The sequence below is a fragment of the Bidens hawaiensis genome, unplaced genomic scaffold (assembly GCF_021521415.1).
Source record: "Bidens hawaiensis isolate Kalapana, Puna unplaced genomic scaffold, B.hawaiensis_p1.1 tig00020044_1, whole genome shotgun sequence".
NCBI lineage: Eukaryota > Viridiplantae > Streptophyta > Magnoliopsida > Asterales > Asteraceae > Bidens > Bidens hawaiensis.
Window position 1 is genome coordinate 218,913 of NW_027493052.1, and position 72,089 is coordinate 291,001.

Sequence of the window (72,089 nt, forward strand, 5' to 3'; positions counted from 1 at the left end):
ATGTAGGAAATCCGTCATTAGGAAGTTCTAAATGTCCAAATGCATTAAAATGGCCTTTTGGTATGAAAGAACCATAGAATATTAAAAAAAAATACAATTCTAAAAACTGACATGAAAGGACAACGCCCATGTGATAATCTTTTAAAAGAACGCCCATGTGATAACCTTTTAAAAGAAAAAAGAAGCTCATGTGAGATGTCTAAATTATTAAAAATTGAGCTACAAAAGTGTCACATAATTCAAAATTTCAGCATAATTCAGGATGACTGGAGTATGCATCCAGGTGACAAATTAGAAACTCTATCCGAGTTATTAAAGCAAAAGTTAAAACTTGAAAGAGAAATTCAAGAGCTTAACAAAACAAAAAAAATGAGTTCTATCTCTCAAAAGCTAGAACAAATATTTGACAATCAGCTAGAGACAGGCTCAGCTGAACAAATACATGAACTAGTCCAACTAATGTCACTAAGTGATAAAGAATGAGAACAAAAAATTGCGGAAAATAAAAGTCTTAGAGACAAATATTTTCCAGAAAAGGTTTTTACAGTAAAAGAACCTAAAATTGAAAAAGATATAACACCAGAACCTATAACTGAAGATGAAAGTTCTTCTGAAGAATACACTCCTATGTACAATAGTATAACAAATAGGGCCAGTACTAGTTATACTAGCCACAAAAAGAAAAATGTAGAATTTTCTATGCCTTATCACAAAGGTATACCAAATTCTAATAACGGAAGTTCAACCACAATTGACACTATTAAAATAGACTGTATCTTTGATCTTGAAAAAAGAAAAGAAGTTATAGACAAATGGAATACTGAGATTAGTCTCATTATCCAATCCAATCCAGAAGAGTTCTCTAATGCTAAATCAGTTTTATTACTAATAGAACATAAATCTTCCGAAATTATTCAAGATTTCATTAAAGGTACAACCTGGAATGAAAATATGAATGGTATAGACCTCTTTGGCGAACTAATAAACGCCATGTATATGATGTTTTTAGGTCTTGATTTTCTTACAAATAAAGATCAAGAAAATCAAAAATTGCTGGAAAAAGCAAGATAAAATCTTACGAAAGCACAATTATGTGTTATATGTCTTTTAGACGATTTCACTTGCTTATTTGAGCAAAACTTGTACAAATTAAGTACGGGTGAATATCATTTCTGGATAGAAGCCTACTTAATGAAAATCCCCATAGTAGGAGAAACGGCCAAAGAAAGATGGAATAAAGAAAAGAATTCTTTTACTATGCATTCCCTCGGATTTACTACAAGAATTGTTAAAGAAGAAATAGCAGTCTATTGTGATTTCTCCAATAAACAAAAACAGTTAAAAAGATTTAACAAAAAATGTTGCAGTACTTTAATCGAAACACCTCAATTATCCTTTGGATGTGACCCACCCAAAGATAAAAAATACTTCAAAAAGAAATATAAAAGAAAATATAAAACAAAAAGAAGGTTCTGGAAAACCAAGAAGAAAAAATTTACGCCAGGTAAATATTTTTCAAAAGAAAAACCAAAAATCTGTCCGCAAGGAAAGAAAAAATGCAGATGTTGGATATGTTCTGAAGAAGGACATTATGCCAACGAATGTCCTAACCGACAAAAATTCCCAGAAAAAACAAAGCTCATTTTAGAAGCTGAAGAAGAAGGATATTTTCCTTCTGAAAACATTTACGATGGGTATACTTAGGTATATTCATTAACAGTTAAATACGACTCTTCTGACGATTCTACTGACTCAGAATGACTACAACTCATAAGCAAGAAGAAAATGAATTAGGCAAATTACATTTTTGTCAAAATATTTTAAAACAAGAGGAATTGGTCTATGCTAGTATAACCAATCCCAACTCTATTTATATTAAAGGAAAAATTTTTCTAAAAGGATATAAAACGATAACTTTACATGGCTATGTTGATACCGGAGCAAGCCTCTGTCTAGCAAGTAAGTACATTATCCCTGAAGAACTTTGGGAAAACACACCCAAGGACATTAAAGTAACTATAGCTAATGAAGAAACAATCAAACTAAATAAGGTTTGTAGAAATCTTATAGTTTACTTTTCAGTAGAACCATTTCCTATTCCTACCATTAATCAGCAGTAATCAGGAATAGATTTACTCATTGGAAATAATTTCTGTCAGCTTTATGGACCCTTTACACAATGGTTAGACAAAATATCTTTTCACCTTAATCAAGAAATGATTCTGATTAAGAAAATAACCAAAGCACTTCACGTTGGGAACCCCGATTTTCTTGAGTCAATGAAAAAATATTCAAAAATAAAGCAAATACCTGGTACTAATATAACTCAAGAAGTTATAAAACCAGAAGAAAAATATTTCATAGAAATACAAAAATATAAAAAAATAGAAGCACTACTTGAAAAAGTATACTCAGAAAATCCCATTGACCCAGAAAAATCCAAAAACTGGATGAAAGCGTAATAAAATTAATAGATCCTAAGACTTAATCAAGGTAAAACCAATGAAATACAGTCCACAAGATAGAGAGGAGTTTAGCAAACAAATTAAAGAGTTACTTGAGCTAAAATTAATTGTTCCAACTAAGTCACCTCATATGTCACCAGCGTTTCTAGTTGAAAATGAAGCTGAAAAAAGAAGAAGAAAAAAGCGAATGGTAGTAAATTATAAAGCAGTTAATTCAGCAACAATAGGAGATAGTTATAATCTTCCGTGTATGCAAGAATTACTAACCCTCTTAAGAGGAAAAACCATATTTTCTAGTTTCGACTGCAAAAGTGGTTTCTGGCAGGTACTATTAGATGAAGAATCTCAGTTACTAACTGCATTCACATGTCCTGATGGTCATTATCAATGGAAGGTAGTTCCTTTCGGATTAAAACAAGCACCTAGTATATTTCAAAGACATATGCAGAATGCTTTAAGAGGATTAGAAGATTATTGTACCGTCTATGTAGACGATATCATAATATTTTCTAACTCTGAGGAATAGCACTATTTTCATGTTTTATCTGTTTTAAAAACAATTGAAAAATATGGAATTATTTTGTCAAAAAAGAAAGCAAATCTTTTTAAAACAAAGATAAACTTTTTAGGTCTTGAAATAGATCAAGGAACTCATTGTCCACAAAAATATATTTTGAAAAATTTACATAAATTTCCAAATACTTTAGAAGACAAAAAACATTTGAAAAGATTTCTTGGTGTTTTAACTTATGCCGAAAGCTACATCCCGAAGTTTGCAGAGCTCAGAAAGCCGCTACAGGTAAAATTAAAAAGGGATTATGTATGGGATTGGAAAGAAGCCGATACAGATTACATTAAAAAAATAAAGAAAAACTTAAAAAGTTTTCCTAGACTTTATCTTCCAAAAGAAGAAGATTTTCTTATAATTGAAACCGATGCCTCAAATGATTTTTGGGGTGGGGTCTTAAAGGCAAAAACAGCTGATAGAGAGTAAATTTGTAAATACACCTCTGGAAGTTTTAAACCAGCTGAAAGAAACTACCACAGTAATGAAAAAGAATTACTAGCGGTAAAAAAACACCATTTCAAAGTTTTCTATTTATCTAACCCCTGTAAAATTCCTAGTCAGGACAGATAATAAAAACTTCACTTATTTCCTAAAAACAAAAATTTCAGGAGATAATAAGCAAGGACGCCTAGTCAGATGGCAAATGTGGTTTTCAAAATATTCCTTTAATATTGACCATCTTGAAGGACCAAAAAACGTGCTAGCTGATAGCTTGACACGTGACTTTCAAAATACGTAAGCAATGACGTAATCTTTTTCTATAAACAGAATGCGTCTCTTTCGAAAGTTCATCACACCCTCATTTAGAAAAAGAATTGTGATGGATGAAGAAAAAGAAAAAATCAAGGCCCTACGCCTAAAAGAAAAAATTCTTTTAATAGAATAACGAGCTGTGCAACAGCAAATTGTGTTATACAATGAATTGCTTAACACCAAAACTGTAAATTATGTACAGGAAGATGAAAGTCTAAAAACAGAATCTATTCCTTTACAAACGGCTAAAGGTAAAGAAAAATCAAGTCCGTTGATCCCTGATGCTTTGGGAAAAAGCATACATGAGGCAAAAGATGAGCCACAATCATCTTCTAGTCCGGAAGCAAACGGCTCCGGTAAAGACAACTCAAATCCGTTTACGGCTGATAGTTTGCCAAAAACTATTAAAACCACCTATGCTCAAAAGGTGACATCTCCAGGAAATCAAAATTCAAGATTCTACGTCATTTTTTATGGGGACCACAGAGGAATTTATGCAGACTGGGCTATTGTCTCAAAATATATCCAGAATACGTCAGCTCCCTACAAAAAATTCAGCTCCTTGTTACAAGCCCAACAAGAGGCCACAAGATTTTCTGCAGAATTTGGGAAAAAAGAAATTCCATTAAGAATTTCTATCTTTCCTACACCTGTAGTAAAGACGACAAGAACATCACCGGTTAACTTTTCAAACTCACCATTTGAAAGAAAATCAGAAAAAAGAATAGAGATTCAGAATGAAGAAATCGACCTAATAAGTTTGGGCGAATTCCGATCAGTCTGGTCTAAAGCTAGGGCTCTTAGCCCAGACGACTTTGAAGTCAAAAATATATACACAGAAGACAAGACATCAAAAAGTCTATACAACTTCTGTCCAGGATCTGATCCTCATTTAGTTTCTCTTGCATTTTCTGCTGGACTAATTAAATGTATATATCCCTCTGCTAATTTACAAGAAATTAACTTGTTCACAGAAGGCATGAAGAAGGCTATAAAAACCTTCAGAAAAAAGATTGCAGCTGCCAAAGATGCTAATATTTATATTGAATGCACCTCTGCGTTACCAGATTGGTATCAAGAAAAAAGCTTTCCCGCCTTATATTTATTAGTTGGCTTAGCTAAAACAAGAAATGTCCAACCTTCCAAAGTCATGGAAGAAAAAGAAGATATCAGCAATTAGGTCTCCATTAGAGTTAATGGGTATCTAAAAATCTTAAAGACTCTTCAGCGGATTAAAGTTGGAAGTTTTAAGAAAATTAATTACTGCAGCCAAAACTGCATAATTACTAGTTACAGTGGAACCCCCCTACTTGTGCATGAAAAACATGCAATAGAGACCATTGAGCAACGAATCATTCTCAATCAACTTGATGTAGGTCCGGCCACTAAAAAATTATTGTGTCAAGAACTCGCACGCATAATAGAAAATCATGCATGTGAAGAGTGCAGAGAAAGTGACATCCTCTCAGACGAAATGATGGAGGATACAAGTGAATTGGACCCTACACATGGGTTCATTGATTAAAAGCAAGCATGTGAATAAAGCAGGCAAAGCGACAACCTCTTGGTCAAATAATGGAGGACACGTAATTAGGACCCCACACGGGTTCAATTATGAAGATAATTACGTAAGCACTTATGTAAACAAAAAGAACTTTACGTTCATTGTTTTTCCTATATAATGTAAGAATTGTATTACGACAAAAACAGAAGCATTGACTTAATTTTTTCAAACGACATTAATGAATTTAAATCTATACCGAAACCTAGTTAAAAGTCTGATGTAGCAAACAACCATTTTCCATGCATGGCATGTTCTCCATTAGATTAGACTAGGTGTTTTGGCGTCAAAGACCCTCCACCTTGGATTTTTAACACCCGCCAAACTATTATTACCCCATGTGTATAGGTGCCAAACAAGTAAATGCCCCCTTGGGTGCTAGTGCAGTTACGAGCAAGGGGCTCCATATGGTAGGACCAGCTATAATCACAATCACAAGACCTCAATCTCATTTTTTATATAAAAATTAAAATTTTGTTTCTAGTAAAACAATTACACAACGATTAGCGAATGCCTCAAATGCCTACGTGGCAGTGACGTGGTAATTAGTGAATGCCTTCCTCAATAGAGATGGCCATACAAACCGGTTAACCAAACTTACCCGAAAAATGAACCACGACCGCACCGGTTTGGAACCACTTTTACAAAAACCGGTTTAAGCAGTTGTAACCTGCCAGAGTGCCGGGTTAGGATCGGTTTGAAGCTATTTTTAAGCTCTAACCGGTTTGAACCCGACTGTTTAGAACAGGTTATATAAAAACCGGTTTAACCCATATAGAAACCAGTTTGCCTACATACATCCGTTGCAAAATTCATTCATAGCCGTATCCATTTATAGCTCAGTCTATTTCAGGCCTCATTGGTTCGTCGAAAATTGTAAATCAATTTATTGGACATTTATGACACAAATGGTGACCCATTCCTCCCATATTGCCATTAAATATTCAGCATCCACTACACAAATCAATTTATTGTAAAGTAAAATAGGAAATGATTATTTATGTATTTTCATGACTGATATCGGCTAAACTAATTAATTTAGACATTAACATATGTGATGAATCAAATGGAGGTTTTCATTTGGCTGAATAAAGGTAGTGTTTGGTAGGTATGAATGAGAGAAGGAATGGAATTAGTTATTGTAAGAGAATAAAAAAAGGTGTTTGGTTTGTCAATGAAATAGAAAAAATGTGTCGGGTTCGTCGTCGACACAAGCCGATGTGGGGGCCCGTGAAGAATTGGACCGACTAAATTATATGTTCGGTCATTTCGAAACCCAAAACGTGGAACGTTTGCTACCTTCCAAGCTAGCAACGAAACCAACGATTGGCTTGCTGGTCTATTTGAATTGCAGCAATTGGAACGAGACTCGAGTACCTCATCTCAAAGGGGTTTACCGAAGAGGCCATATTACTGGAACAATATTACAAAAAAATGCACGAATTTTATGGTTTTTAGTTTTGTTTTTTATTTTTTGGTTATGTATTTTTTCCGGTATTTCTTTTTTTAATTTTCATGAATTTATTTATTTATTTAATTTAATGAGTTTTTATTTGTTTGATTTAATTATAAAAAGAAAATAAAAAAATAGATTACCTAACGATGTGATGAAGCTACAAAATCATTACATCCATAAAATAAAAATTAACCCTTTGCTGACTAAACACCACTTATCACTTATACACCCTACTTTGTAGCCTTTCGCTACACATTGACATAACCTTATTAATAAGTGAACCTAATCCCTTTAAGTTGTATTCTACAAGGAATCAAGGTCGAGTTGGAATTTGAAAGGATAAATCCCGTGGTTGATTAACCGATGGAATCAATTCAGATAAATCCCAAGTCGATGGCCGGGAACGATGGTTGGTGACAGTAGGTTGCTGGTAGTGGTGGTGGTGGACAGCAGTGATGATGACGATGGGCGAGAGCTATGGTTGGGGGCAATGGGTGGTTGGTGGTGGGCGGCGGTAGTAGTGGTGAGAGGGTGACGGCGATGATGGTGTGTGGTGGCAGCGGTAGTGGTGGTGGTGAGAGGGCGATGGTGGTGGGTGGTGGAGGTGACATTGTGTGAAAGAGGGATGGAATGAAAAAAACAAGTGGTGTGGATGGAATGAAATAGAGTTTTAGGGAGAAATGGAGTGAACATGACAATGGCTAATTCCATTTCGTTGATATCAACCAAACATCGATCCTTTTATGGGAAAATTCCCAAAACAGCCCCTTTTAGATAGAGAAGTTCAAAAATAGCCCTTTTTTCCTCAAAATTTTTTATAATTTGGACTGTTAAGACGCATTGGGAATAGATAAAAATAAATACGAGATTTTGAAAGAAAGTCATGTAAAAGACGAGATTTGGGGAAATAATGCCGTGCAAGTCCAAATTATTTGTAATCTTGGAGCAAAAGTTCAAATTTTTCAAAAACTTTTTTTATTCAAAAAAACCGTCTTCAAAGACTGTTTTTTTTATGTTTCCTACCTTTCCCGTTCAAATTTTCAAATTCTTGAAAATTATCTTTTTTACAATTATACCCCTTAACCACCATCACCACCTTGAACCACCACCACCACCACCACCTTGAACCACCACCATCACTGATGCCGTCGGCCCCACCCCATCACCACCACCACCGTCATTACCACCATCGCTGCCTCAACTACCACCACCACCATCCGTCACTACCACCATCATCGTCACCGTCACGACCACCATCCCTATTGCCGACTCTAGAATCTTCACTTCATCAACACATGATGAATTCTGGAAACAACAACAATGGCAGCCTACAATCATCAAGTGGTGCTGAAGAAGAGTGTAATTCACGCGCCACCGCCCTTCACTTACCTCACCAACCACGACCCTTCAACCACCAACTAAATCAGGCCAACAACAGTCCCTCCCTTGTTCTTTTCATCATCCCAACAAAACCAACTTCTTGATCTTGACTCTGTTGTGTGGTCCAACACCTTACCTTCTTTCTCCGACCACCACCACCACCTTTTAATCTATCAAGTGGTAGTGACGGTGGCGATGATGGTGGTAGTGACAGGTGGTGGTGGTGGTGGAGGCGGCTATGGTGGTGGTGATGGGGTGGGGCCGACGGCGTCGGTGATGGTGGTGGTTCAAGGTAGTGATGGTGGTTCAAGGGTATAATTGTAAAAAAATATAATTTTTCAAGAATTTTCAAATTTGGACGGGAAAGGTAGAAAACTTAAAAAGACAGTCTCTCAAGACGGTTTTTTTGAGTAAAAAAGTTTTTGAAAATTTTGAACTTTTGCTCCAAGATTACAAATAATTTGGACTTGCACGGCATTATTTCCCCAAATCTCGTCTTTTACCTGATTTTCTTTCGAAATCTCTTCTTTATTTTTATCTATTCCCAATGCGTCTTGACAGTCCAAATTATAAAAGATTTTGAGGGAAAAAGGGCTATTTTAGGACTTCTCTCTTTAAAATGGGCTATTTTGGGAATTTTCTCATCTTTTTATTCATTCCATCAAATGGTTAATCCCATTTTGCCTCTCATTCCTGCACACCAAACGCTACTTTAAGAAGTTTTTGGGTTTTACGTTCTTATAACTTTTCCCATAAGTTAATGAGTTACAACTTTATAGCTTATTCACTTATCTCCTCACAATAACACGCAATACCAAACAACTTTTAACTTTTTCAAAAATTAATGAGCCATAAGTTTCTTAAAATAAGCAATCCCAAACACACAATTCTTCATGCCTACTGATCTAGTTTATTAATTTGCTCATTCAATTGTACATGAAACTTACAAACTTTAAGGCTTTAAGCTGTTTTATTGATTTTTATGATAAAGTTGGTAACCAAAGTTGAATTTTTTACCAAACTGGTGTTGGTAGAAAACGTATTTACCATTTTGGTGTTCCATGAAAACTATTTACCAAACTAGTGTTTTCCTTTATTTTCTATTCACCTTTTATTATTAAATCATCATATTAGAGTTTCTTTTTTATTATTTTTATATTAATTAACCTTTTTTTATATTTTATCAACAAAACTTTTCTTATCTTTTTTTGTATCTCGTTGCTATTCTTTTTATTCCTTTTTTTTATTGTTTTCAAATTTATTTATTTTTTGTTTTTATTTAAATATATTCATTTTACGAATTTTATTTTTTAGGTTTAGTTTCGAGACTTTGACGAACATAACCGATACCGATCAAATCCACGTCGAATAATACCGCAACGTCTGGGTTTTACCAAATTATGTTATTTTTTTGTTTTAAGTATGTTCATTTACGAATTTATTTTTGGCCGGGTTAAGTTTCGGTACGGTAACGAACCTAACTGGTACTGATGTTCTAGATTCTTTTCGTTTTAAATATGTTCAGTGTAGTATATTCAATTTATTTTACACATTTTTTTAAATTTGTTTATAGTTGTAGAGATCGGTAGCGACTCAACTTCATTTGGCATTTTGGCCTTTTTGTTTGTGTTCTTTGAATTTCATATTTTCGTTTATATTTGATATTGAGACTCGTGGCTTGTAGCAGGTTAAGTTTTAATATTTGGTTATCTTTTTATGTTTCTTATTTCATTTTGAATTTATTTAGATGATTTATTTGTTTTTATATTTGACATTTGTAGATAAAAAATAAAACAAGAAGAAAAAAATTATAACAATTAGTGAAAATACAAAAAAAAAAGAAAGAAAGAAAAGAAAAGCTGACTGATAAGAAAATATATATAAAAAAAGAAGATACTGGATTGATAGATAAAATATACATAAGCATTATGTTATAAAAAAATAAATAATCGATTAACTAAATAAAAAAAATTAAAAGACTCCAATAAAAGAATTTAAAAATAAAGCTGAATATAAAACAAATGAAAAACACTAGTTTGGTAAATAGTTTTCATGGAGCACTAAAATGATAAATACTTTTTCCACCAACTAGTTTGGTAAAAAATTCAACCAAAGTTTAAAACATGAAATTAAACTAAATCGATTGTTTCACTAAAATCTTTAACCTAAACATTCCATATATTATTGATATATAGGTTTAATATTAATGCATTTAAATGACGGCTGTTGATTTAAAAAAAAAAACCCTGTGAATAAAACGAAAAAGCTAGTCATAATTAGAAGGCGGCTAACGGCTGACCACCTAACAACTTTATTAATTTATTATGTTTTAAGTAAGGTGTTCTAACTTTGACCCAGAAATGTTCAGACTATTAGCCCATTTTCTATTTGTAAGGAAGAAAAGTCTAGAAAGTCTTTAAGCTAAATAACATAGAAATCAAAGCTATATATAAAAACTAAAAATTCAAAGTTTTCTGTTTATGAAAAATCCAATGCAAATATAGTTCAAGTGTGCACATTATAATTACGTGTTCTATAATCTATATCTCTATACTCCCTTTGATTCTATGAATTGTCCAATTCACACCCAAGAGAAGATGGAAGATCAACAGCAACCCATAAGAGAATATGCCAAGCTGCTTCATGATGTAATTGTTGCCAAAGATGCACCGGATAGTGACTCGTGTGCTGATACGAAACTATGCTGGCTACGATCACAAATTGTTGGAGGGTTTGCTGATATTCAAACTCCATTTGGAGCACGTAGGCTTATGTACGCAGATCATACGGCCTCAGGTGGCTGTCTTCGTTACATCGAAGACTACATTATCCAGAATCTTCTTCCCTTTTATGGTAAGCTTACATTTGTTGTTTTTACATGTTTCTGGTGTTATTTACTTGCTTTTAAACTTTCCAGGTAACACTCACACATGTGACAACTATGTCAGTAATCGGACCATGAACATGCTCCACGAGGCAACCGCATTTGTGAAGAAATGTTTAGGCGGATCCCAAAATCATGCACTCCTTTTCTGCGGATCCGGCACTACAGCCGCTATTAAACGGCTTCAACAAGTCATGGGAATTGCAGTTCCGTCAATTTTAAGAGAGAAAGTGTTGAACTCATGTATAGAAAGTGAAGAAAGATGGGTCGTTTTTGTTGGTCCTTATGAACACCACTCCAACCTCCTTTCCTGGAGGCAAAGCCTAGCAGAAGTAATAGACATTGGTCTTGATGAAGATGGTATGCTTGATATGGATGATTTGAAGGTGCGTCTGGAGTTTTATCAAACCACTGGACGCCCAATGATGGGTTCTTTTTCCGCTTGTAGTAATGCTACTGGAATTTGTTCTGACACACGCACTTTAGCTTGCATGCTTCACGAGTTTGGAGCCTTCGCATGCTTTGATTTTGCAACAAGGTAACTGCTTTATTTTGCATAATTGTTCAATGGTAACTAGAGTTCTGATGACAAGTACCTTTAATGTTGAATGCATATATCAAAGCGGTCCATATGCAGAGATAGATATGAGATCAGGTGCTGCTGATGGCTATGATGCCATAGCCTTAAATCCACACAAGTTTCTTGGGGGGACCCGGATCACCAGGAATTCTTCTGATGAGCAAGGCCTTATACAAGCTGAAATTTGCTCCTCCTTCGACATGTGGCGGTGGGACCGTTAACTACGTTAATTCCTTCAATGAACAGGTACCAAAATGGTGTATTCCAGTAGACCCAAACTATAACTGTTGATTTTGAATACAAATGTGAGGTGGCAACCATAAAATGTAGGACACAATATACGTTAACGACATTGGAGAAAGGGAAGATGCGGGAACACCACAAATTATCCAACGAGTAAAAGCAGCTTTAGCCTTCCAAGTTAAAGAATACATCAAATGTGAAGTCATTACCAAGAAAGAACATGACTACATTGAAAAGGCGCTAGAGAGACTTGTGAAACATTCCAACATATGTGTGCTGGGAAATACAAAAGTAGAGAGACAAGCGATTCTATCCTTCCTCATTTACACAACTAATGGGAGAGACAAGTGGCCTCTTAATGGGGCTTTTGTAGCTAAGCTCCTAAATGACCTCTTTGGCATCCAAGCTCGAGGAGGATGTGCCTGTGCAGCACCATATGGTCATTTTTTGCTTGGAATCGATGAACCATGTTCGCTTGCAATGAAAGAGGCAATCGAAAAGGTACAGAGTCTACTTTCTACATTTTTCCATACCAAATATTACTATTAATTATAATTTTGTGTTAGGTAATTAACCTGCATATGTATATGTATATATTCGTATTATTATGTTCATTAATTTACATTGATAGGGCTATAATGGAGTAAAGATGGGTTGGACAAGAGTGAGCTTTCCTTACTACATGTCTAATGAGGAATATGAATTCATTCTTGTTGCAATTGAATTTGTAGCTGATTATGGACATAGATTTCTTCCCCACTACCACTTGGATTGGAATACAGGCAGTTGGTCTTTCAAAACTGATCCTTTTGAGATGACATGTCTCAGAGAGAAAGATTGCAAGCTTTGTGCTTCATTTTGTAGCACTGCTGCACCAAAAGCTAATATTCAACAAAAGGTGATGGACTGTAGAACAACTGTTAACTTTGACAAGTACACATTCTATCTTGAGGTTGCAAAGCACATTGTCAACATACTTCCAGAGGATCCTGAATCCGAACGGACACTTCCCAAGGACTTAGATTCCAACTATGTGTTTTTTCAAGTTTAGATTAATCAAAGAGCCTAAAAGTATTAAGCATACTACCAAAGTCGTATTAATTGGTTGTTGTATGTTTACTGTTATTAGCTCCTAGAATTTCTCCTTCCCTAAACGTTTACATGGTGTAATTGGCTATATTATCCTCTGTGATAGAATAAAGAGTTAACGCTTTCATCATTAATTCCTATATACCGTTACTATGTTAGAGCCCGTGTTCCACACGGGTGAAAAATATAATAAAATAAAAAATTGTTATATGTAATACATTAATTATAAGTGAATTAACAATATATCATTTAGAAGTCAAGAAATTCAACACAATAACTACTTAAGTGGAGTTGGTAAGCATCTTTTGTAACATTCGTCAGTTTTTCGATTCGTTTTCGTATTTGTAAACCCTGCCCGTTGGGTCGTTTCGATGTATTAAATATTTTAATAAAGAGATTCTCGACATTTAATATTCATTATTCGATGTTCGTTGTCATTCAAGTATTTATAAATTCCCGAGCCTTAAAGTAAACAAGCCGTACGGGTTAAACACGTAAAACCGAAAACTATTTAATTTAATTATAAAGTTTAGGGTTAAAAATGTAAATTTGAAAACTTTATTTAACTTAAAAGATATTTATATTATCATTTAAAGGTTCTTTAAACTTCAGGGACTAATAGTGTAACATTTTTAATTCAATTTATATTAAAATAAAATCCTACCCGCCTCCCTCCCCGTTACCCGTTTTTCCGGCGAACCTCCGGTGGCCGGAATCGGCGCCGGAGGTAGCCGAAACCTTTTTCTAACGCGTTTTAAACCCGGGTAAATATACCAAAACGATTATCCGTCAATATTAAACACTAACCGACTAATAAATCGTGATTTCCTTGCCGTAAAACACCCCGTAATCGACGCCGGATTTCACGGAATCACCATTAACGAATTAAACGCGTAGACGCTCCTTCCACTAGTATAAATAGGTGCCTAAACCTCTAAACAACTCGCTCATTCTCTCAAATCCCCCTCTAATACACGGATTTCTCTGTAATTGGGAGCTTCTTTATTTTTTTTCCGGCAACCGGGTTTCGATCAAAACAAAATATTATAAGGTAATTAATATATGCTTGTTAATGTCGTTTAACCTATAATCAATAACCCTAAACTAATTTGAACAAACATAGAACATAAACCCCAATTGAATTATTAGAGTTTATGTTCTTCATGTGAAGAAGATGAACCTGAAGTATTATATATGTATAATGATTCTTAACTCTTAAACCAATATCCTTCTAGTTCAACTGGTTAAACTCATTTCCTCGCAACCATGAGACCCGGGTTCGAAACCCGGGTTATGCTCATTTTTTTGGTTTAATAATCTGGCCCTATTAATATTATTATTAACAAAATTCTTTTGAAATAGCCATTATATTTAAATATTAAGAACTAAACCATAAACGAATATGCAGTCTAGAGCAGTTGGTTGAAAACAAGGATTATAATTTTTTGTATTAATTAAATTCAGTTTATTAATATTAATTAATTCTTAATCAATTAAAAATCATAAATAAATCATAAAAGTCTTTTTAAATTAAACAATAATTACGTAAATTAACTATAAAATATAACTCACCATCTCACCCTTAAAAACCAAGTTTCTCGTTTTCATAAGCCGCTATTAAAAATCATTTAATAAACGTAAAGTAAACTTTAAATTCCTAAAAAATCGTTTTGTCAAGACAATAATCATATTTTCGACTTGTAATCGATAGTTCAAGCATTTCAGAAGTATAAACTCCATATTCTCGCTGTTAAGCTATTTATATTTTATTAATAAACAATTACCGTTAAACATAAATAATAATATAATAATCAAAGGGCCGTAGAATTGTTAATAAATTATAATAAATTAATAACTATCTTCTATAACTATTATACAATTAAACAACCTTAAAATCCCGATAGAATAGTCGTTAAAAGTCGTGTTTATTCTTATTTATAATTCGTACGGATTAACCGCTTCGGTTTCCTTTGACGCATTCAAGTTATTATTATTCTTTTTTTACTTCAATTACTAAGGTGAGTTTTTCACCACCCCTTTTTAATTTTTTAATGTTTTGGGGTAGCATATGTATCCTTATAAAGATTCAAGTATTATTTCTTCTATTACAATACTACAATTCGTATATGGACTTGTGTGTTACTTGTATTACTTGCACGAATATTACTTGTACGATTGGGAAGCCTCATTAAGTATGATCATACGCCCCCCTTTGCACTCCGGTCCATTTGTATCGAGTGGAAAAGGGCCTCATTATCCAAGTACGTTGGTTGTTACCAATTGGAAAGGACCTTACTTGCGAGATTATCCAAGTACGTTGGTTGTACCAACTGGAAAGGACTTACTTGCTCGTTTACCACATGTCTATAAATTTATAGCTGGCCATATTTTATATATATGTTACAGGTACCGTGATTAGAGGTTGAAGTATTGAAGACACTTAGATTACTTAGGGTATTTCAATAAAAGAACTATTATTATGGTTATGTTTTGGTTTGAACTTGTATTGTTACTTTCGAACTTGTGTTACTTGGCTTATTAAATGAATTAATATTATTATGGTCACTCAATAGTGCCACGTGTGTTTGAGCAATCTATACATCACACTCGGACGTTTTCGCTTAAGCCGGGGTGTTACATCTTTAGTTTGAAACATGAGGTCTTGGGTTTGAGACTTGTATCACACAATAATTTATTTTTTAAAATTTACAAAACGTTATCTTCATATGAAGATGGTTGTATTTGAAGGGAAACCAGGTCATGGGTTATAACATAACTAAATGGGTTCATGCTCCATATTGTGTTTGGAAGAAAAGATTATAAAATAGGAAATTGCTCACATGGCATCTATATGGCATCCTATGTGGAAGCTTTAGAATGATGCCATGTGAAAAAATCATATTGTTTTTATATATAGTTAGATATGGTATCAGAGCTTTATCGTTCCAACAACTCTTGATCCTCTTTTATCTCCGACCGAGTCTTCACATGTCGACTCCACCACCACCACCAAAATCATTGTAATTCAAATCACAACCAAACCAACAACACTTTTTCCATCAAGCATTCAAGCTCACCGCTACTAGTGTTGCCATTTTTAACCGCAACCCGAAACCCGACCCGAATAAATATTAACTGAACTCGAAAGTACCCGTACTCATCAAACTCGAACCCGAATCTAATGAACCCGAGTACAACCCGAACTAATACAAGTCGAGTACCGATTACTTTTTAATGGGTTTCGGGTAAACCCGAATAACCCATTTGATTAAGTATTCTATTCAATTATTATATCACATTCCTTCTACTATTTAATGTATATCGTTGTCTATCTAATTCTCTTTTTAAGTCGCCTATTTCATTCCGATTCTAACACCACCTATCGATTACTAATACAACATTAATTAATCAGTCGACCAATTATTCATTCCATCAATCGAAGCATTCTTCAAACTCTTTCGATTGGATTATGTGGTTTGTTATTTGCTTATGTAGGTTATAACTTGAAGATGATATATTTGCTTGAATTTTAGCACATACATATATTTTTTAGTTTTTTAGGTTAAATACTCGAAACCCGATTAACTCGTACTCATAAAACCCGAATCCAAATAACCCGAACTTGAATAACCCGGGGGAGATTAGGGTCGGGTATGAGTACTCGAAAATAAAAATCTCGAACCCGACCCAAGAACCGAAACCCGAAAGTACAGCCCGAATAACACCCTAACCGCTACCAATTTCCCTATATGACTTTGCACCCATACAAATAACTAGCCTTAAATTAGGCAAGTTAATATTGTTCTTTGCACCCATACGAAATTTTGTGTTTGTTTTTGCTCTTGGCAGTAGCACACCCCCAAAAGCAAAAGATACGAAGTATTTAAAAAGTTTTCACATGTAAAGTCAACAACCACTCTCATAAAACGGTTCAATCATTTTAGAGGCCGATACGAACTAAAAATACGGGGCCTTTTTCCAAAGATCATGTTGTAAACCCTTCTACTTTAACCAGGCTTTAGACCAGCAATAATAAACTAATATAGTTAGCGGAGTTAAGCATAAAATTTTATAGTTGGCAGGTTAATTGAACACAGTGACACGAGTGCTTTACAGTTAGAACCAATTTAAACATAACAATTAGAACCAACTGAAGCCGACCGTCATGGAACATATATAGAAGCCCCTATTGCGTTTTAAATTTTAGTTGCAAGAGAACGTAACGATGCTGATTTTTAAGCGATCAAGGAAGAATCAAATTTCATCGTAATCCATTTATTATTTTATAGATAGCGTAGGCCGGCCCTGAAAAGCATTACTTCAATGATGTATTTCCTTAAACAACACTGATTTCACAACGATAAATAGCACTCATATGAATATTAAAACATGAAATGAATATAATATCTCAGCATATACATGCCCATTATGTCCTGGATTTGAAAATTGAAACTACACTTGAAAAAACACATGGTTAGAATCTATGTCCTTTGGAAGTGCACATTGAGATGGGAACTTTGGAAGTATGTACCCTATGTGCTTTGCAACCTCCAGATAGTAAGCATACTTGTCAAACTTATCCATTGTTTTGCAATCTGTCACCTTTTGTTGAGTATTGGCTTTTGGTCTACAAAATGAAGCACAAAGCTTGCAATCTCTATCTTTGACAAATGCCTCCTTAAAATAATTAATCTTGAAAGTCCAACTGCCTGTATTCCAATTAAAGTGGTAGAGGGAAAGAAATCTTTGACCATAAACAGCTACAAATTCAATTGCAGCTAGAATGAACTCATATTCCTCATTAGACATGTAGTAAGGGAAGCTTACTCTTGTCCAACCCAACTTTGCTCCATTATAACCCTATCATTGGAACAAAGACATAATATAATTAATATAGTACAAAACAAAATAAGTGTAGAAACTAAACTCTCTTACCATTTTGACCGCAGATTTGATTGCAAGCGAATATGGCTCATCGACGCCAAGCAAATAATGAGCATATGGTCCAGCACAGGCACACCCTCCTCGAGCTTGGATTCCAAAGAGGTCATTGAGAAGCTTAGCAACAAAAGCCCCATTAAGAGGCTTGTCTCTCTTATTAACGGATGTAGTTGTGTAAACAAGGAATGATAGAATTGCTTGTCTTTCTACTTTGGTATTTCCCAACACCCATATGTCGGAATGCTTCACAAGTCTCTCTATCGCCCTTTCAATGTAGTCATGCTCTTTGTTGGTGATAAGTTCGCACCTGATGTATTCTTTAACTTGGAATGCTAAGGCTGCTTTTACGCGTTGAATAATTTGTGGCGTCCCAGCGTCTTCCCTTTCTTCAATGTCGTTAATATATAGTGTGTCCTACAATATATAACTACCTAACAGTTAGATATATTCACCTTAAATCAAATTACATGAACACTTTTCAATGTACTAGAATACACTAATACCTGTTCATTGAAGCAATTAACGAAGCTAACGGTCCCACCTCCACATGTCGAAGGGGGAGCATATTTCAGCTTGTATAAGGCCTTGCTCATGAGAAGAATCCCGGGTGATCCGGGCCCGCCAAGAAACTTGTGCGGACTTAAGGCTATGGCATCATAGCCATCAGCAGCACCTGATCTCATATCTATCTCCACATATGGACCACTTTTATGCATTCAACATTAAAGGTATATATGTTAGAACTTAGAACTTAAGTTATCATTGAACCATCATGCAACGTAAAACAAGTACCTTGCGGCAAAATCAAAGCATGCGAAGGCTCCAAACTCATGAAGCAAGCGAGCTAGAGAACGTGTTTCAGAACAAATTCCAGTAACATTACTACAAGCCGAGAAAGAACCGAGCATTGGGCCGCCAGTGGTTTGATAAAACTCAAGACGCGCCTTCAAATCATCCATATCAATCATACCATCTTCATCTAGACCAATCTCTATCACTTCTGCTAAACTTTGCCTCCAGGAAAGAAGGTTGGAGTGGTGTTCATAAGGACCAACAAAAACTACCCATCTTTCTTCACTTTCTGTACATGAGTTCAACACTTTCTCCCTTAAAATTGATGGAACCGCAATTCCCATGACTTCTTGAAGCCGTTTTATAGCGGCTGTAGTGCCTGATCCGCAAAAAAGGAGTGCATCATTTTGGGATCCGCCTAAACATTTCTTCACAAACTCAGTTGCCTCGTGGACCATTTTCATGGTCCGATCGCCGACATAATTGTCACATGTGTGAGTGTTACCTGGAAATTTTCACAGCAAGTAATTAACACCGTAAAGATGTAAAAAAACAACAAGCAGCATAAGCTTACCATAAAAGGGAAGAAGATTCTGGATGATGTAATCTTCAATATAACGAAGACAGCGGCCTGAGGCTGTATGATCTGCATACGTAAGCTTACGTGCTCCAAATGGAGTCTGGATCTCTGCAAACCAGCCTATAATTTGTGTCCTTAGCCACCTTAGCTTATCATCAACAGTACTGGAATCAGTTTCCGGTGCATCCATGTCGAAGATAACATGATCACTAAGTAGCATACCATGGTCACCAATGTCTGTTGCGGGTTGATGCACCATCATCTTTTCTTGGGCTAATAGCATTGGAGACATTATGTTATAAGTCATTTAAGATGAAAGTTGAGTTATTATCTAAGTGTATTTAAAGAGACTTAGTTGCTGGAATAACAAAACCGCATGTCAAATGGTTTACAGGCGGACCATAGACATTATTTTACGCCAGAACTACCAGAACTATGAGCGTTGACTGGCAACTTTCTAAAATGGAACATAGATTAACACTACAATCCGTTGGTAACTTATAAAGGTGGCGCCTTAATTTGTAACTTGCCTACTTTCTTTTTATTTATTTGTTTATAAAGGATCATTTAATTTTTTTTCAAATAAAAATTGTGTACTTGCATATGGTTTAGTATTGCTTTTCTACCAACTTTAAAGAATTTAGAGACAAAGGGAAAATTAATATAATAAAGAAAACATTACTTTGTCGGTGAACTAAGAATTTTAAATGTTCAACTAATCTGTAACTAATCTGTAATGTATATGGCAATTGCAACCAACATTCTTAAATGGTGTGAATCTTGGAACAAAGGAGTTGTTCCAAAAAAAATAAAAATAAATAAAAAAGAAACATAGTACTTGTATACTTGGATTTAGATCCGTCAAGGCTATGTGTAATACTGTAATAGTTGTGCAAGCGTGACAAGAACTTGGCCACTCAGCCACGTAGGCAATGGCGGAGATAGGAATATTTTTTTATGAGTTCGGGAATTTTCAACATTTGGATTTTTTCCAACGTCAAAGTTTTCGGACCCGGACGAGTCAGGCCATGTCGAACAAATAAAATGTAATTTCACTATCATATAAAAAGTACATTAAAAACACTTAATAAAATACAAAGTCATTTAAATAAAAAGATATTACATATTTTAATTGTCTCATACGCGTTTTCATGTTTTGAAAACAATTCATATCATTTTCAATCGTGTCTAAAAAAAAACTCCTTTTTCAATATAATAAATACAAGCATAATTTATATAATCGTCACTCATCCGATTACATAAATATGTCTTCACGCAAAGCCGCAAATAGATGCGTTCGTTGTGGGTTGGTTGTTGCTGAAGTCTGATCGGTAATGAGTCAATTGGTTGGTCATCGGCTTCTTTGTTTATTTAGGTGTTGTGTATAAGTATGTTACTTGAGTTAGGCTTATTGGGCTTTAATTTTGTATAATATATATATATATATATATATATATATATATATATGGGTTATTATTTTATTATTGGCAATGTTTTGTTTATAAATTTTTATAGTTTTTTAAAGCCTTATATATTTATAAAAAAAATGATTACTAAAACGATTTTAACTAAATTTTTCTTGACCAATGGGTTCAAATATTTTTACTGGGTTCGCTGGCCGAAAAACAATGAGTTGCTCATTAATTCGATACTCTAGGCTATATATAAAACCAAAAAAAGAAAACTGGGTTCGACCGAACTCGGTAGCTAGATGTGATCTTTACTATTTTTTTTTTCTAAAAGGAGCTACAAGTTCGTTAACTTTACTTCAACATTTTTCAAGACTCGTACTAATTTTTTTTCTAAAAGGAGCTACATGTTCGTTAACTTAACTTCAACATTTTTCAAAACTCATTCTTCTAAAAGAAAACATAATCTATTTCGATCAAAAACTTATTCTTCTAGAACCATCACTTTAACAAAAACCAACAAATTAACCAAAACCTTTTTATCCCTAGCATGTGTTATCAACCCCAAATGGAAAACCACCCAAACAAACCAATTGAAACCCTTTTTAACTTCCGATACGATCAAATTTAAAATAGCTTATTTAAAACTAAGTTGGTCGTAAATCGCAAAATTACATGAAATTGGGTTTCACAAAATTGCATGACTTATCTCATGCTACAAGTTCTTCAAAATGTTTTTTTCTAATTTGATGTACACTTTCACCAATTTGACCTCCAAATCAACCAACCTCCATCAAAATCTAATTTCATTCCCGAAACATAATCTGAACCCAATATTGTTCTTGAAACAATTGGTAACAACATAATGAAAACACAAAAAAGAAACAGGCTACAACATTCATCCCTGAAAGCGACCGTCCATAAAACTAACAAAAGAAAAAGAAGTAGCATTGGCTCATATAATGGTTATGTGGGTGTGAGAGGGACTCGACTATGTACCACGCCTATGGAACACCGTGATCCTATTCCATGAGTGTGGGCGTGAGTGGGAAGATCGTGAGAAGAAAAATGGGCACGGGACAATGGTTAAGGTCGACCATTAGCTTCATTGACCTAGAACAAAAATAGCCGTGACGCTTTTTATTAATTTAGTAAAATTTATTTTTGTTAAAATTTATAAATGATTTAACTCTTATTCAACATCTTTATTCAAACTAACATCTTTCAAAACCCATATTTTTCTACACACATGAACCCTTTCAATCCAACAACTCATTTTGCCAAAACTGTCATTCAACCTAAACCAACAAAGAAAAACAAATATAACCAACACCTAAGTTTACAAACATTAAAGCAAATAGAAAGGAAGATCGAAGACACCCGGCAAAAACACGTGTAAGGAAGACATGACAGATGAAAATCAACACCTAACACTGAAGCAAATAGTACAAACAAAAAGTGTATATGTTTAAGGAACATTAAAGGAGGGACCTCAAAAAAACAGACAACATATGTCCACCATAAAACCACTTTTTAAACCTAGCTATACCAATGTTTAATAATGAATTGCTTATAAATCTGTACCGATATATGTTATGGAACTTAAACTCTCAAACAATTGAGGGCAAACATAACTATACAATTTGATATCGCTAGATCAGCTACACCAAGCCTTTTGGTAACGACATAGTTAACAAAAATATCTTATATCTCTACGAATTTTAGAATAGCGAAATCACTGATTTTTGGAAGTCAGAGAATGTTAACCAATAATGAGCTGTCACCATTATTGGTGTATATCTGTACTTAATTAGATTGTTAATAGTTTGTTAGGATTGATTGTATTTCCTTAGTTAGCCCCTTGATTCACTCTTTCTTTTGTATTATATATGCCATGTACTATTAGCATGAAAAGCAAGGAATAATATTAAACTTTACAGAGAAATGCATTGATCTTTGACTCGAAGCCGGCCCATTTGAGTTATGTGGTTAGGAAGATCAAAGCCTTTGGCTTCTTGCGGATCTGAAGTAGATCGAAGGATACAAGCATTATGTGGGAAAGTTTGAGTGCATTTAATTTGTAATAAGTTCTGTATCTTGGAAGGGAATCTGTTTGTTTTGGATGGGTGATTTATGGGTATTTCTATTTAGGTTTTGGGTGGATATTGTATTGGTGGTGTGGCTAGCGTCTTGCTAGACGTGTTTTGTTTTTAATAATAAAATTTCTTTTGTTGGCCATAAAGAAAAAAAAGGACTATGAATTCAGGAACCTACATATAAATACATTTTATTGAGGGCAAATACAATAAAAAACCATATACTTTCTTTTTTTTTTCTTATAAAAGTTCGTTCCTTGACAATTTTCTGCACGTAAAAGTTTATGTACATACTAATTTTGAATGAACGAACATGAACATGTTTTTTGTTCATTCATTTTGGTGATTGATTTTGTAGCCTTTTTTTCTTTAATATCGGTTTATGTGTGTATAAATTTTAACAAATTCATAAGTAGTTATATCAACAGGGCTGTTTGATAGCCTCTTAACAGTCATTAAGAGGTTACCTCTTAATGGTTCATAGCCTCTTAATGGTTAAGAGATAACCTTAAGTCTGAATGGTTAAGAGGCTACTTCTTAATGGTTACCTCTTAACCATTCAACCTTAAGGCTGCCTCTTAACCATTAAGAGGCTATGAACCATTAAGAGGTAACCTCTTAATGACTGTTAAGAGGCTACCAAACAAATAGATTAAAACATAAATACATATGTTTGTATGAATTGTGATGCATTAGACTTATTCGTTTGTGCTCATTGATGCTAACTTATGTTTGTTTATGTTTGGTCAATTATGTTAATTTATGTTCGTTTTTGTTTGTTCAAAAATGTTCGTTTACGTTTGTGTTTGTTTACATTCATGAGATGTTCATTTAGTTATTAACGAACGAACATGAACATGACCACTCTCTTAATAAACGTACATGAACAAAAACATTTGTTCAATTATGTGTTCGTGTTCGGTTAAAGTGAAATAAACGGACACTAACATTGTTTGTTTACAGGCCTATGACGGTATTATAATGTTAACAACTATGATTCAAAACATTCATACCAAACTTTTATATCTTCGGAAACTCAATATTTTAAAAGTTACTTGCATTCTATCATTTGTAATATTAAGATAATCTCTTTGAGTTATATGAAATTAGTAGATCAAAGGATACAATTTTAACGTGAAAAGGTGGAGCGCATTTAATTTGTAATAAGCTTTATATGTTGAAAGGGAATATGTTTTGTTTTAGATTGGCTGGTTTATGGGTGTTTCTGGTTAAATATTGGGTGGATGTTGTATTGGTGGAGTAGCTAGTGTTAGGGCACGGATTTTCAGTATCCTCAGCAAACATTATTCAGAACGAATTTAAGATGTGGTATCATCTAAGATAACAGGTATCCTAATTATGTTACATAACTAACGTATTGTCTGCTACTTTCCTTGTTTACCAGGTCAAAGATAGTTGCGTAAATTCCCCAAAGACTCGAACTTTCAGTTAATAAAGCGTGGCAAGAAAGGAAACGTGCTGATTGAAGGGCTAATGGCTAATTGGACTGATTCCTTATTTTCCTAAATTATAGGCAATAGTTGTTAGACTTTGTTTATTATAAATAGAGCTCTAAACAATGATCATACACACACTCGAGAACTTACTAGTACTCGCATTCTCTGTGATCACGATCAAGTTTGAGCTTCACACTTGTAATCACCTTTATTATTAATAAACCGGTGGTGATAGTTTTCACCACCCGGGGTTTTTTTCTTGTTATCCTAAGGATAACATGTTTTTTCCTCGCAACAAATCTCTGTATTCACACTATCTTTACAAGCACCTAGTCCTGATTTACTAAATTGGTTACGAAATCACTATTGTTAATTTTTTACCAAAACAATTTGGCGCCCACCGTGGGGCTAATGGTGCTTTAATCCATTAAATCCGTTTATTTCATTTCCAATCACCTTTCATTCTCTTTACAATGGCCTCATAACCAAAAACCAGTTCAGTCTTTGCTCCGGTGGTCACTGCTGCTTCAAATATCAACCCAGGACCTCCACCAATGCCAAAGAAGAACACTCAGCCCAGAGGAGAACTTCCACCATTCGCGGGATCCTCTACACGGGTAGACCCGGTTATTTCTAACAATGACATTTTTGCTTTGATGAAACAGGTCAAAACACACAAGGAGCAGCAAGAAAAGACCAAGTCAAGGCTATTTAAGGAGATTTAAGGAATCAAAAAGAAGCCAAGGCAGGAGGCTACCCCAATCATGCCCAGGGTTCTTGATTTTGGTTCGCCAGGATCAACCGTCCTTCAGAATCCCGGATCCTTGGGGACACAATCAACAAGGACTCCGTCTCAGCAGCAATCAGGATACGGAGGAACTTATCTTCCGGTTTCCTCGGAATTTCCTAGACCAACGAGGCCAGAATCCACCAATATGCAGCCTCGCTCAACCACGCCAATTGGCATATTCTTGTCAGGATCCCCCATGGTGTCCTCTGAAGTGCATGTTGGAGATGACATCCCGATGCAGGCGTCACCTTATCCTGAGGATACCCCTAGTAGAGGAACTAGCCGTCAAGGCTTAGGATACCAGAGACCTAACCATGACCTCGGTAACAGTTTATTTAATACTAATTTATACACTAACCGTGGACATGTGCAGGATAAGGGGATTACCCCCGAGATAGCCAGGGAACTGCAGAAAATGAAGGATATGATTTCCAGTATCCCAGGGATAATACGTCCCATAGCTGAAGTACCCGCAGGTAGCCATAAGTTATCTAGGTTTACTTGGCCTATATTTGACGTGGAGATCCCCAAGAAGTTCCAGACACCCAACATGAAGCTCTACGACTGCACTACGGATCCTGAGGAGCACGTAGCTCAGTACAAAGAAAGGATGGAGATCAACCCCATTCTCATTGACATCAAAGAAGCTTGCCTATGCAAGGGATTCGGCTCAACATTAACTGGGCCGGCTGACGTGTGCGAATATACATATAAAATTTGAATAAAAGTTTCACACAAATCGGGTTTTAAAAATGGTTTTCACCAACAACCAAACCACACACGAAAGGCAAGTGTACCTATCATTTGTAGCGAAGTATCGGTAAGAACCGAGTGTCAATCCATGGACATGGTTAACCTTTGATACTAAATCTTTGTAATTAATTTAACCAAACAAACAATCCAAGTAATTTTTCAAGTAACTAAACTAGCATTCAACAATAACAAAGCAAGTAAAATACAACTAACAATCAATCAAAATAAGGCTACTTAGACTATGCATCCACTCAAACTTAGTGACAAAATAGCAATGATAATGACAAACATCATGTATTGAGCACCAACATCAAATTCCAATCAAGGCAACCTAATACTAGCAACAAAACAACATGATGGGTTTTCAACAAGTTAATAACCATAGATTAGTAAGTTTGTCTAAACTACCTAATCTCATAATCAAAGGAAAGCTAGAATGAAAACAACAAACTAATCACCTAAAATTATGTAAAATAGACAAGTTCAAGAACACTAGTTAAACACATGAATCTTTCAAATTAGCAAACTATAAACTAAGGATTATGGCCTTAATCTCTAGCAATCATTAACCAACTCAAAAAATCATATTATCACCATACAATTTTCCAATATCAAGTGATAGGTTTCATGCTTGTTAAAATTCATAACCAAGTTAATTTCCACTAGTCATTCCTAACTTAATGATATAAACAAAGTATGCATACACAAACTAAGTTCATAAACAAATGCTCAACACATAGTTTTCCAACATATTATGGTTAAACATCTATCAAACTAACAAGACTAGGAATTAAAACAAGCATTCAACCATCAAACTATATTCAAGAACATGTCATAAACTTGAAGAACACCAACTTGTCAAAATCATGCATAGATAAATATCACATAAGCAAAAGCTTCAACATAATCTAAGTAACAAGAGTATTTAGCCCATAAGGCTTGATACAACAAACAAAATCAAAGTAGTCTTACAAAGCATTGTTAAGAACAAGAAATTGCAAACTAAGATGGATGATGGTTGCTACTTGCAAGGATGATCACACAAGATGGAAGCCTTGAATTCTCTCTAGCAACACACAATAATTTTCCAGCAAGTTTAGAAAATTCCCCTAAGGCTCCACACTTGAAATGAGGACAATGGAAGTGTATTTATGCATTCTGGATGTCTGGCACGGGCACGCACGACCGTGCACTAATGTGGAAAGTCAACCCATTGCTTTAGTCTGACCAAAAAGTCAGATTTCTCTGTTCGGGCACGAGCTTGCACGGGCTGGCACGGCAATGCACGGCCGTGCACGGGCTTGCACGGGCTGGTTATTTTGAACTTTCTCAGCTGTAGAACATGCACTGGCTTGCACTGGCACATTTCTAGGTTGGCACGGGCCCATGCACGGGCTGGCATGGGCGTGCAGGTCTAGCAGATTGCTTGTTTTTGTCCCCGAAACGCCATCTTTTCATGTTTTCTTTGTCAGGCGGGAGCCCGGACCTGCAAATTCACAAATAACTCAAATAAGTACCTAAAATAATGAATTTGCATAGAGTTCGGGATAAATATGAAGATAATTCGATGTAATAAGATGTACACTTTGTGTTACATCACCGGCCCTCAAATGGTTATTGAGTATTCCTTCCAACACTATTACATCGTTTTCTCATTTGATTAATTTGTTCAATAACCAATTTTCTTGTAGTAGATCTTTTGAGAAAATGACAGGTGACTTATATAGAATTGTTCAGCATAATAATGAATCCTTAAGGGATTACATAACCAGATTTAGCAGGGAAGCTTTGGAGATCCCCAACCTTGACATGGCATCTGCTGTCGAGGCCTTCAAGATGGGACTAAAGAAGGATTCCCCTTTCTAAGATGACCTTGTCATGACTCTTGACATATTCGGGCATTAAGATATATTCGGCAGGAGGATGACAAGAAAGCTCATGGAAGCTCGGTTATCCCGAAATATGAATCTACCAATAGAAAGTTAGACACTCCACAGAAGTACACTAGGCCCAAGCCTTATTCCAAGCAGCATAATCCCAGGATAAATGTTGTGGATGAAGATGAGGATGATGAAGAGTATCCTAAAATCTCTAAATATTGTTTTAATATTGATATTAGTGGTGTAATTTGTGCAATGCAGGATCTAGGTGACATGGCCAGATGGCCTAAGAAAAATGAAAACCCCGGATCCATCAAAGACAAGTCCAAATGGTGTGCATTCCATGAAAACTTTGGCCATTGCACTGATGATTGTATAGCACTTCGGAAGGAGATAGGATACCTTCTCAGCAAAGGATATCTGAAGGAACTATTTGGAAGGAACAAGGATAAGAGTCAGGATCCTGTTAAGATACCTGAAAGGGCACCTTCTCCTCCACCCGGAGCTAAGGTTGTATCCTTTATCTCGGGAGGATCCGACATCTGTGGAACCTCATATTCAGCAGCCAAGAAGCGTTCCAGAGAAACAAAGATGGACAACGGAGAAAGTCCTCTTCGCACTTCCACTCTAACAACTGAAAGGATCATATCCTTCGACGAGGAGGACCGATGTGATCTTGTAGATCCCAACCATGATGGTTTGGTAATCACTTTATGTATAGCTAACTGTTTTGTACAGGATACTCGTTGATGGAGGAAGCTCTGTGAACATTATCCAAATGGATGCCTTAAAGAAGATGGATATTCCGGAAACGGAGATTATCACAAAATTCTCAGTTCTAGTAGGATTCAGTGGCAAGACCAAGAACACTTTGGAAGAAATCAAATTTCCAATATATATTGAAGGAACTAACTCTCTACAAAAATTTTGTGTTATTGACTCATTATCTTGTTGTAATGTGATATTAGGCAGGCCCAGGATCCACAGCATCAAGGCAGTACCCTCAACTTATCATCAATGTGTGAAACTACCAAGTCCTTGGGGGGTAATCAAGATTGAAAGTGATCAGCAAGATGCCAAGGAGTGTTATGCTTCATCAATGAAGTGGACTACAAAGCCTACTCAAGCATAGCAATTACAGAAACAACCGGGGAAGGTCCTGCAAGCAAGAGAGCAGGATGTAAAGGAAGTATCTTTGGATCCTTAGGATACCGAAATCAAAGTATTATTGGGAACAAGTATTCCTGAGGATATTGAGATGGAATTGATATCCTTCCTAAAGAAAAGAGCTTCTACCTTCGCCGGGAAACATGAAGCTATGACAGGTATCTCTAAGTCCATAATTACTCATAAACTTGGTATAGATAAATCTTTCAGGCCGGTACATCAAAATCGAAGGAAGTTTGCTCATGAGAGAAACGCTATCATACAAGAAGAGGTGCAAAAGCTACTCAAAACCAAAATGATAAGAGAGGTCCAATATCCTAGATGGTTGGCCAATCTAGTTGTTGTCCAGAAGAAATATGGAAAATGGAGAGTGTGTGTGGACTTCACAGACCTGAATAAGACCTACCCAAAAGACCCATTCCCACTCCCACACATTGACTCAATGGTGGATGCAACTGCTGGCCACGAGCTGCTAACCTTCATAGATGCATCCTCAGGATTTCAACAAATTCAAATTGAGCCTTCAGATCAGGAAGATACAGCCTTCATGACTCCCACAGGTATATACAGTTATACAGTTGGGGATGAGAACGTCACCTTTGACGTTCGACAGTCACTGAAACACCCCAAGTCTGCTGATGACTCCCTGTACTTTATTGATACCATCATGGAGCATGTTGGTGAGTTTTTCAGCGAGATCTGTGGAGGATCTTCCTCCAACACTCAGATTCTCGATAGGGACATTCCGGAGATTGAGATGGTTGCCATGACTGACCAGTCAACGGAAGATGACGCCGACTCACATCACCCTGAGTCTGAAGTGTCTGCTGAGATCGTAAGTGACGATCCGATGGACCGACCTTCTGTCGAGAGCCCCCCTCCTTCCTTAGAGCTTAAGGAGTTACCTGCCCATCTGGAGTACGCGTTTTTGGATGAAGAGAGGAAGTTGCCGGTTATTGTCGCATCTGCTTTGACGGAGGTCGAGAGAGAAAGATTGTTGGGGGTGCTTCGAGAGCACAAGGAGGCCATTGCATGGAAGATTATCGACATCAAGGGTATCAACCCCTCGTTTTGCATGCATAAAATCCTCATGGAGGATAATTATAAAATTGTCGTTCAGCCGCAGCGGCGGCTTAATCCGAAGATGCAGGAGGTCGTGAAGAAGGAGATCATCAAACTCCTTGATGCGGGGATCATTTTCCCCATTTCCGATAGTTCGTGGGTTAGTCCAGTTCAAGTGGTTCCCAAAAAGGGTGGCATGACTGTCGTCACCAATGAGAGGAACGAGCCGATTCCCACTAGGACTGTGACCGGTTGGAGAGTCTGCATCGATTACCGCAGACTGAATGATGCCACGAGGAAAGACCACTTTCCTCTACCTTTCATTGATCAGATGTTGGAGCGTTTGGCAGGTCAGCAGTACTACTGCTTCTTAGATGGTTTCTCCGGGTACTTTCAGATTCCTATTGCTCCCGATGACCAGGAGAAAACCATGTTTACCTGCCCATATGGTACGTTTGCCTATCGACGTATGCCGTTCGGACTGTGTAACGCTCCAGCCACATTTCAGAGGTGCATGGTGGCTATATTTCATGACATGATCGAGGACTCTATGGAGGTGTTCATGGACGATTTTTCTGTGTTTGGGAGTTATTTCGATCAGTGTCTCTCTAACCTCGAGAGGATGTTGGCCCGATGCGTTGACACCAACCTAGTACTTAACTGGGAGAAGTGTCACTTCATGGTACGCGAGGGCATCGTTTTGGGGCATCGTATTTCGAGTGCGGGGATAGAGGTTGACCGAGCGAAGGTCGATACCATCTCTAATCTTCCCCCGCCCACTTCCGTGAGATCCATCCGGAGTTTTCTGGGTCATGCTGGGTTCTATCGCTGGTTCATTAAAGACTTTTCTAAGATTGTGAGACCCATGACCAAACTCTTGGAGAAGGATGCCCCATTCGTGTTTTCTGAGCAGTGCATCGAGGCGTTTGATCTTTTAAAAGACAAACTCGTTAACGCCCCGATCATGATTGCTCCCGACTGGTCGCTTCCCTTTGAGTTGATGTGTGATGCGAGCGACTTCGCAGTTGGAGCTGTTCTTGGACAGCGGAAGGATAAACACTTCCATCCGATTTACTATGCTATTCGGACCCTGAATGGTGCACAGGAGAGTTACACCACCACCGAGAAAGAGCGTTTAGCTGTTGTAGCAGCCAAGCCTCGGGAAGGTTTTTCATCAGTTGTAGCAGCCAAGAACAGTCCAGAATTCATTCATATCCTTACATCTTTTTCATTGTTCATATACTTTGATTTACTTGTTCAATTGATTAGTAGTTTTGCAATTACTTGGGATATTGACTTGTTATTGATTAGTATTGGTTATTGAATGTCTGAATTGATGTTTAAGATGAGTTTAATGATGCTTTTATTTAATGTTCATGGCTGTCCAAAGATGATTATTGGCTAAACTTGTTAGTTCTACCCAGGAATGATGATTCTTGTTAGTGTTTGATGAGCTTTTTGGATTGTTTGATTGATAAACTTGAATTGCTATTGTAAAGTTTGATTTAGACATGAAATAGGTTGTGTTTAAGGGCTGGAAATTTTGGTGATTCATTGAATAAACCCCGTGTGTTTATTGATTAGTTTTGTATTGATTGATCGGTGCATTGTTTGATTCTAGACTTTGTGTTTAGGGTTTGTTTGCGGTAGGAACAACCATAGGGTTTTGTTGCATGATTATTTGATTAAAGTACAGCGGTTAAACACCTTCTTTGAGACCGAGAGGTGATAGGAAGTTAGGGTTGTCTCGTTGCCTTTGCATGCTAGAATAAGGATTGCGCGAGAGCGAGTTCGTTTCTTGTCAGGTTTAGGAGTTTTGAGCGACCAGTTGATCTATTTTGGTTTAAGTTGAATTGTTTCTCTATCCTTGGTTGTGTAGTATTCATTGCCATTAGGGTCGAGTGTTGGTGAGACCGAGAGGTGATCCTTCATTAGAACACGTTAGCAATTGTTTCCCGCTTTGGTCGTTTTAGCCGATTTTGAGTAGTTTAGGCTTGTTGAGTGAGACCGAGAGGTGATCCAGTGAGCCCGAGCGATCCTTAGTCGTGTCATATTTAGGGACCGGTATCTTGAAGTCATTCAATCCATTAGCTTGTTAGGCCTACAATTTGATTCAGACCTAGGTAGACGTTTTTCTCCACCCTAAGTTATCACAGTTAGTTTGTCGTTAAGTTTTCTATTTTTGGTAAGTTTTGTTAGTCAGTCTAGTTAGTTAAGTTAAGTATTTAAAAATAAAAAATCAATATAATTATTATTCTAAGGTAGGTCTTGTCTAGGGTTAGTGATCTTTAGCGTTCTGACGTGTCCACGTGTTCGATACTCGGACTTCCTAAGTCTATACTACTTGCGATCGGTACACTTGCCGGTTGTGTGTGGTTTTAGGATTTTCGTTTTAATATTAAAGCTTAGTTGTGAGGGTCATTATTATAGGGTTATTAGACACACATCAACGACATGGTGGTAAAGTCAAGAAAGGCTGAGGATCATCTCAAAGACTTGGCAACAGCATTTGACATCCTCGATGAGTATAACATGAAGCTGAACCCAGCCAAGTGTCATTTTGGTGTCAAAGCAGGAAAATTTCTTGGATATATGGTTACCAAGAGAGGAATAGAAGCAAGCCCTGAGCAGATCAAAGCTATCCTGGATATCAAATCACCAAGAAATGTCAAAGATGTCCAAAGGTTAACGGGTAGAATAGCAGCTCTCAACAGATTCATCTCGAGATCTTCAGAGAAGTGTAAAGACTTCTATGATATCCTGAGGAAGAATCAAAAATTTGAATGGGGAGAAAAGCAAGAAAGGGCATTGGTATCCTTGAAGGAATACTTATCCTCAGCACCACTCCTGATGAAGTCGGTTGATGGTGAACCATTATCCTTGTACTTAGCTGTTTCCGTAAGTGCAATAAGTGCTGTCTTAGTCAAAGATCATGAAGGTCAACAGCATCCAATATATTATGTTAGTAAAAGTCTACTAGATGCTGAATCCAGGTATTCTTATCTTGAAAAGTTGATTTTAGCACTTATAATGGCTTCCACTAAATTAAGACATTATTTTGAAACTCGTGTTATTCATGTAAAAACTAACTATCCTATTAAAGCTGTTTTGAGAAAACCAGAAATGTCAGGTAGGATGGCAAAGTGGGCTGTGAAGATTAGTGCATATAATATCTTGTATGAACCAAGGACAACCATAAAATATCAGGCACTTGCCGACTTTGTGGCTGATTTTAGTCAGGATATACTTGAGGAAGTAGAAAAATAAGTTCAACAACTGGAGATCAAGGAGAGTTGGACTTTGCACACCGACGGTGCCTCCAATATAAGAGGAACAGGTCCGGGTATCCTGCTAAAATCGTCACAGGGGGACATAATACCTCTATCTATATCTTGTGAATTTCAAACTACTAATAATGAGGCTGAGTATGAAGCCTTAATAGCTGGTTTACATTTAGCTAAGGATATGAAGGTCAGGTATCTTCAAGTTTATGTTGATTCTTTGTTATTTATTTCAATGGCTCTTATGTAGTGAATGCAGAAAACTTAGCGAAATATTTAGAAATAGTTAAGAAATTGGCTATGTGTAGGTCCCCGCGCGGCGTCGCCGATCGATACGAGATCCGCACGAGGTCTAGGAGTGCGGAATCCTCCTAGACTCGTTTATGGTGTAGAAGACGAAGAACACGATTACACACATACAAACACACGAACAAACACACGAATAGGATAAACACATCTGCAGATCTTTTATATAATAACCAAACACGTTACATACCGAACATAAAAACAAATGACGGCCGACCCGAGGTGAGCTGTACCTCGGGTCGTCCCACACGACTCTCCCTCTCGGTTTCTCTCTAGCTACTTGAACTGTAACACAAAAACTCTCTAACTTTCTGGATTCACAAACCTAACCAAGACATATATATATATATATATATATATATATATATATAACAACTTCACGGGCTTGGGCCTGTAGGCGAAGTTGTTACAACTTCGCCTATGGCGAAGTTGTTCTAACTTCGCCTATGGCGAAGTTGTCCTAACTTCGTACATCGTTTCGGCTGAACAGAATTGCATAGCGACGGTCACAAAACATGCACCAACAGACTCCCCTTTGACCGTTGCTCTCAATTCTAACAAACACAAAAGATCATCTGTTACAAAACATGCACTAACAGACTCCCTCTTAACTGATGATCTTCTGTTTGCTCTTCAACCAGCCGTGTCTGAAACTGTCGTGTAGCTTCACAAATCTACCAATCACCCAGCGTCTTCCATATCAGATCTCCTCTTCAGTGTAAGCTTCTCCGATTAAATAGATTGAGGTCTTTGAAATGCATGCATCCCCGTGCCTAATTGATCATCTCAACCAATCACGTGAGTCCTTCTGACTTCACAACACGTGAAGTTGGGCTTCCTCCACAACTTCACCAACACGTCGGCATACGATAAGGTTTAATATTCAACTACTCAACATCAAGTGATCAATTTCATCACAAAACCACCTTAACAGAATCTAACACACATGACCATTAATTAATCCGAAGCATCTTCAATCACCAGGGATAACGATCAAGAACATAAACACTTTAATTCCCGATTAAATCCAACTTGTTCCAGAATTTTCACTTTAATAAATAAGCATCACGTTTCAGGATCCAATTCTCGAACGCCTTGAAAATAACATAAATAATATGCTCTGACCGCAATCCAGTAATGACAAAAACCTTCAGTTCAATTTGACTTTCTTCAGTTGGTCAACCTCGAACAAAAACAATTTCATTGCCCACAAACACCCAAATATGTGTCAATATCCAGTTTCAATCAATATCCCATTCACAACCTCAACTCCATCTCCAGAGTTGACACGTATTTCTTCACACGTAAGACCAAGAGATAACAAGTTTCACTCGTTGACGGAACAACATCTTCGGTCTCACAATAATCGTGTACACCTGGCCATACAGACGAAAACTCCAATCACTTTTTTTTTTTTTTTTTTTTAACTTCGCCTAAAGTCAACTTCGCTCCTCCTTAACTTCGCCTGTCCATAACTTCGCCTGTCCAAAACTTCGCCTGACAGATAACTTCGCCTGAGATAAGCGAACTTGTGAGGTAGGCGAAGTTGTGAATAACTTCGCTTAACCTTATATCTTCGCCTAAACCCTAAAATTTAAGCGACAACTTCGCCTGAACCCAATAACTTCGCCTGCGGCGCTGATCGGCCAGAAACGATCAGAAACGTGCCAGAAACACCGAAACGCAGATCTCGAACCATAGCATAATAGCCTAAGGCTCTGATACCACTTGTAAGTCCCCCCGGGGCGTCGCCGATCGATACGAGATCCGCACGAGGTCTAGGAGTGCGGAATCCTCCTAGACTCGTTTATGGTGTAGAAGACGAAGAACACGATTACACACAAACACATACACGAACAAACACAAGAACGGGATAAACACATCTGCGGATCTTTTATATAATAACCATAACTCGTTACATACCAAACATAAACAGAAACACGGCTGACCCGAGGTGAGCTCTACCTCGGGTCGTCCCACACGACTCTCCCTCTCGGTTTCTCTCTAGACAATTGAACTACACAAAACACACTCTAACTTTTTCTGGATACTCAAACCTAAACAAGACACACATATATATATATATAAACTTCACGGGCTTGGGCCAGTAGGCGAAGTTGTTACAACTTCGCCTAAGGCGAAGTTGTTCTAACTTCGCCTATGGCAGAAGTTGTTACAACTTCGCCTATGGCGAAGTTGTTATAACTTCGCCTATGGCGAAGTTGTTCTAACTTCGTACTTCATTTCGGCTGAACAGAATTGCATAGCGACGGTCACAAAACATGCACCAACAGACTCCCCTTTGACCGTTGCTCTCAATTCGAACAAACACAAAAGATCATCTGTTACAAAACATGCACCAACAGACTCCCTCTTAACTGATTATCACGCGGGTGTAGAAACCGTTCCGTTCGACTATTCGCGGGACGAGTTTTCTGAGTTTTTGTGTTATACTCACCTCCTACAATCATAAACAACCCATAACACCTTCATAGACCTCGTAAAATCCAGAAATCTAACCTGCATATTCATCGTGTTCATCAGGCGAAGTTGCCGTCACTGTTCGTAGGGTTTCAGCGAAGATATAAGGTTAAGCGAAGTTATCCACAACTTCGCCTACCTTCTCAAGTTCGCCTGTATCAGCGAAGTTACCCACAACTTCGCCTACTTCACAAGTTCGCTTACCTTAAGCGAAGTTATCTACAACTTCGCCAAATCAGGCGAATTTAAAAAGAAAGCGAAGTTCAGAATCAGCGAAGTTCAGACTTAAGCGAAGTTATCCACAACTTCGCCTACAGTACTGTTAAAAATAAAATTTTTATTTTTCGGGTTTCTGTGTGTTTCGTGAAAGATGTCTTCAATAAACATTACGGAACTAGTTAAGATGGAAGTGGAAGCGGGTTCGGCTACAAAGGCACCGAAGATGCTTAAGAAAACCGATTATGTAGCGTGGAAAGATCGTTTTGAACAATATGTCAAGTACCAAGATGCTAAGATGTGGGTATGTATACAAGATGGTTACATTCCACCTACTGCTGAGTATGAAGGTCGTGATCAGATAAAGAAATACAAAGAGATGGAAGAAGAAGAAGAGAAGAAAATGTATGAGGCTGAAAGCAAAGCTCATGCTGCGATTACTATGGCTCTTCCACAAGAGATTCTACACACCTTCAGAAAGTATAAGACTTCTAGAGAGCTTTGGGAAGCTCTTGAAAACCGTTTTGAGGGTAATGTGGGAATTCGTGCTTCAAAGATTAAACTGCTTAAAACCCAATTCTCGGTCTTCAAGTACTTGAAGAATGAATCACTTGATGATATCATCACTAGATATTATCATCTGATGACCGAACTCAACAATTATTCAATTGCTTACAAAGAAGATGAAATTGTTAAAAAGCTTCTTGATGCTCTCCCACCGAAATGGGAGATGTACACTGTGTTGATGAGAGAAGACAAAGACTTTGCTGACTATGACCTGGAAACAGCAGTTAACAAGCTACGAACTTTTGAACTAAACATGATTAGAAAAGAGACACCTACTGATCAGGTTCAAGATCCAGGAATGTATGGTGCAAAGGTTAATACAAGTTCAAGTTCGAAGTCTGATTCGTCTGCTTACTACTCAAAGGGAGAGTCGGGCGCTAACTCAACACCTGAAGGTCATGTATCTCTCAACATGAATGGTGAAGTATGCTTTGTAGCTGGAGGATCAAATGCTTCTAACCCTCAAGCAACCAAGAGTAGTTTTACCCCAAGTGTTTCAAACAACAACTACTCAAGGATGCCCATGAGTGTTAAATCTGCTGAACAGCAGTTTGCTCTCTATGCATCCTTTATTGCTTCGTATGAAAATTACATTCAGGGTAAGATTGTTGATCCAGCAATATTGGAGGAAGACTATGATCAGATCGATGCTGATGATCTGGAAGAGATGGATCTGCAGTGGCAGATGGCGATGATTGTGAGAAGGGTTAAGAGGTTTATGAAGAAAACAGGTAGGAAGTTTGTTGGTGAACCACCAGGGTTCGACAAGTCAAAGGTGCGTTGTTACAACTGTCAACAGAATGGCCACTTTGCGAAGGAGTGCACGAATGAAAGAGTTGAACGTAGTCAGAACAGGTCGACACACCAGAATGGGGTTGGTAATGATAATAGGGCCATGATATCCAGACAGAATGGGGAGTATAACTGGAATCTGCATGTTGAAGAAGTCTTCGAACAGGCAAATGTGGCGAACATCGAAACTGCAGATACTGAGGAAGTGACTGGTGAAAATGAAGCTTACATGGCAGAGGCTCAAAATGAAGCTTGTATGGCAGATGTGAAAGATCAGCTCACCGAGGTAAGTACTAAACTCCCTTGCACTAAGTGTGAAAATCTGTCTGAACAATTGTCAACTATAACTGATCAGTATGTTAGTTTGGATGCTCAATTTAAAACCTTAAAAGAAGAACATCATTTCACTAAAGCTAGAGAAAATAGTTATAAAGTAAAAATAAAAGCTAGTGAAAAAGATATTAGAAGTCTTAAAGCAAATCTAGCTGAAAAAATTAAAGTAATTGATCTGAGCTATGAAGTGTTAGAAGAAAAAACCAAACTAATAGCTGAAAGGGATAAACAGATAGCTGATCACCAGGTGAAAGTGGTGGAACTTAACAGGAAACTTGAGAAATTTAGAAATTCCACCGCTATACTTGATCACCTCGTTAGTGATCAAGGTTCCCCAGTTAAAAGGGGAGGAATTGGATATCATGAAGTTCCGCCACCGTACAATCATAATTACACTTATGATCCTAGTAATCAGAAATCTGTTGATGTTGATTATAGTCAGACAGTTCCGGTTAAGGTAACTAGTAAAGAACCAAAAGTTAGTAAAGGCGAAACAAGTAAGCCTGTTTCAAATGTTAAGATTTCTGCTCCAAGTCCTGTCTCATCAAACTCGGACAAGTCATCTGAGTCGTGTGAGACAAAAGAAAAGGCAGTGTTACCAAAAAGTGGAGAGAAACATAAAACAACTGAAAAGAAATCTCCACTAAACCCGTATGTTCCACCATATGTGAGACAAACGGGCAGTAATGCAGCCTCATCATCTAAAACAACTGTTGAAAAGAAAGTTGAACACAGGAGTTGTTTCAGATGTAATCAATTAGGACACCTAATTGCTGATTGCCCTCTGAAGCAGAGATTCAGAGGTGTGAGGCCTTCAAAAACTGAAAAAGATCTAACAGTAACTATAATAGTGGTAAAACTGAAAACTCATCAAAGTTCAGAAATTGGACTAATTCAGGTTTTCAAAGAAAAAGATCTCAGTTTTTCACTGCTAACAACCAAACCATAAGTAATAATTCACTTAATTCTAGAAGGTTTGGATGGCCTCATAGTCAATCTCCAAGAAGGTATCCTTTCAGGACTTACAGAAACTATTCTGATACTAACTTTGGACAGCCAAGGTACGGGATGTATCGACCCAAGACCAATAGGTCTTGGGTCCCCAGATTTTAATCATCTGCTTTAATCGTGCAGGAACAGTTGAACAGGGCTGCAAACAATCAATGGGTTGTGGATAGCGGCTGTTCCGGCACATGACGGGTAACAAGAAATTGTTACACGATTGGAAACCTGTTCAGGGAGGAAGAGTGAGTTTCGCTGGAGAGAGCGGTGGTAGGATTACATGAATTGGGACGGTGATTAACGGAAAGATGACGTTAGAGAAAGTAAATTTTGTCGAAGAACTGAAGCACAATCTGCTGAGTGTTTCGCAGATTTGTGACAAAGACTACACCGTGCATTTCACCAAGAATGAAGCGATCGTGCTATATCCTGGTTTCAAGATACCAGAGGATTGGATTGTTATGAAGGCTCCAAGAGAAAAGAATACGTATATAATGGACATGAGGTCGACTGAGATGACCACAGAAGAATCGTGTCTTCTGTCGAAAGCAACTGAATCGGAGTCCGAATTATGGCATAGGAGAATGGGGCATATTCATCTTCGAAAAATGAACTACCTTGTCAAGAATGGGCTTGTGCTGGGTGTTCCCTTGAAGAATTTCAACTTTGAAGATCAACGTTTATCGTGCAAAAAGGGAAAACAACACAAGAAATCCCATCGCACCAAGAAGGTTAACTCAATAGACAGTACCCTAGACCTACTTCACATGGATCTTTTTGGTCCCGTGAATGTAAAAAGTCTAGGGGGAACATCGTATTGCTTGGTGATCACTGATGATTTCTCTCGATACTCTTGGGTATATTTCCTGAAGTCAAAGGATGAAACGATTAAGATGGTAATAAATTTGATTACCAAAGTTGAGAACATTATGGGAAAAAGAGTTAAATTCATCAGGAGTGACAATGGGACTGAGTTCAAGAACTATCAGATGGAGCTCTTCTGCTTACAGAAAGGAATCGAACATCAGTTCAGCGCTCCGTGTACTCCGCAACAAAATGGAGTGGCTGAGAGGAAGAACAGAACGTTAATTGAAGGAGCCAGAACCATGCTGGCTGATTCGAAACTTCCTGTGGTGTTCTGGGCTGAAGCTGTTGCAACAGCCTGTTATATCCTTAATCGAGTGTTAACTGTTAAAAGATTAAATAAAACATGTTATGAACTTATGCATGGGAGAAAGCCCAACTTGAGTGGTCTTGAACCATTCGGGTCCCAGTGTTCGATATTAAAGACAAATTCTAAATTTGGTGAAGTAGCCGACGAAGGAATCTTTGTCGGGTACGTTGTTGGGACTCCCAACAGACGAGTCTTTAATACATCGACCAGCAAGGTTGAGGTGGTCTGTAACACTGATATCACAAGTTACAAATCACCAAAACCAAGCACGGGACCCGCTGGGGTTTTTGACTATGATAGACTTTTCAAATCTTTTAATATACCTTATTTGGATTGTGCAGAAGTAGATGAGAGAATTGCTTCGAAGATGATTTTTGATGAGGAAGACAATTATGTGCAAAGACCGAAGTATGATGAATGTCAGCCTTCCTCATCAAAAGCTGTCAATACCCCTGCTGCCTCTACTGAAAAAGAATTTTTCAATCCGTTTCACTCTCAACAACAATCACCCACTGATGAGCTACCTTCGAACCTGGAAGACAATCTAGATGTCAGTGCGGTTCCGACTACGAGAGTTCACAAAAATCACCCATTGGAGAATGTGATAGGTGATCTGTCCGACGGTGTACAAACAAGACAAAGCTTGAATGAGCACACATGTGTTTATACAAGCATTAAAGATTCAGGCATAATCAACGAATGCTTGTACACCTGCTTCATCAGCCAGATTGAACCAAAGAACTATCAAATGGCTCTCAAGGACAACTCGTTGGTCGAAGCCATGCAAGAAGAATTAGCCCAGTTTAAAAAGATGGAGGTATGGAACTTGGTTGCAAAACCAAAGAATGTGCATGCGATTGGCACAAAATGGGTCTTCAAATGCAAGAGAGATGAGAAAGGGATTATTATCAGGAATAAGGAGAGGCTGGTTGTAAAAGGTTTTAATCAGCAAGAGGGGATTGATTACAATGAGGTGTTTGCTCCTGTGGCAAGATTGGAGGCCATTCGTTTGTTTTTGGCATTTGCTGCACATAAGGAGATGAAGGTTTTTCAGTTGGATGTGAAGAGTGCTTTCCTTAACGGTAAAGTCGATGAGGTTGTGTACGTTGAGCAACCTCCGGGTTTTCCTGACCCAGACTTTCCCGATCACGTATACAAGCTAAGTAAAGCACTGTATGGACTACATCAGGCACCTCGTGCCTGGTACTCAACGTTATCCGACTACTTGCATGAGAATGGTTTTGAACGGGGAAAGATTGATAGCACTTTGTTCTTTAAGAGAAAAGGGAGCGACTTTCTACTGGTGCAAGTCTACGTGGACGACATCATCTTTGCTGCATCAAAAGTCGCCATGTGTCAGGAGTTTGAGGCCGTCATGAAGAAGAGATTTGAAATGAGTGCTATGGGTGAACTAACATTCTTTTTAGGACTGCAGGTTGATCAGAAGAAAGATGGGATGTTCATTCATCAGACCAAGTATGTCCATGATGTTCTCAAACGCTTCAAGATGGAGGACAGCACTCCATACGATACTCCAGTCTGCGTCAACCACAAATTGGGTGCTGATTCAGACAACGATGCAGACGTGGACCCAACTCAATATCGGGCAATAATAGGTTCTTTAATGTACTTAACTGCTTCTAGGCCTGATATAATGTTTGTTGTTTGTCTTTGTGCTCGCTTTCAGGCAAACCCAAAGGAATCTCACTTGAAGGGTGCGAAGAGGATTCTACGGTATCTCAAAGGCAAGCCTAAGCTGGGGTTGTGGTACACGAGAGGAGGAGACTTGGAGTTGGTCGACTACACAGATTCTGATTATGGAGGGTGCAATCAGAGTCGGAAGTCAACAACAGGTGGTTGTCAGTTTCTCGGAGGCAGATTAGTGTCATGGCAATGCAAGAAGCAGACCTCAGTCGCCATTTCAACCTGTGAAGCAGAATACATGGCAGCATCCAACTGCTGCTCCCAGGTTCTTTGGATTCAACAACAGTTGCGCGATTATGGTCTGAATTTCACTCATACTCCTATTTGCATTGATAATACTGCTGCTATCTCAGTAACTAACAATCCCGTAAAACACAGTAAAACTAAACATATTGACATCCGTCATCATTTTATACGGGATTGTGCTGAGAAGAAACTGATTGTGCTCGAAAAGGTTGATACGCTAGATAATTTCGCTGACATGTTTACGAAAGCGTTTGACAAAACTAGATTTCAAAACCTTGTTGAACTGAATGGGATGATCAATCCCGAGTAACCCTGCTTTTTTGTATTTTTTTAAAAAAAAAAAAAAAAGATCACTATCGCTTAGAATTATGTCGGTTGCCTCAGTTTGAAGGACATATCTTCGGATATGTTTGGTCCTCATTTCTACTTGTTGAATATAAGGATAGCCATTAACCAGATGACTGAAAGTGACCGGGGCGGTTTATGATGTGTTTTTATTCTTTCGCTGAAAGTTAGTCGATCATACTTAGTTAGAAGGACACATATTTGTATGTGGTCGGTCCAGCTGATCCATTGGATCTTCGGGATAGCCGTTTACCTGAAAACATCAATTTGATCGGGGCGATTGAAGTTAAAAATTTTTACGGGAGATGAAATTATTTTTCAAGTCTACTACTTCGTAAGAAGTTCCTTTACTATGTTTAACAGAAAATTGATCCAACCTTGGAAAGTGATAGATATACTGATTCTGTGTGCTTATCTAGTGAAGTTATTAGGCCTAAAAGACTTTAGAACAGTCATTGTATGTCATGGTAGCTTTTTATGGTGCGTAAAAGTAGAAGTGATACTAACTAAATCTACTCGATTTTACGTGGAAACTGCTTAACAATTGTGCATGTCTCCATATATATCTTTCCGAATGATAGGCAGAAAAGCGATTACCCAGTCATACACGAGCCCGTGAGTGTTCTGATTCCCGTGAAGATAGCGTGTCAAGAAACTGCAGTGATCCAGATTCGGGACTTGCAGTAGTTTATCTGAAGTTTGTGTAAATACTTAAAAAAAAAAAAAAATTAGTTATTGAGACATTATAGAGTTCATAATGATAAGACTTCTCAATCAAGATGCAAGATAGAGAACGGGATTAAGAGTCCAAAGATCGAAGAGTTCCTACTATTTAATCAGACACTACGGGTCGAGGTCAACTCGGGGTGACTTGGGGAAAGCCAAATACGCTTTGAGAATAGATAGGAGGTATCATAATCTCTGAGTTGTTGCCCACTTAAGTTTTGAGCTTAATTGAACCTAACTCGTATCACAGAAACGATGAAAACCATTTTAAATTATTACCTGCTTACAACCTGTTTCTTTATGTCATAATAAAGCTGAACACGGATCTGTGTGACAGTCACGTAGTTAGTATGATTCCTGTTCGGATCTTTTCAAAAACATGGTAGTCCCTATCGAGACTGAAATTTGATCCCGTGTACTTTAAATTTTAAAATTTTTCTACTTATGTAGTTGTATGATTTTATATCTGGTTACTTGGTCTTGATCGTATCATTTAACACATTAAAGGTTGTTTTTAAAACTTAATTTCAAATTGTTCAAATTATAGGGGTTTGTTTTGAAAATTTTAATACCGGCGAAGTTGTCCATAACTTCGCCTGCATTAGGCGAAGTTATCCACAACTTCGCCTGTATAATTTTGACCCTATATAAAGGAAATTAAAGGTCAAACTGGTTCATTATTTTCAAAACTCAGCGAACTTATCCAGCGAACTTAATCTCTAAACCCACATCGAACTTATCGATCTTTCTGTGTTCTCTCTTCCTTCGATTCTAATCCGTGTTTAAAGGTGTGTAGGGTAATCGAATCGATTAATCATGTTCATTAACGTTTATCAACGGTCGATTCGACCCGATTCACGTTCTCGTTTTTCGAACCCTTAACAACCGATTTTCAAACGGATGTTTACGTGTTCATAATCAATCTAATCGTCTAAATCATCATTAAATCAAGTTTTACGGATCCGCAAGCTTAAAATTGACCAAATCACGTCGTTCGATAAAACTAACTGATGCCGTTTCATATTCGGCGAAGTTACAGTTTAGGCGAAGTTGTCCGTAACTTCGCCTGAGGTTTAACTTCGCATGACAATTATTTTTGAAACAGTTTATGAGGCGATGTTGTGGTTAGGCGAAGTTACCATTAACTTCGCCTGGACTTTTTTACTTAACAGTTAACAGACGAAGTTAAAGTTGAAGCGAAGTTGTTTCCCAACTTCGCCCCATCTTTAACTTCGCCTATACTGAAAAGATCACAACTTCGCTCATGGTAACAGGCGAACTTGTGATTTGCTTTGTCGCTTATCTAACTTAGTTTGTTTGGTGCAGATATGGCTGCTATAGGTGGTGCAGGCGGTGATGACGGTGGTGATAACCAGAGACAGTTCTTCCCGGGTCACAACATGTATATAACATTAGACCCGGAGGCGAGCGGAGTTGATGATTTCCGCGAAATCATCACATTCCTACTACGCTCGCGTATATTCCACGCGATTACGACAACACTGCCAATATCCTTGCCAAACATTGAGGATTTTTGGCAGACCGTGGAATATGATTGTAGGGTCGAGCCCCCGGTGATGCGAGCAACAGTCAACAATCACATTGTTCAGTTCTCATCTGAACAGATCCGGGCGGCTTTACGTTTTGGAGATGAGACGAGGGATGACCCGACAGACTTTGTAGCTCCTTTCCGTGATGGAGCGTTTTTGAGGATGGGATACTCAGGTCCCTTGGGAGATACCCAGAGAAGGAAGGGATTTTTACTTGACCAGTGGCGCTTTCTCATGCATGTCATGATTGTTTGCATGTCAGGGAGAAAGGCGGGCACTGATGGCATGGGCGCGACCATGCAGTCGGCAATGACTGCTCTGACTTATAATAAGCGTTACAGCTTTAGTCAGATGGTCTTCTACGAGATCGATCGACAAAGAAGAGCGGTGGCGCGTGAGAGATTTATCATGTATCCAAGATTTCTCCAAATGATCTTGAATCATGTTACTCCAACGCTACCTCAGCGCCGACCAATCCGATACGTAGAAAGTGCGAGGAGCAAACCTGAGCTCCGTCCTCGGCATACTCCACTATTTGGGTACTTGATTAACCCGGGGTATGTGCCTGCTCGTGGGGACGAGTTTCGGGACCCGACACCACAACAGGAAGGAGCACCTCAAGCTATACCTGCTGCTCTTGTTGTGTCACCGGAGGAGAACGTTGACCTTGACGCAGAGTTTGGCGGTCAAGGATTTTTTGACATGGAGAGGGTTGATCCAGAGGAGATTGTGCAAGTCTCTGTTGCACATGTTTCGGGTGTGAATGTTACTAGGGCAGCTACAACGGTGGCTGGCTCAGATTCTGATGATGAAGTGGCCGAAGCAAGACGGATTTTGGTAACACACGAACGGACTCATGGGAAAAGGAAGAGAACTGATGATGATAGTGAGTCAGACTATGAAGAAGAAGTTCAACAGTTGATCCGGAGATCAAGAAGGGAACGGATAGGTGCAGGATCGGGAGCCGGTGAGAGCTCGAGGGTGGTACGTTTCACCCCACCCGCACTGTCCGGTATGACAATGGTTCCCTCATCATTACAGGTTACAAGGCCAAGCGCCACGGACATTCCCGTGGTGGCTACCTCATCCTCATTTGGCCTCCCACTCACTTCATTTCAACTATCGGCTCCGGAGATTGTCTCGTTGCCACCTCCAACTCTTACTCCAACGGAGGTCGTGGCACATTTTATTGAGTCGACGGTTGTGGCCACTGCAGGGTTATCGGTGACGATACCACCTGCGGTTACGTCTACTTCTGAGGTCCCGGTTACATCGGAAATCCCTCCTCAGTACACTCAAGATATATCACATCTGAGGTTTGATTTCGATGCAACCTTATCTGACTCAGAACGAATAGCAGCACTTGAACGGGTCGTGGCAGAACAGTCAAGGATTAATCTTATCCAAACCCAGGCTATTCAACGCCTAGTTGCAGAGAATCAGATGCAGTCGTCCCTGCTGGTAGAACATGGAAAAATCATAGATGCTCTGAAGGAGTTCTTGGCATCTCAGGGGGAGACGAGCTGCAAAGGCGATGAGTTGAGGACCAAGAGAAGAAATGATCGAGACGATGATCCCAATGCATCGAAAGGTGCAGGTGGTGAGTTGCCAAGAACTGTACAAGCTCTTGGGACTTCCACAACTCAGGGGGAGTCGACAACTGCAGCTGGTGGTGATGATGTGGTGGTAGTGGAGGTTGAGGAGATGGATGATGACTTTATGTGTGATGATGATGTATTACCGAGTGATGAGATAGAGAAGATTGGTGAACAGATTGTGATTGATGATGAGATAGAAGAGGGAGAGATAGTAGAAGAGAATGTAGAGCATGAGATTCCAGAAGTCGATAACGCAGATATGAGTAAAGAGATGGGAAATGATGAGACTGAATGGGAAGAGCAGCCTAGATGGAAAGAAGGATATGCTCAGTGGTTCGTCAAAACGAAGAAACCAGCGGTCCCTACTATGTTTAAGAAGACTTACAACATTAGAGGTTATGCTGAAGCGATAAAAGGGATTATTTGCTGGATATACGATGAGCAGTTGAGGCTCTTCGTGATTAAGAGATATGATGGTATTCAATACTTCAAAAGAATGTTGAGATCGTTGAACACACTGCCAGAATGTGAAGTGAAAGACAGAGCCAGATTGGGATTGATAAATTGAAGTGATGATAATATGGCTAGAGTCATCGGGAAGATAGTATGGAAGGAGAGTATAAAGGAAAAGAAGTTCGAGCTGCTGAAACCACAGAAGGGTAAACTTATCAAAGATAAATATAGAGAGTTGAGAGCAGATGGCAAGCCTTGGATGATTATGAAGTATAAACCGATCCGGTGTTTGAAAGAAGTGCCGATGAAACAAATGCCCAAGGATGTGCTCAAAGAGTTGAAGTGGTGGTATGTAGATTGTGAGACAGCTGAAGCAGTGATGGAAGATGAAGATGAACAAGAGCTGCTGAGAGTCTATGATCCGATGCATCTAGTGAACCTGTCTCGAGCTGATCTGCAGGTGCTGAATGAGAAGAAAATCTTTTATATTCCTGCTCGAAAAGACGAAGCGAGGAAATATCAAAGAGTTGTGTCGGTATGTGTATGAGAAGGAGTGAATGCTTAAAGATGAAGATTCAAGATTGTTGAAGATTACAAGACACGTGCTTGAAGATAAAGAGATGAAGCTACTGCCAAGGGGGAATCTGTTGGTGCATGATGTCAGTAGTTCAGTGTCTAGTGTCTGTAATCGAGTTTGTAATGTTTTGTATTTGATGTAAGCGAAGTTAGCTAACAAGTTCGCTGTTATAGGCGAACTTGTTAGACGAGCGAAGTTAGGGACAACTTCGCCTGAACATGCCAGGCGAAGTTGTCGTGTTATATATTGATTAAGTTACGGCTTAATCAAAAAACAATAAGGAGTTTTATTATTCGAGTTTACGAGTCAGAGACTCCTGTAATCAGTGATTGATATCATGTGTTTAAGGTTGCAATATAACGAGTATTTGTTTATTGTAACGTGTGTTCGATTGTGTTAACTCGTATCATCTTCTACGCTCGTAACGTCTTACGTAGGGATTCCGCACCTACGTAGAACGAGATATCTCGTGTAGATCCGGCTGGGAACCTACACTATGTGTTTCGAGACATTTGATATAGTGCAGGTACCAAGGGAAGAGAACAATGAAGCGGATGCCTTAGCAAATTTGGCATCAGCTCTCAAGATACCAGGAGATGTCAAGATACCTATCGTGCATATCTTGACTCCAGCAACAAAGGAAAACTACGAAGTCTTGGAGACTTTAAATCCTAAAGATAATCCAGTATCTTGGACCGATCCCATAAAGCGATATCTTCAGGATAACGAGATTCCAGAAGGAGAAAATCCCAGAGCTTTCCGAATGAAGGTAACCCAGTATATTATCCTAAATAATACTTTGTATAGAAAATCACTTGCAGGTCCATACTTGAGATGCTTGGAATATGAAGAAGCACAAGAAGTTCTCAAGGATATACATGAAGGTGATTGTGGAAACGACATTGGAGGCAGGGCCTTAGTATCCAAGATACTGAGCACAGGTTACTTCTGGCCAACAATGAAGAAGGACGCAATGAATTTCTCCAAGAAGTGTGATGCTTGCCAAAGACACAACAACATCTTGCATCAACCAGCTGAACCATTGTATCCTATCATATCCCCATGGCCATTTATGAAATGGGGAATGGATATTGTGGGAAAGCTGCCCAAGGCTCCTGGTGGAAATGTCTTTATGCTGGCTATGACAGATTACTTCTCTAAGTGGATCGAAGCAGAGGCATTTGTCCAAGTGAAAGAAAAGGATGTGATCTCATTCATCAAACGCAATATCCTGACAAGATTTGGTATCCAGGCAGAGATTGTCTGTGACAATGGATCACAATTCATCGGTAATAGAATAACCAACTTTTGTGAAAGTTAGGGAATCAAAATGGTGACTTCAACTCCAGTACATCCTCAAGCCAATGGTCAAGCAGAGTCAAGTAACAAGATCATCATCAACAATTTAAATAAGAAATTGGGATCCAAAAAGGGAAAATGGGCTAAAGAACTACCATTCGTTCTTTGGGCTGATAGAACCACTTCAAAAAATGCAACGGGACAAACACCTTTCTCTTTGGTGTTTGGGGCCGAAGCCGTTATCCCTACGGAGATGGTGATCCCCACAGCAAGAACCAGCATCCAAGATACTGAGTCCAACAACCAAAGCCTTACTAAAGACCTAGATACCATTGATGAACTCAGAGATCTCGCCAAGATCAGAATGGCAGCATACCAACAAAGGATAGCCAAGTCCTACAACAAGAATATTCGGATTCGAAGATTCCAAGTAGGAGATATGGTGTTAAGAAAGGCATTTCAGAATACCACTAACCCAGCAGATGGAAAGCTAGCTCCAAAGTGGGAAGGTCCTTACATGATTGATTCAGAAGCAGGAAAAGGGGCCTACAGGTTAATCACTATGGAAGGTATTCCTATACCAAGAGCTTGGAATGCTATCCATCTTAATGCATATTTTTGCTAGTATCCTTAATTGGTATGTTCGTATCCTCAATAATTCAGGATAAAGGTATGTCCCTTCATCTATTATTACATATTTAAACTCTTTATTATCAAGTTTACTGACTTAAGCATCGGAGGGGTGTTAGCCAGGCTAATACCCACCCCTCATCAAGAGTTTAGTATTTTTGCAGTTATCCTAAGGATACGTTATCTTCACAACAGTCAGAGGCTGATCACCTCACACACGAGTAAGATATCCCTAATATCTCCTAAGGTTTAAAGGTTTTCACCTTTCCAACGAACGCCCGGAGCGCACGAATAAGATATATTGGATATCTCCTAAGGTTTAAAGGTCTTCACCTTTCCAACGAACGCCTGGAGCGCACGAATAAGATATCTTGGATATCTCCTAAGGTTTAGAGGTTTTCACCTTTCCAACGAACGCCTGGAGCGCACGATGATTCGGATATAGTTCGAGGCAGGCGAACCAGACCAGCTGATAATCCGTTTGTTGTTGGCTATATACCGAATCCTTAAGATAAGTGGCAGACGTGCACATACGGTTTATAACATTTTCATGTTATCTTAGGTTTATAACATTTTCATGTATCTCAAGTTTTGGCATTGACATGCCCGTACGTTTGGGACTTTCCCCAGTATTATCTCAGGCTTAAATATTTTCATGTCTCTCAAGTAAAGGCCTAGTCGCCAGTGCAAAAGGCTTTATCGCCAGTGCAAAAGGCTTTATCGCCAGTAAGTGGGCTTTATCGCCAGGATTATCTAACTTTGTTTTGACAGATTGAAGATCGGACAATCACTTAATGGAGAGATGTTACAAGGTTGTTTTTGACTTATCAAAATTCCAGAAGCTCAACAATTGGGGACATCATATGTAAGCTAACTAGATTTATAAATGATCTCCATGAAGGTACTCCTTAGACTTAGTTCTATCACTCAATTGATATTTCAAGGTATGATCTTTTGGTTTGATTGTGATAACTCGCACAAGGCATAGGGATATATTATCCTTAAGATATTTTATATCAATTACTAATAAGTCTTTCGATTATGTTTTCTAAAAACATAAAAGTATTTCATGTTTAGGATATATGATCCTCAGGATATTTTAGAGTCTTAAAAGATACTTTTCTGAAACTATAAATATTAGAGAAACATGTTTTCAGGATACATTATCCTCGAAGTAACTTATTTCGGAAAATTAAAGACATGTAATATTCCAACTAAAACTTGTAATTTACTGAACACAATGCTTAAAGCCAAAAGATTATATTATTACTAATCATAAGTGCAGGAAAGTAAAAAGGCAACACTGGGTTTCGTCTTGAAAAGCCAAGATCCCTCCACCCAAGTATTGCCAGATGTTCAAAAGTCAAGATAACATGGGCTTCGTGTTGGAAAATCAAGATCCCTCCACCCATGTATCCTAATATCCTAAGCATAATATTGTTTCAAGACAGAAAAGTAAATTGTTCAAACAACCATTACAACCCTACATCAGACCAACAAACACAAACACCAACACATAAAAAATTGGGCTCAAGCTTTTTCTTTACCACCATCACTGCCCAATTGATAGGCATAACCAACCGCCTTCACCGCGTCCTTGATCGCCACATCCACTACCTCCTCCACAACCTTCTCCACGCCACTAGGACCAGCATCCTCCACATCCTCACCATTAAGCTCAGCCAAAACTCTCTCCCAACCAACTACATCCCAAAAGGAAGTATCAACACCAGCATCTTTGGCCTCCTTAGCCATCTTGAGTCGAGACTGGAAGATGGAAATAGCAGCGGACCTCTTCGCCCCCCTCAGTAACCTCTTGGATCTGCACCAGACGATCCACCTCTTGGTGAACAAGCTCCTTCTTGGCCAGCGAGAGTTCCTGCTTCAAGTCCTCGATCTCTTTCGTTGCTGGTTTTGGCGTTAGCAATCTTCGACATCTCGGCTATGCGGGTGTTGGCATCAAGAAGTTCATAATGAAGGTCATTAAAGCTGGAGGATAACTGTTCCAGTCCCTGTCCGAAATAAACTTTCCTTAGCATATGTTATCTTCAAAATACGAGGATACTATCGGAAGGCATACCTTGTTAAACTCAAGGTTACAGGTTGGAGAGGAGTCGGAAACTTCCTGAGGTCTTCCTCTTTTTGGAACCTTTGGCACGACTGCTCTCAGGTTTTGGCACGGAGGCAGGAGCGGCTTCTTTTTTCTTGGTGCTACGAATAGAAACCATGCTATCGATGTCGTCCAAAGCAAAGGCTGAAGCAAATTTACCTACGAGTATACATGTTAGTATCCCTAATCCTTAGAATATTTATACTAACATTTCAATGTTCCTTACCAGACATAACGGAGCTCTCTGACGGAGATGATTCTTGGAGACCAGACTAAAAAAGAAACGTTCTCTCTTCCTCGACTATGAGGTAGAAAGAATTTAGCTTGCTCTCAGTTTCTTTTCCATGAGGAGCGATTTCGAAGAACTTCAGAGCTGCAATAAGACAAGATAAAAGCATATCAGTCACAAGAATAACAACATACAGTTTCAAGACAACGTATCCTACTTATGGTCACCCAAAGGCATGGAAGGTTTTTGGGGTTCGGAAGCGAGTCTCTCCTAACAAAGAAGAATTGCTTCTTCCATTATCATTGTTCTGGGTGTTTTTCAAAACTAGTGGGTTCCGACCAGATCTGTTTTTGAGAAGGTATCTTAAGGAGCCGTGGCTACGAAGGTCATAGACGGAGGCAAGCTCAAAAAGGGTAAGATCCAAAGCATGATCGGCAATTAGTCTCTCCAGGACAAACAATGTCCTCCAAACCATCAGCATGGTTTGGACAAAACTAAGCCCAGTTTTGATGAAAAACTCCATGGTAAAAGCTGGAAAGGGTAAGTAAAGCCGATCTTGAACGGCAAAAAAGGAAAACAAATCCAGGTCTTAGAGACAAGATCAGATAAGACAGCTGGATCGAAGGGTCCGAAAACAGTTCCCGGAGGGAAGCAGCCTCGGGATTGTAAACTCGCAATATCATTATTATTGAACGTGCATATCTTGTTTACGGGGTTGGCAAGAAGATTTTGGGAAACGAAATCCTCAATACCAGAATCATGGAGCTTCGGACACATGATTTCCAGAATATAAAGAAGAAGAAGAAGAAGAAGAAGAAGAAGAAGAAGAAGAAGAAGAAAGAGCTTACCTGGATAGAAGGAAAGATGGATAGAAATGTTATTTATCCGGGTAGTTATATGGGCGACCTAGGGTTTGGCGAATCATCAAGACGACTGACACGTGCATCAAAGATCCACCACGCACGATTTAAAATTCAAATTTCGAAAATTTTACAACTATAAACCATATCTACAACTGTCAAATTTGGGGACAATTGTTAGGGCACGAATTTTTAGTATCCTCAGCAAACATTATTCAGAACGAATTTAGGATGCGGTATCCTCTAAGGTAACAGGTATCCTAATTATGTTACATAACTAACGTATTGTCTGCTACTTTCCTTGTTTCCAGGTCAAAGATAGTTGCGTAAATTCCACAAAGACTCGCACTTTCAGTTAATAAGGCGTGGCAAGAAAGGAAACGTGTTGATTGAAGGGCTAACGGCTAATTGGACTGATTCCTTAGTTTCCTAAATTATAGGCAATAGTTGTTAGACTTTGTTTATTATAACTAGAGCTCTAAACAATGATCATACACACACTCTAGCACTCGAGAACTTACTAGTACTCGCATTCTCTGTGATCACGATCAAGTTTGAGCTTCACACTTGTAATTACCTTTATTATTAATAAACCGGTGGTGATAGTTTTCACCACCCGGGGTTTTTTTCTTGTTATCCTAAGGATAGCAGGTTTTTTCCTCGCAACAAATCTCTGTGTTCACACTATCTTTACAAGCACCTAGTCCTGATTTACTAAATTGGTTACGAAATCACTGTTGTTAATTTTTTACCAAAACAGCTAGCGTCTTGCTAGATCTGTTTTATTATTAATAATAAAATTTCTTTTGTTGGTCATCAAAGAAAAAAGGGCTACAAAATCAGTCACCTTTTTATTTAATAGTGTTTGAAACCATCCACATTATCCGAGTGAGCCTTTATGAGACGGATGTCAATCGTTCACACCGATTTTTGATGCTCCACACTTGACTCATTCAAAAATACCGTCGAGAAAACCCATCACCGTAAGAATTAAGAAAAACTCATTGAGTTAGATTTCAAACTTGACGTTAAGAGTAAAGATCCCAAGTATTAACCATCACTCTCAATGCCATTATACCATAAACCATCCACATGAATAGATGGCATTAGACACGTACATATAATAAATCTATACATTTTATGTAGACGAGACTTAACTTGTAGAAGGGGATACCTTTAGATCAGGGGCTACAATTCTTATACATCCACTTGGCACATGGGTTTCATCGAAGACACCAAATCTAGTCTTATTATTCTTTTGGCGTACAAACCCTTTTTTCTATAACATTATTCAATGTTTATTAATTAATATATATAGGACAACAACTTATCTGCCACAAGAAAAAACACCAGTATACGGTCAACACATCATCCTTCACGTCACCATCAAACACCTAACCAGTAATTAATCAAACCCATCATCGCCGTCACCGGATCAAAACATAACATAACATAACAAACTCATCATATCCAGCTCGTGTTCCAACGTTATACTTATATCCTTAACTATTCCGAACCATGTCAAAGTGTTTTAGCTTCACAGCATCACGTGACTGGTGTTTCCGCTACTCCTTCAGCCGCACCGGCCTCAAATCCACCACCGTCAACCTCCACGACGGCGCCACCGTTATCCACACCTGGATCCCCAAAACCCCTAAACCAAACAAACCCAATCTCATTCTTATTCATGGATTTGGCGCCAACGCAATGAGGCAGTATAATGATTTTATTTCTCCATTGGTTTCTAAGTTTAATGTTTATATACCCGACCTTGTGTTCTTTGGAGAATCTTACTCGTCCCGGCCCGACCGGGCTGAGCGGTTTCAGGCGGAGTGTCTTATGGCAGCCATGGAAGCTGTTGGTGTTGTGGGTAAGGTAAATATTATGCATGGGTCAGTTTGGGTCGGCTTTATGGATAAACAAATTCATAAACTGAAAACTTGGTTTTTGAGTTTTTGAAAACTGTTTGGTTTTGAATTTTTGTTTTGGGTTCGGTTGGTTTTCGGTTTTTTGGTTTTTAATATTTGGGATTGAAATCTTTGGGCCAAAGATATTAATTTGGGCCAAATTTTGGTAATGCATGATTAATTGATTATTATATATTTGGCTCTACAATAAGTGTATTTAACTATTTATTAAATTCTTATAAGTTACTGAAATTCAAAATTAAAAAGTGGAAATTCATAAATTGGTTTTAGTATTTGGACTTGAAATTTTGGGCCGGAAACAAAGTTGGCTCAAAATCACAAATTTGGGTCAAAGTCTTTTTGTGTGACTATAGCATTTAGTGTCATACTATTGATTTAACATTATATAAATTACTTAACTCCAAAATAATAAATGAAAATCCACAAATTCGTTTAGGTTTAATTTTTTTTCTGCTTTAGTTAAATGCAAAAAACCAAAACTGGAATGAAAATTTAGTTTTTATGAAAACATAAACCAAACCGTAGGCTTCTTTCTGTTTGAGTTCGCTTTTTTGGTTATTAACAAAATTTTTCCGGGTTCTGTCATATTTTTCGAAAAAAGGTACATGTGATGGGACTGAGCTATGGCGGATTTGTGGCGTACAGCATGGCCGCACAGTTCCCAGAAAAGGTGGACAAGGTGGTGATAGCCGGTTCGGGTGTTAGTCTGGACGAAAGTGATATGGAGACAGGGCTGCTTAGTGTGAAGAGTATTGATGATGCTGCGAGCATTTTGTTGGCTCAGACGCCGGAGAAACTGAGGGAGTTGTTGCGAATGGCGTTCTTTAAGCCTCCTCAAAATGTGCCTTCTTGCTTTCTCTCTGACTTTATTGATGTGAGTAACATAATTTCTATAAGGGATATTTTAAAAGGCTTTGGCTATTCGGACGCCCATGCTGTTATCTAGAAGCCCGATCTCACCTATACGAGTCTCACTGGTTCATACGACTTGTATAAGTGGCAGCTAATAACTATATTCAACCGTGTAGTGAAATTAGGCACAAATATGGGAAGTTTTAATTAAGTGGGTTACATAATTATTATGTCAAATGTTGATGCGTGTAAATGCTTGTTTGACTTTTTGGGTCTAAGTTATATCCAAGAAGTATAAATTGTGGAGTGCTTACAAGTAACTCATTAATGCAATAGAAGACAGTCTGATTATTTGACCTTGAGCTCTCATTAATCACTTTGAATAACAGCATCCAAATACCCATGAAAGTGATTAACTGGTCACCGTTGACTTTCTTCAAAATTTCACTTAATTTGCTAAAACAATTTGTAAGGTCAAAATTAAGAGATTAGGCATTTGACTTGTTGTAATGAAATGTTCTAATCCACTTGATTTCTTTTGAAAGGTTATGAACACAGAGCATGTTCAAGAAAAAAGAGAATTGATTGAAACAGTACATAAAGGCCGAAAAGTTTCAAATCTTCCCAAGATTACTCAGGTTCGTTTGTATCCCTATTATGACATTTCACGAACGTAACACGAAATTCCGGGTTCGGTACAAACGTGTTCAGGTCAGTTTCGGGTTGAACCTGCAAACACATTTAGCTAAAACGGCCTTGTTCGTGTCAACCCAGCGTTCGCAGGTTGGCCCGTTCTAAATGTGTTTTACGTGGGTAATTTAAATAATTAGAGTATTTTTTTTTTGCCAAAATCTAAAAGTTAAAAAACAATATGGCATAGTTTTAAAATGATTACTTAAAAATGTACTACGTAGATTTAGAAACAAAAAAAAATTGGGTTAAATGGGCCGTGTTTGTGTCATCCGCAAGTAACAGATACTCGTAGTGTTCCAGTTCATGTGTTGGCACGATTTTCAGGTACCAGTCATGTCTGGTTCGTGTAAAATTTTTAGGTTTGTGTCAGGTTCAACCCGCGAACACGAATCATTTAATGGGTCTTCAAAGTTGGTTAACATTGTTCTTCGTGATGCAGCCAACATTGATCATTTGGGGAGAGCATGATAAGATATTTCCATTAGAATTGGGTCACAGGTTAAAACGGTATGCATCAGCATAATGTTGACTTCATTCATTTCATGTTCAAGTGTGTTTCATGTTTGTTTTCTTGTTGCTTTTCATCAGATATTTAGGTGAAAACGCAGAACTGGTAATCTTAAAGAATGCCGGGCATGCAGTAAATGCAGAGAAGCCGAAAGAGCTCTACAAGAACATGAAATCGTTCCTCGTTGGCACAAGTAGACTGATACAATTTGTTGTAATATAAACTTATAGTTATATTCTTGATACTGTTTGGTATTACGTGTATACGGCTGACCCGAAAGGAGTCGGATAGGGCGACAGAAATCAATACAATACAACGGCTCGGGCCTTAAGAACTTACGGTATTTCTAATTGATTTCCTAAAACGAATATAACGTAAACGCAGCGGATAAACGAGAAGTAAAACTAGACTTAAATTAGATAACCCAAACAACCAAACTAAGCCGAATTATAAATCAAAACCTGAAAGCAATAACCTTTGATCCAAACTGAACACGATTGCTTCCTTCTGATCGATGTTTCACAACTTAGTTGTAGGCTATATTAACCAATTAATGGGGTTGACTTTTGCAATACAATATTGCAAAAACATTCAACAAAAAACGGTGGCAGTGGAATTCTTTTGCAAGCACAAATCCCAACTTACAATCTTGTAATATATAATAATTCTATGGCGGCAGTGGGTTGCGAACATACAACTTCAAACAAACAATAATAATAATAATCGTAAAGCAGTAAAGAGAGGAACACGGGATTTACGTGGTTCGGTCACGGTGTGTAACCTACGTTCACGGGCAACGAACAGGGTCTCTTCTTTTATTGAGGTGTTCACAAAAAAATACATGATACACTATGGTTTATATAGGGAGGCATCTAGGGTTACAAGAAAATAAAATAAACGGGCCACTAAAGTTGAGTGGGTGGCCTGCCCATTCAACCCTTCAAGTCTTTTACTGCCCAAACCAAGACGGGCAGGGGCTACACCCGTATAGAACCCAACAATCTCCCACTTGGAGCCTCGGAACGTCTTCACTTGCTCTACATGTAAACCAACCTGTACCAGTAATCTTTAGTCTTCAATATATACCATGTCTTCCACCTGTTCGTCGCCAACTCCTCAACATTATTCTTGGAAACCAACTTCAGTTTGTCCAAGATCACAACCTTGGTAAACATATCTACCGGATTCCTGTCTCCCCTAATATTGTTCAACCGAATAGTCCTATCACTGACTAAACCCCGAATGAAATGATAACGCATATGAATGTGCTTCGTTTTACCATGATACACAGGATTCTTGGCTAATTTCACAGCACTTTCATTATCACAATACAACGAATAATCTGTTTGTTCCCTGCCTAACTTCTCTAAGAACGTCCTCAACCAAACAAGATCCTTACTCGCTTCAGCAGCTGCCATATACTCAGCTTCTGTGGTTGAGAGTGCCACACTCTTTTGCAGTCTAGATTTCCAACAGATTGCAGTGTCCCCCATAGTGAACACATATCCCATAGTACTCTTATAAGTCTCTTTGCACCCACCTAAGTCAGCATCTGAAAACCCTTTAAGAATTGCGTCTTTGCCTTTAAAACATAAGGCCATCTTTGAAGTTCCCTTTAGGTACCTAAGCAGCCACTTCACTGCTTCCCAATGTGCTTTCCCTGGATTTGACATGAACCTGCTAATAACTCCCACTGCGTGAGCAATATCAGGTCTCGTGCACACCATTGCATACATAAGACTACCCACTGCAGATGCATAAGGAATCTTTGCCATCTCTGTCTTTTCTCCATCAGTACTAGGAGACTGATCTTTAGAAAGTTTAATATGACTACCCATAGGTGTACTTCGAGTAGTGGTTTTCTCATCGCTCATGTTGAACTTCTCTAAAATTTTCCAAATGTATTTCTCCTGAGATAAAGTTAAAGAACTGTCCTTCTTGTTTCTGGTGATGCTCATGCAGCTGGACCTAAATCTTTCATTTCAAATTCTTCAGACATTTGTCGCTTCAACTTATTAATCTCCGACATGTCTGAACCGGAAATCAGCATATCATCTACATACAGCAGTTGAATGATATAGGAACTATCGAAATTCTTGAGATAGCAGCAGTGGTCCATCTCACATCTTTTATATCCATTCCTGCCCATAAAGTCATCAAACTTGATATACCATTGCCTGGGCGCCTGCTTCAATCCATAAAGACTCTTCTTTAACTTGCACACCATGTTTTCTTTACCAACTGTTTGAAACCCCTCTGGCTGTGCCATGTAGATATCCTCCTCAAGATCACCATGCAGAAAAGCTGTCATCACATCCAGCTGCTCCAGATGTAAGTTTTCTGCAGCCACAATACTAAGCACCAGTCTGATTGTAGTCATTCTTACCACAGGAGAAAATATCTCATTATAATCAACCCATGCTTTTGTTGGAACCCTTTCACTACCAATCGTGCTTTGTATCTCTTTGTATCATCACTTTCATCATTGATCCTGAATACCCATCGATTCTGAAGAGCTTTCTTCCCGGCTGGAAGCGGTGTAAGAACCCAAGTCTTGTTCTTGTTTAGTGAATCCATCTCTTCTCTCATAGCTCGCTCCCACTGAGACGAGTCTTTCAAACTCATTACTTCAGAGTAACACTGTGGTTCACCGTTCTCTGTCAGTAGAAGGTAATTAACAGAAGGGGAATACCTCTTAGGAGGTCTAATGGTTTTGGAAGACCTCCTAACCTCTAGCTGAGGAGTAACCATTTCTTGTTCCAGTGGAGACTGTTCAGTATTAGACTCTGAACTCCCACTGTCAGAGAAATCCTCAAATTCATCTGCATTTTCTTTCTCAACCTCTTCTTCTGATGTTTCTGAACTCTGACTATCAACTTTCTCACTTGTATTTTCAAACTCTACATGTTCTTTATCAACTTCTTGTGTGAATGACTTTCTATCTTTGTGAAGTCCTACTTCATTAAACACCAGATCACGAGCCCTGCATACTTTTCTGACCTCTGGATCCCAAAGCCTATAGCCCATCTTCGCATCACCATAGCCTATAAAAGTACACTTCTTCGCCTTAGGGTCAAGCTTGTCCCTCTCGGTATCTTTTATCCCAACGTAAGCATCACAACCGAACACTTTAAGATGTTTGAATGTAATATCTTTTCCACTCCATACTTCCTCTGGAATTCTGAATCCAAGAGAAACCGACGGTCCTCTATTTATAAGATATGCAGCAGTGTTGACTGCATCTGCCCAGAAAGTCTTTGGAAGCCCTGCATTTAACCTCATTGCTCTAGCTCTTTCATTCAGTGTCCTATTAATTCTTTCGGCTACTCCATTCTGCTGTGGCGTACCAGGAACGGTATTAATCATCTTTATACCCCTCTCAGCACAGTAATTAACGAATTCCTTGCTGATGTACTCCCCGCCATTGTCAGACTTTAAACACTTCACTTTCAGATTCGTTTCCATATCCACGGCTGCCTTCCATTTCTTGAAAACATCAAATACCTCGAACTTGTTTTTGAGAAAATAGATCCATAGCTTCCGTGTAGCATCATCAATGAAAGTGACGTAGTAGTTGGAGCCTCCTAATGATGATACTGGTGTTGGTCCATACACATCAGTATGAACAAGCTCAAGCTTCTCTGCTTTAAGTGTTTTTCCTGATTTTACAAAGGTGACCCGTTTCTTCTTGCCAAGCACACACGGTTCACAGAACCCTGTATCAAGTTCCACCTTTTTCAAATTAGGGAATTTACCTTTCTCTGCCAGTATCTTCAAACCCTTCTCACTCATGTGACCGAGTCGTTGATGCCACAAACATGATGGACTCGGTCCACTAGCCACTGAATTTACCTCTCCTGTTGAGATTTCTGCCATGTACAACGTACCCTTTTTCTTCCCACGAGCAATTACCAAGTTACCCTTTATGACCTTCCATTTCCCTCCTCCAAAAGTAACACCATAACCTTGATCGTCAAGCTGCCCAATAGAAATCAACATCTTCCTTAATCTAGGAATTATTCTAACATCTTTCAGAGTCCATGTAGTTCCTAAAGGAGTCTTCAAGTCGATATCCCCAATCCCGGTAATGTCTAGAGCCTCATCATTTGCCAAACGAACTTTGCCAAAGTTTCCTGTTCTAATATTCTTAAGGCTCTTTGTGCTAAACGTAGCATGGAAAGACGCACCGGAGTCCATGATCCAAGACTCAACTGTGTTCTCAACACAGCAGACTAGGGCTTCATCATCTGAAACTTCTTTTGTAGCAGCATTTACTTCCGAAGTAGAATGTACTTCCTTTTTCTGTTGAGGTGCCGGAGGGTTAGTACACTGACTTCTGAAATGCCCATTCTCCTGGCAATTCCAGTAAGTAATATCTTTTCTTGGCCTAGACTTGCTTCTTTTTCTGGATTTTGATCTACCCCTGTTGCCTCCTCTGTTCTTGCTCCGCCCTCTACCTTCAGCACTTAGCAAAGTGCTTGATGATTCTCCATTATTCCTCCTTCTAGAATCTTCATTTAAAATCAAGTCACGAACTTTGTTAAAAGTCAAAGGATCCGATCCAACTGAACTGGTGACTGCAGTGATTGTTCCTAACCAACTGTCAGGTAATGAAGATAAGAGTAGGCAAGCTTGCAATTCATCATCAATCTTGAACTTCACCGATGATAAACGTCTCAGGTGAGAATTGAGGGTGTATATATGTTCGGTAACAGAGCCTCCCTCTTTCATGCGTGTGTTAACCAACTCCCGGATTAGGAACACCTTGTTTGCAGACGATGGTTTCTCATACATGTTTGACAACGCCTCCATGATTCCACGCGCCGTGGTTTCGTCTAAGATGTTGTACGCCACGTTCATAGACAAGGCAAGCCTAATCGTTGACTTCGCCTTCTTGTCAATAGCTTTTCACTCATCTGTAATCTTCTCAGGCGGTTCCTCCAAAGCCACATCCAAATCCTTCTATATCAGCAAATCCGTAATTTGCATCTTCCACCATCCAAAGTTTTGTCCATCAAACTTCTCGATTTTCGTTTTACCCTCATCAGCCATAATACCGAAGATCAAAGAGTGAGAGCCAACACTAGCTCTGATACCACTTGTTAGGTATTACGTGTACGCGGCTGACCCGAAAGGAGTCGGATAGGGCGACAGAAATCAATACAATACAACGGCTCGGGCCTTAAGAACTTAACGGTATTTCTAATTGATTTCCTAAAACGAATATAACGTAAACGCAGTGGATAAACGAGAAGTAAAACTAGACTTAAATTAGATAACCCAAACAACCAAACTAAGCCGAATTATAAATCAAAACCTGAAAGCAATTACCTTTGATCCAAACTGAACACGATTGCTTCCTTCTGATCTGTGACATTCGTCAATTTCGGGTCTTGTTTGTATTCGTTTTTGTATTTGTTTATTATGTAAACCGACCCGATTTGTAAACCGAAGCTTATGTTATAATCAAAATGATGGATTTATGTTACAATATTGTTTCACACTTGTTGGGTCTTGAAAACATCCTATTTTTATTTGTATTTTTATTTATTTATTTATTATTTATTTATTTATTTATTTTTTTTGGTGTTTTGTGTTTTTGTCTTGATCCATTTTGCATGAAAACTCTTGTGTCTCACACCCATATTTGACCACCAACATTACCCTATATATACACCACATTTCCTCTTCATTTTCCCTTGCTACAACTCCAAAAAAAAAAAAAAACTCTCTCAAACATCAAAGATTCAAGGTTATCTTCTTAAGTGTTCTTGAAGGATTTTGGTCTTTCATCTTAATTAGTTTATGTAGCCTTATTAATACTTGTTTATGGTTGTGCAACATATATATAATATACACCCCTTGTTTACCTTTGGTAGTTACTTCTCCGATTCCGGTCGGTGAGGTTTCGAACCCCATAAGGCAAGGCTTCATGGAGGACTTCGTGTCCTTGATATATATACATCTATATAACTTGTTCATACATATTAATCTTGCTTATTTTAGTTTGTTTGTCATGTTTACAAGTTCCATGGTTATGGGTTTTTAAGAGTCTATGCTTCGGTTTAACCATAAATAGCTCTAAACCGTAAACCGAACTTTGTTACTAGTTTTGTTTGTTTAAACATACTTAGTGTTAGATCTAAGTTTCTAAAATCATTTTTACAAATTCTATGGTTATGGGTTTGTAGAATCTTACCTCGGTCTTAACCCGAAACACGATCCGAACCGAAAACCGAACTTTTGTTTAAAGACTTTATTGTTAACTTTTGGTATTTTTTTATTTGTACATTATTATACAAGTTATTTAGTGTTTGGACATGTGGAAACCATCTATGAACTTGTTGTAAGATGGAAACCGAACCAAACCGATTCTTGCTCGCTTAAGACACACAAGTGTGTTTTTTTTAGCCATCAAGACTTGTATATTTCTTTAAAAATAGTTACAAATTGATTTTTAAATATTTTCTTAAGTACTTAGAAATGTTGGATCCAACTTGATCTCATAACAAAGTTTGGACCGACAAAACCGAACACTCGCTTAACGTGCGTTGTTAGTTCTAAAACAATGGAACTACATACTTGGTTAAGTCTTATTAAATTTTATTGAGTTATCTCATAACATTCAATATTTTGGAAAGTTGACTTTGGGTTTGACCAATTATCAAGACCCGAACCGACAACCCGAACACTCGATAAAAAAAACCGTTTTAGTATCTTTATTCCAAAGGGATTTGCATTCTTGCATTTTACCCACCTTATTACTTAACATAGGTTGAGTAAATATTAAGGTTAGATACTTTAACCCGGTTTCGAGCAAACTTACATTTTTAAAAGGTTATGATTATAATTCTTAAATAGTCACATTTTAAACCTTAAACTTTAATTATTTACATTTCTCAACATTTATTTTGTTTAAAGACCTTCAAGACAACCTTTCTAAATTCAAGACTTCTTTTCTTTTTAGGCATTGTGCGTTAAACTCGTCGTTCCGACAAATCTCCAAATTATCATCTTTCAAGTTTACTACTTGAAGGTGAGTACTTCATACCCCATTTTCCATCTTTTATTTTGGGGGTGACATTTCATACTTATTCAACAAAATGTTTTATATTTGAATCTTAAACCACAAACGTAGTTGTATACTTTACCTAAATAATTGCTCGATTTGGTGTTCTATGCTTATATGCCTATGTGTTTATCGCTTTTGGTTGGTGGAACTATAAAATCCTAGACTATTTGGCATCCCCTTATAGCAAGGTGTCGTTAACGTAATGCAATTAACGATAACTATAAAATCCTAGGCTATTTGGCATCCCCTTATAGCTAGGTGTCGCTAATGTGTTTAGCGATATCTATTTATCCAAATTACCACTTTTATTTATCGTTTCGTATGCAAGTTTTATGGCTATCTTTATTATATACTAATATGATTAAACTTATGAATTGCTCACCGACCTTTGTGTTGACAAACTTTATTTTATGAAATGTTGCAGGCTTGCATCTTGGTTGATTTATGATTGTGAAGAAAACGACATCAAAGACCTTAGGATATTAGTAAAAATGAACAATATCAATTTGCCATATTTTGTAATATCTTGTTCATATGGTTATTTTATGGATAATTGTTATGTGACATTTTCGATGTTGTGAAATGAAATGGGTTTATTAAATACTGTCACTTTAATTAGTGTCATGTGCTTATGGACAATCGTTACACCTCGGCTTGTTCCGCCGCCTTTGATCAGGGTGTGACATGATCGATGTTTCACAATTTAGTTGTAGGCTATATTAACCAATTAATGGGGTTGACTTTTGCAATACAATATTGCAAAAACATTCAACAAAAAACGGTGGCACTGGAATTCTTTTGCAAGCACAAATCCCAACTTACAATCTTGTAATATATAATAATTCTATGGCGGCAGTGGGTTGCGAACATGCAACTTCAAACAAACAATAATAATAATAATCGTAAAGCAGTAAAGAGAGGAACACGGGATTTACGTGGTTCGGTCACGGTGTGTAACCTACGTCCACAACGAACAGGTTCTCTTCTTTTATTAAGGTGTTCACAAAAAAATACATGATACACCGTGGTTTATATAGGGAGGCATCTAGGGTTACAAGAAAATAAAATAAACGGGCCACTAAAGTTGAGTGGGTGGCCAGCCCATTCAACCCTTCAAGTCTTTTACTGCCCAACCCAAGACGGGCCGGGGCTTCACCCGTATAGAACCCAATATATACATATTCTTTGCAAAAGGTTAACTAAAAGTGTTTTCTAATTTCTTTATATAGTCATATTGATCATATTAAATACTTTATATAAAGTACTTGATCAAATTGGGTATAACCTGATGTTACACGGCATATACGCCACGTTTGTGTCTTCCTTGGGTGTCACTCGTTTATACCTCATTACACCGCTCATAAATATATTTTCTACACAATCTCTTGTCATGCATCACCTTTCACTTGCGTATAATGAGAATCTCTTCCTTTCGTCAGTAGTTAACTAGAAACGCTAAATGTGTGTGTGTGATCGTGTATCACGCCTTCTAATCATGTATTGTGTCGGTAATGACATAAGTGTTCCCTTGCTATAAATATGTGAATACTTTATGATCACATTTTTCAACTGATTTTTTCTTTCTTTCAAAAGCATGCATCGTTGCCTTCAATGAGGTTTGTTATGGGTATCGCTTATACATTACATTATCAAACATGGAAGCTACTAAAGTAATGTTGATGTTTTCGGATCCCATGACCAACTGTTGGTCATGGTTGGTTTAATATGTCTAGATAAGCTACTCATGCAAGTGATGATAGGTCTATTTTGTTACTAGTAAATGTGTTGCTGTTGTAAACTGGCGATGATTAGATATTGTTGTGAATAGTAATCGATGTAGTGTGTTCTAGAACAGGAACAACACTGCGATGCGTCACTAAGATTTGTGTCGTACTGAGAGCGCTAGCTCTAATGCTATGTAAAAGTGAAGGTGATATCCGATGTATTCCGATAGAGGAAACCATCAATATATACTCTAGAGAAACCTAACTTAAGCCTATGGGCTATATTCAAATAAATACAATATATACAATTAACAATATGCAAATGTATATTTGAGAGAGAAACATATATGAAATGAACAACCCGGGTACATAGATTACAACTTACAAGCAAATGAACATATATGGACAAAAAACTTGAACACCATTTTTTAAACAAACATCTTTGATGATGATTTGTTGTTAACAGGCCATCGACTTCTTGTCAACTTCCTATGCAGTGACAGCATTTTGTAGCACCTCTTCCAAGTCCTTTAATCTGAACAACAATACAAATTAACCGCAGAAGACTAAAACATAAACGAGATAGACTTTGACTTTGGAGTCAAACCTATTACAGAAAACTTTGTACACAATAGTTTTTAGTTTTAATTGATAATAAAAAAAATTCATGCCACTCCAAAAATTGGAAATTAGCTTAGAAGGAAATTGGGTTGAAAATGCACTTTTCACGCATAAAACCTTCTAAATCATTTTATTCAAGCAACTGAATTGTTTTGAAATAATATGACTTTTTCTAGTCCTTTGACACATAATTATATATAGAATTTTACAATATTTTGGACAAGACCGAAGTGAGACCATACCTTACGTCACTTAAATCAGGGAATTTTGCTATTGCATCTGTAAAGTCCTGGTTTGCAGTTGAAGATGTGTAGGTAATCACACAAGACATTCCAGCTTTTGTTGCCGCCTATAGAGTTTATTCGGTTTGATTCCATTATCAATTGATAAAATTAATAAATGAAAAGATTAAATAAAACAGAGGTCAACCTGCAAGCCAATAACACTATCCTCCACCACCAAACAAGCTTTCTCTGAAACACCTAGTATCTGCAACACAAAAAAAAAAAAAAATCAATCAAAGCTAATTATTTATTAAAAAAAAAATAGGATTAATTTCATATACACCCTTACAAACTAGAAAATTTTCATATATACCCAACCAAAACTAAAAATATCATATCTATACCCAACTTTAACGAATTTTTACTTAATGTCCATTCTACCCCTTTACATTATATTTGCTTAGACACTATTTTTTTAATTTTTAATTTGGATTTTGATAGACATCAATGATAAGCAAGCAAACCAAACCGTCGTGTGCCCTCCTTTGTTCTCTCGACGCGGATAATCAAACAATCGAATCTGTATGTTCAAATCAGATAATCGAACAACAAATAATCGTATGATGATCGAACGATAAGCAATCTAACATTTTGAGAAAACTATTGTTTAGGCGTATAAAAATTTGAACGTAAAAGTGGGTAAAAAACATTAAGCTAAAACTGGTTAAATAAAAAAATTTGAAGTTCAAAATGGGCATATATGAAATGTAAAAGTTCTTAAAAAAATACTGTAAAATTCATCTATTAAATTGTTTTTAATGAATTGGGTGTATTTGGTATTTTAGTCACTTTTTAAGGGCACATATGATATTTTTAGTTTTGCATGGGTATATATAAGATATTTTCCAAGTTTGTAGGGGCATATGAAAAGTAAATATTGTTACGGGCCAACCATTTATTGTGAGTGATTTATATGTTATCGACTATTACCTTAGAGGCGGTGATATATATAGAAGGGTCGGGCTTCTTTTCCTTCACATCATCACCTACAAAATGTAATGTTCTTAAAACAAAATTAAGAAATGCATTTAGATGCATTATATGTATTCATTTAGTCAATTGTTTTAAAAATGATATTGATTATGATTTATAAGCATATTTACCGGCAAGGAAGCAGTCGAGGCTTTGGAAACGGTCCTGAATGAATACAAAAAAGGTTGTTATTGCATGTAAATACACTGAAAGTAGGCCTTTAATGAACCGAACGTTCAGTGAACTGTACAGCAGGAAGTTCATATATGTTTGTCTATTTAATAAAAGAATGAATATGAGCACATCTCGTTCATTTATGTTTGTGAATGTTCGCTTTTAAAATCTTATATGTTTGTCCGTTTACGTCCGTCGGTTTAAGTTTGTTTAAGTTCATTCGTTTATGTTCATTAATATATTCATTTAAATTTTTTGGCCCATTACAACTTAGTATAGTTTTAATAACTTTTTAGGACCAATACATTGTTCTCCACATTACTTTTAACTAGTTTTAACTCATTTATATGCATTCATTTATGTTCAGTTATGTTCGTGAACCATTCGTTTATATTGTTTAAAAATGAACATAAACAAACACGAACATGTTTATTTTCTTAACAAAAGAACGCAACCAAGAAAACCATGTTCGCTTAAATGTTCGTGCTTGATAGTTTGTTCGGTTAAAGTTAAGCGAATGAACATGAAAAAGCTCCATTCGTGTTCGTTCGGTTTGTTTACAAGCCTAACTACAAGCATGTAGAACAGAGGGTTTACCAGTCCAATAAGGCTTTCTAGACACATGATAACTGAGCTTTTGGTTGCTGCAGAACATACAGCAAGTTTTTTACCCTGTGATTACAGAAAACACTAATTGAATTATAAGGTTTTACATAATGAGTTATGTATTATAAAACAGATATCTTACAGAAGCCTTTGCTTCATCCATCAATCTTAGTACACCAGGTCTGGGCTCAACCTGCCAAATTCACACCAACTAAACGAAATATACATACACCGACATGTCAATAAATAATTAAAAAGTTATGTTAGGGTTCTGTTCTTTGTACACCACCCATAGAGGTGTAAGCTTGCTTGCGAGTCATACAGGTCATATGACCCTTTTCGCCCTATTATACAGGTTGCATGATGTCAATAAGGAAAAAAATCTCATACGGGCTGCTTGGCTTAGTCAGTGGTCAAATCAGTCATTTTTTAGTCAAACGTATCTCTGTATGACCATTTTCACCCCTATCATATGACCTGTATGACGATCAAAATATCCCATTTGACCACTTTTCGCCTATAATACGACCTGTATAACCTTTTCACCCTATCATACGACCCATATAACCTTTTCACTCAGCATATAGGCGGTATGAAATAATATGCGTCGTATAATAGTACGAAACAATGTCAGAGAGGCCATATGGCTCTGTAAGTGGTCATATTAATTAGTCATTTATGTTTCAGTCAAACACATCATACTTTGATCACTTTTCACCCTATAAAACGGCCCGTTCTGATCACTTTTCGCCCTACATGCAGGTTGTGTGATATCATTTGTGTCTTATGATAGGGTGAAAGTGTGAAACAATGTCATATGGGCAGCATGGCTTTGTCAGTGGTCAAATCAGCCATATCTTTTTCAGTCAAACACAACATAAAAGCCGTATGGTTTGTCAATTGTGACATCAATCATTAATTTTTCAGTCAAATACATCATACAAGACATGACTTGGCCTTCATACGGCCCATATAACCATTTTCGCAGTACCATATGGATCGCATGACGATCAAAGCAGCCCATTTGACCACTTTTCGTCCTAACATACGGCACGTATGACATCTGGATAATGGCAGCATTAAATAAGTTCTTACAGTTCCTGACTTGAGTATATCCTTGTACTTCTCAGTCTTCCAATCCTAACAAAATCAGCATTACAACTTAGTCACCTTAAATTCATCAACCATTAAACCAATTTTCAACCTAAAATTACTTATCAATCCCGACAGGCAATACCTGAAGAACATCAATCAACTTTGCCCTATCCTCATCACTCTCCGGAGGCGTTTCAAACAACGTTGAAGACGGCCATCCGTTCTCCTTAAAATACCTAAAACAAACACATTCAATCAAATCCAATCGCAACTCCACAACAAACAATCACAAAATAAAACAAACATCTATAAAAACGAACCGAACCATCGCATTTTAGGTTTACCGCCACCGACTTGATTCTGAAGCACATCGTAGAATTCAATTCCCCAATCCAGAGGCTCAGAGGACGGAGGACACCTAACATTGAAGTGAGCGAAGGCCAGGTTGTAAGCTTGCCGGTGTAAGTTTTCGGATTCGAGAATAACTCCGTCGCAGTCGAATATTAGGGCTTCCATTGCTCGTGAAGTAGCGGAAATGGAAATGGAGCGTGATGATCGGGTTGAGAAGGAGTATGGGGGGAATTGGGGGATACGATGGAGACTGGTAGTGGTTTTGAGGAGAGGGATGAGGTGGCGGGTGGCGGCAGGAGGATTGAGGAACATGGTGGTAGAGGCCATTGATGTAGCAGAAGTTAGGTTTTGTTTTGGGTGGACTGAAGATGAAGAAGAAGAAGAAGTTTGTTATCTAATTAATATGCAGTTGGTTGTGGCGGGTTACGTTCTTGTGGCTCCGGTCTAACGGTTTTTTATATTTAGTATAACTATACATATACTCTTAAAAATAATATTTGGAAGGCCCTTCATTTTAAATTTGTTCAAGAAATACATAACCATACCGGTACTGTACCAATCTCGAAATGTTATAAAGTCAGCGTATCCTGATGTTATTGAATTCGGTACCGAGATGGTAGATACCCATACCCATTTACTCATCCTAGTTAGAATTTAGAAGTTCTTATATTACCTTTATTGAAACCCAATTATATTACCCTCAATGAACTAGTAGAGAATTCACTCGAGTTAGTTAATTTCTACACCCAAGTGCCCGGCTTATCGGACATAGATGGTAAGTCGAGCTTCATCAACATATCTTATGCCCAGTCAATTGGAAAACACATGGGTATGACGATCGTGTCCCATGAAATCGCGCATTAAAGATTTGAGCTCAAGCCCGAGCCTGAGATACAATCTACGACCAAAGCTTTCTTTCAAGCGGCTAGCCAATAAGGATTAGGAAATGAGTCCCAAAAGCCTTCCCTCGTACATCCAAGGATCTAGCCATGAACGGTACGTGGATGTATATTTCTGCAAGTTTAAAGAATATGAGCGTTATATACTTATATTGAATAGATTGAGTTACCATGAACCATAAAGAAGATCTTTGTTCTGAAGCTCATTTTGCGAGTAAAGACAAGTTCACATCCGATAGTAAGCCAACACCCAAGCATCCTTTGTCTTTTGTTGTCATTACTTTGTTCCACGAGACCCAATGCATTATGCATTTTTTATATATATAGAATTAAGACCGGACCGTATAAACCGTTCCAAAATTCTATCTAAATTCTAAAGTAACAATGACATTGGGGAGATTGAATAATGATAAAAAGTAAATAGCTAGACTATTTAAAACCGATGTGATCAAGGTGATTCCCTCCCCCCCCCCCCCCCCCCAAAAAAAAAAAAAAAAGATACCGTTCTAGCCTTCCATAACGATAAACACCTTTTCAAAATGATCCATCAGAGGTTAATATGATTATGATTAGTATTGCCCCAATTCCCATAATTATGCCTAAGCCCTAAAGCTTCGATTGCCTTGATAAAGAGGAAAGGAGGAGTGGATTCAAGGACGAATTGATATAACTCATCAGATCGTAAATGCACACAAAATTAATATTGAATAACTCTGAATATATTATAGAGAAAATACAACTCAAAAACCCCTATTGCACATAACTCGTGTTTCTCTTGATAAACTCTAACTCAGTTGCATCTCATGTGTATTACAATGTCTAACCATAGGTCCATAACTTGGTTTATATAGACTAACTAAACTTGCTAACATAATCAACTATGACCTACTTATCAATATTGATCCCTTAAATTCATCGACCTGTGACTTGAAGTCTAAAATTACCAATATGGATCATCTTGAGGGACTCTTCTTTTAATCAAGAACTCTTTACTGGGGAGCCATTGACACGGACCAAACTTCTAGTTGATTTTAGAATCCCCAAAATCCCATCACACCATAAGGTCGGAAACTCATGTTGTGCAAAGAAAGACATAATTTAATGTGTCGAAAGGCTTTTCAAAATCATCTTTAAAAAATATACTTTTTTTTGGTTGTTCAAGAGATGATTTGATTACTAATCAAGGGCCCATATATACATTAAACTCCTCCCATGAGTGTATGTCGACTGGGTACTCGAAATGATTCTCGTCAAAACCAGCTTGAGTCTGTTGGCTAAGACTTTGGATATTACCTTTGAAATGCAATAAGTTAGGCTACTTGATATAAAGTTATAGAGGGCCGCATAGTGTTTTTTCTTTCGAATAAGTGTGTAATAAAGGAAGAATTGCAACCTCGGTTCATCATCAGCTGATAAATAGTTGCACAAAGTCTTCGATCAATTCACAAATTAACCAACGATATATCATCGTTTGAACTTAAAATCATCAGAATTATACTTAGTAAAGAAGCATTGTTGATAGATAGTTCTATAGTGGATTGACCGTTCAAGTCACACAATCAATGAGCTTAAAAGAAGACCTCGTGAAAGTTAGCAAAATCCCCATGATCAATAAGTTGATCGACCTCGTTGTGTATAGTTGTTTAGATGACTTATAGGGATTTTACGATTTTCCTATTCGAAATTCAAGAGTCACGATGTCATTAAAAAAAATGCATTAACTCATTAAGTAAATTGTTTAACATTAAGAAAGTTAATTTATTAAGTAAATGATTTATTTTTCTAATAAGAAAATTACTTATTATTAAAAAAACCTTATTTGTTGGAAAAACTACTTATTTATTAATAAAGTAATTTATTATTAATTATTTACCATTTATTACAATGTACAGGTATGTTCAGCAGAATATGTGAGTATGGTACCA

General features: G+C 37.7%; 3 protein-coding genes and 1 pseudogene across 3 annotated transcripts; 2 read left to right on the top strand and 2 right to left on the bottom strand.

Moving 5' to 3' along the window:
• Positions 1-10,780: 10,780 nt before the first annotated feature.
• LOC143559809 (uncharacterized) lies at positions 10,781-12,941 on the top strand (annotated as a pseudogene).
• A 4,474-nt stretch (positions 12,942-17,415) lies between these two features.
• Positions 17,416-19,584, bottom strand: LOC143559825 (uncharacterized). Its single transcript, XM_077048283.1, has 5 exons — positions 19,287-19,584; positions 18,713-19,217; positions 18,424-18,625; positions 17,915-18,334; positions 17,416-17,839 (listed from the first exon to the last, which is right to left on the bottom strand). The coding sequence occupies exons 1-5, from the start codon at positions 19,582-19,584 to the stop codon at positions 17,432-17,434; spliced, it is 1,833 nt and encodes a 610-aa protein (XP_076904398.1). The 3' UTR covers positions 17,416-17,431.
• Positions 19,585-53,885: 34,301 nt separating this feature from the next.
• Positions 53,886-56,605, top strand: LOC143559810 (uncharacterized). Its single transcript, XM_077048273.1, has 5 exons — positions 53,886-54,260; positions 54,915-55,187; positions 55,711-55,803; positions 56,298-56,365; positions 56,447-56,605. Exons 1-5 carry the CDS (start codon positions 53,904-53,906, stop codon positions 56,586-56,588), a joined length of 933 nt encoding a protein of 310 aa, XP_076904388.1. The 5' UTR covers positions 53,886-53,903; the 3' UTR covers positions 56,589-56,605.
• An 8,886-nt stretch (positions 56,606-65,491) lies between these two features.
• Positions 65,492-69,592, bottom strand: LOC143559811 (haloacid dehalogenase-like hydrolase domain-containing protein At4g39970). Its single transcript, XM_077048274.1, has 10 exons — positions 69,240-69,592; positions 69,057-69,150; positions 68,915-68,959; positions 67,962-68,012; positions 67,811-67,885; positions 67,171-67,204; positions 66,998-67,053; positions 66,213-66,272; positions 66,026-66,132; positions 65,492-65,697 (listed from the first exon to the last, which is right to left on the bottom strand). Exons 1-10 carry the CDS (start codon positions 69,590-69,592, stop codon positions 65,652-65,654), a joined length of 921 nt encoding a protein of 306 aa, XP_076904389.1. The 3' UTR covers positions 65,492-65,651.
• Positions 69,593-72,089: the final 2,497 nt, after the last annotated feature.

Coding starts and splice junctions, on each gene's coding strand:
- LOC143559825 (XM_077048283.1), bottom strand. CDS start 19,584: ATGTCTCCAATGCTATTAGCCCAAGAAAAGATGATGGTGCATCAACCC. Junction 18,335..18,423: donor TTAATTGCTTCAATGAACAG/GTATTAGTGTAT, acceptor TATATATTGTAG/GACACACTATATATTAACGA. Junction 17,840..17,914: donor TCAAATCTGCGGTCAAAATG/GTAAGAGAGTTT, acceptor TTCCAATGATAG/GGTTATAATGGAGCAAAGTT.
- LOC143559810 (XM_077048273.1), top strand. CDS start 53,904: ATGTCAAAGTGTTTTAGCTTCACAGCATCACGTGACTGGTGTTTCCGC. Junction 54,261..54,914: donor CTGTTGGTGTTGTGGGTAAG/GTAAATATTATG, acceptor TTTCGAAAAAAG/GTACATGTGATGGGACTGAG. Junction 55,804..56,297: donor ATCTTCCCAAGATTACTCAG/GTTCGTTTGTAT, acceptor TTCGTGATGCAG/CCAACATTGATCATTTGGGG.
- LOC143559811 (XM_077048274.1), bottom strand. CDS start 69,592: ATGGCCTCTACCACCATGTTCCTCAATCCTCCTGCCGCCACCCGCCAC. Junction 67,205..67,810: donor TAGAAAGCCTTATTGGACTG/GTAAACCCTCTG, acceptor GTATTCATTCAG/GACCGTTTCCAAAGCCTCGA. Junction 65,698..66,025: donor CCTGATTTAAGTGACGTAAG/GTATGGTCTCAC, acceptor ATTGTTGTTCAG/ATTAAAGGACTTGGAAGAGG.